This window comes from Pleurodeles waltl, chromosome 3_1 (genome assembly GCF_031143425.1).
Source record: "Pleurodeles waltl isolate 20211129_DDA chromosome 3_1, aPleWal1.hap1.20221129, whole genome shotgun sequence".
In the NCBI taxonomy this organism is placed as follows: domain Eukaryota; kingdom Metazoa; phylum Chordata; class Amphibia; order Caudata; family Salamandridae; genus Pleurodeles; species Pleurodeles waltl.
This window is the reverse complement of record NC_090440.1, coordinates 1,283,537,999-1,283,610,087: the sequence shown is the minus strand read 5'-3', so window position 1 is coordinate 1,283,610,087 and position 72,089 is coordinate 1,283,537,999.

Genomic DNA, 72,089 nt, shown 5'->3' with positions numbered 1-72,089 from the left:
ATTTTGTTGGAACTGTGTGAAATCATTGAAATGACAACGTGCTTTTTCTGAGAAAATTTGGAATAGTTGCAAACTTGATGGAGTCAGCAGCAGTCATTCAATACCAAATCTTGTGTGTACGTTGACCCACCGAAACCACCTCAAAAGACCATGGATATTTCTAATCAGTGAGAGACTTTGAAACTTTGAGTTAGTCCATCTACAACTCTGCCAGAGTCAGTCTACTCCTGCCTTGAGTCTGCTGCTGTCACCCTCCCTCCTCCTCCAAATCGTCTGACGAGTTTCTCCTAGTCTTATTTGGCCCATTTGTTCATGCTGTTCAGTACTAATATGCCCAACTAATTCTGAATTGCTGACCTGTCCTATGTGCAGCCAGTATTCTACACTGTCCTGATACTACTATCTACTGATGCCGGGAGAAGATGAATGTTCTATCTGATTAAGCATTTCTGTCTGCTGTCCCATGAGGAGAGGTATAACTAAACGTGGTTTCTGGTTTCCTTTCCAGTTTAGATATTTAAACCAGCATATTCTTTATAGAGAGTAACTATAGTTAGATGATTTTTCCAAATTATTTTTCTTTTTTTCTTTTTGCTTTTGCCCGCATGTGTTAGCCCATTCCCCCACATGCAAGTTTAAATTCGTGTTAGTGATAGAAATGGCCCAGCCCTGATATCTAAAAGTCATTAACTGGATTTTGATGATTTGCTGATGTCATCATCATCTGCTTTGAAATTAATGTGCAGTGGCTTTGCTATTTTATGTAATTCGTTTGGAGTGTTTAACAGTAATGATGTTTATTAAGTTAAATCTCTTTAGGCGTCTCAGTCTGCCTACGGCTTTCATGTATGTTTATAACTTATTTTTGTGCACCATATACATTACATTAATTCTGGGATTGTAATAAAGCTTTCAAACTTTTAAACAGTTTGGAGTCTGATTTAGTGTTTAAATTATCCATGATATTTAAAATGTGTTAATGGTTTTATGTTGTTGATTTGTGTTGAAAGAATCTGACTACTACACTGCTCACTGAGTCCAAAGATCCAATTGTATTCAGAAAGTGGGATTGGGTATGATGTCCCACCACAGTACTTGAAGTTTCTGAAGCCTAGGTGGGAAGAAGCTCTCCGCGAGCGCATCAGCAGTTTTTGGTAGCAGAGTTATGGTTATGTCTTATGAGGATGAGAGTCAGCATTTGCCCACGTTGTGATTTGTTCTTGGTGTAGTGTAGGGGTTGATGGAATTCCAGCACTGTGTTACAAGTTTTCGGTACCGTTTGCGTTTGCAATGCTTTTGGCTAAATTGCAGAGAAGTGCAGTGTATGGAGTCAGTAGGGAGTTTGCGTACTCCAAATAAATGAGTAGAGAGTTTGCGTACTCTACGTCGGAGACTGGGGAGTTGGCGTACTCAAAATGAATGTTGTGCTAAAAAGTGCTCCTGTGGTTGTTTTTGTTTTCGGATCCTGTGAGGCCTAAGACTCCGGAGTATTTTACAAGTGTATGAGACACTTGCTTAATTTATTGTCTGCAGTGACAGATTAGTTGATTGAGCACTGTTGACAATACCAGTAGACTTTCCTTGAGTGCATGAGTTGTTTGTTGGTATTAGTTGAATCCTGAATGCACAAGGAGAATCTGTATCAACCAGAGTGAGATCTGCAGGTCAAATCTTACTTGCATTTATTAGAAAGCCATAGTCGAAAGAGTAGCTATTTGTGCTGAAGGCCACAGTTAAAACTTCTGTACAGCTTTCAAAGCGTTTGAGTCCTACCCAAAGTGAGCAGACAGGTTTGGTCTTTGTGATCGCAATGTTTGCATTTAGGAATTTTATGTGAGAGTTGTATGAGACAGCTCTGAAGTGAGTCGCAGCTGCTGAGTGAAGTGAGTATGACATAATTTGGTCCAAGTTGGGATAGGTTGGATTGCTGGACAAGACTGCGGTGTTATAGGACCAGAACAGCTCTTGAAAAGGATTGTGAGATTAAAAATTACTTCCAGGTTTGTAGAATTTGTATTTGTGAATTAAATTTGGGTAAAAATGAAGCTTTTCAAAGCTGTAAAGAGTGCGCTGAGAGGAGATGTTTTTATTCCTGTTAGAGAGGGTGAGCTTACACCACCTGAGGGTACACCAGCATTTGAGGTAATAGAGGAAAGAGGAGGTTTGGCATGCCTTTGAGTAAATCAATGGTGTAAATTAATTGAGAAGGAAGGCAACTTAGCCTTTCCCTATCATGGAACTTTTAATTTATGAGTTTTAGAGAATCTGAGGAGGGTGTTGTATGAGCCAAAACCCCTTCTTAGACCTGCAAAATTTGAAGTTTGAAGCACTAACTATTGAGAATTAGTTATGAGACAGAAAGTGGCTCAGAAATTCGAAAGGAAAATGAGGAAAGCAGACAAGACATTGTCAGAAGCTAGATGGCATGAGGAGCAGAGAATGTGGAGAGCAGACACATCACATGCACTGAAGTTATTCTCATCAATTACATAGGAAGGTGATGGAAATGTTAAACCTAAAGCCAAAAAGAAATCTGAATAAGATCCAGAACAGAAGTGAGGTGAAAATAAAAAGGTAGCTGACACTGAAAGTGATTTAGAGGATGAGTTTATAGTTCAAACAGTAAATCAGAATGTAGTCCCGAATAGTGACACAGCTCCAGTTGCACAAAGTCAGATGACTCCAAATGTTACTACTGGTAATGTTGCACAAGTGCCAGGGGTTTATCCAACAATTTCAATTGTTAATAGAGCCCAGAATGTGTCAGTTCCAGGTATGGCACAGCCAATTCAGAATGCAGGGATGACTCAATTTGAGTCTACAGCCAATGTACAGACACCTGCACAGATTGTGAACCAGAGACAGACAATGCCTATGCATTCCCCAGTGAAGACACCACCCAATGCTCCTCCGAATTGGTCAAGTCAAGCTTTCGGTACATTATTGACTGGCCAAGGTAGAGGACTAATGTTTCCACCAAGTAAACATAATTTGTCAGGACCAGATGCATTGACAGTTCCTGTAACGATAGGTCTGGTTGTCCTGTTGTATGCCCAGGGAAATAATGAAAGTAGTCACCAGATTCTAAATTCAGTATCAGCAATGAATTCACTTTTTGGAACTAATGCAGAAATGGAGAGACTAAGCACTACTGTGCCAGTCATGACCTTTATGAATTGTTTTGGTTCTTACCACACACATGATAGGGTAGGTCCACTGACAAATGTGACATATCCCTCATGCTCAACGGGATTCTCTGTATTAGCTCAGGAGCAGGCTATGGAAGCATCCTGCAATCATTTGCAGCCAATACCTTGCGGTAATAACATTAGTTTACAAGGGCTATCAGCACAATAATTGTCCGAATGATTAGATGGTTTGAATGAAGGGTCAGGTTTGAAAAACATCACAGAGGGAGAAAAAACATTGGACATAGCTAGACTAAAATTTGAATTAAATGAAATGATTGAGGGAACACTTGAATTGGAATGGTTGGATTTTTACAGTGAAAATAAGTTGTGCTTTATGTTCAAGGATTTTACTCTTTAAGAAGGATAGATTTATGAGAAATTATCTAATTTAGCTGAGAAATATGAAATTGAGATGAATAAATCCAAACAGTTAAAGAAAAACTACAGATTAGAATCTGATTTGCGAGACACCGCAAACATGAGATCACCTGGAATGAAAATCCATATTAAAGAACTTATACATAGCATTCAAACACGGGGAGCATTAGATAAATGGGAAGGCAGATGGGCAAAGAAGGGAGACCAGAAGAAAAAGCTGACTAAATTTTTAAATGATATACAGGAGGCTGAGGGAGCTGTTAAAATTATGCCAATGAGAGAGATTCCAGGAGAGACTTTTGTGCATAACCCATGGAGCAGAAGGGACATACTGTCAATTACAAATGATTTCCTAAAGTTAAGAGAAAAACCAGTGGAATGGTACCAGCAAACAGAAAGGTTTGTTAAACTTGCAAAGTGTCTATGGGAAGATTTGAAGACTTTATTTGAAACTGTGGTTCCAGCAGATTTGTGGGTTGAGTGTAAGCAGAGTGTTGATTGGCCAGTGCTAGGCCACCAAGGGATGCAATAACAGGTGCATCATCTGAAGAGCTGATAAAAAGCTACTATAAGATGATTGAGCTTTTGAAAACTAGAGTTTCTCCCAAAGATGTTGATTGGCAAAGAATTGACAGGACAGCTCAGGAGACAAAGGAGTCTGTTCATGCTTATTATGAGAGGTTTTTGCAAGCATTCAATCAGTAAAGTGGCACAGAAATTATTGAACTGAGAGACATGATTCATTTTGTGTTCAGATTTGTTGAAGGAATGAAGCCTGAAATTAGCAACATGATTCAGAATCATTTGATTTGCTGTCAGGGAAAACCGATTTATGAAGTATTGCACTATGCAAAATACAGTAGTGATGAAATTGAGTTGAAGCAGAAAAGACTAAGGGCAAAGGCAATGGTGATGTAGATTAAATCTGCCCAAGCAGCAGGTATGCAGAGATCACAAGGAATGGTGCATGCAGGTGAAGTGGAGGAAGCACAGCAGCAGGGAAATATGGTGCCTCAGTTCAGAGGTAGAGGTTGTGGAATTCGAGTAGACCCGAATGTTAAAGTAGCTGATGTACAGACACCAGAAACGGGAGTGTCCCTATAAGAACAAAAATAATTTGGTGTAAGGTGGTGTTGCGCAGATGGTTGACAACAGACAATTTCAAAATCAAGAAGTTCAAAGACCCCAAAACTAAAATAGGAATGTTCCTACTAGAGCAGTCCAAATGCAAGTTCCTCAAAACAAGTACAATTTCGCCAACAGCAAATCCAAGCCCCACAACAAATGCAGATTCCACAAGCTCCGATGGCATAGCAACGGGTTGTGGTTCCTTAGCAGAACGCGAACCAAAGAGCAAATTCAAATATATGTCAGTTAATCGCAGAATACCAATTGATTGATTTCAATGATGATGAAGTGAGTGAAGAAAATATGAGTGAAAGTTCGGAAGAGGAAGAATGTGTAGGCTGCCTCACTGGAGGTAGATCAACGAGGTCCTTATGTGAATGCAAGTGTAATGGGTTATGATGTTTCATTTCTGGTTGACACTGGAACAACTCGCTCCACTGTCAGAAGTGTCGAAACCCCTAATGTGCCAATTTCAGGAAGGACAGGTCAGGCTGTATGAGTGGCAAACTAGCGTTTGGTAAACCCCATTACAGAGCCCATTCCAGTTAAAATAGGAACATTTGAGGATCTGCACCAATTCATAGTTTGCCATTCCAGTCCTGTGAGTCTGTTAGGAAGAGACTTACTATGCAAATTAAAATGCTCCATCACGTGTATTCATGAAGGGATAGCAATTCATACAAATAGTGTTGATGAAACGTCCAGTCAAATTGACAAGATGTATCCTCTCATTACATGATTTCCTGCCATGACAGTCAAAGACCTGGCTGATGAGTTACAAGACACAGTAATGTTGAGAGTTGGCGATCTTTCTGGAAAGGATATTGGGCTCCTAAAAGATGTTGAACCAGTCAAAGTGACTGTAAAGCCAAATACAGTTTTTCCCAGAACGCCACAGTATAACATGACTCCAGAAGTAATTGAAGGAATCACCCCAATAACTACAGACTTTGTTGAGCAAGGAGTTCAGAAAGAAGTGATGGGTAGCCTGTGTAATTCCTCTATTATGGGATTGCGAAAACCAAGTGGGAAATATTGCATAGTACAAGATTTGAGAAAGGTAAACAAAATGGTAATATCCTATTGTCCTGTGATGCCAAATCCAGCAGTAATTGTCTTCTAGATTCCCTATGAATCAGAATGGTTTTCTATTATTGACTTGCCACTGGCATTCTTTTCGATGCCTTTACATTAGGATAGTCAATTCATTTTCTCATTCAGATCCAGCAACCCTGTGTATTCATGGTGCCATACTCCTCAGGGGTTTTCATAATCTTTGTCCATTTTTAATCAGATCCTGAGAAATAATTTAGAGTCCTTGAACATGCCATTTCAGCCTGCCATTGATGACCTGATGGTTGCATCTAATAGACATGAAGCTTGCAGACAAGATACATAGCATTGTTGAATCATTCGGGCGAAAACGAACAAAAGGTTTCCCCTACCAAATTACACTATTGCCAGAAAGAAGTGAAGTATTTGGGTCACCAAATGAGAAAAAGGTGGAAGGGAAGTGTCCAGAGAGAGAGTTGCAGCTATTATGCAGATGAATCCCCCAGTTATGCAGAGAGATGTCAGAATGTTTTTGGGCACGGTGAGCTATTGTCGCCAAAGGATACCAAATTTTTCAGTAATTTCCAGAACACTGCAGAAGCTAACATATAAATAAGTTACAGACCCATTGCCCTTTAATGAAGAATGCATGAAAGCTATCACTGAGTTGAGAGAGAGTTTTTTTTGCAGAGCTCTAGCACTGGGAATGCCTGATTACACAAAAAGATTTTCACTGTTTTGTCATGAACATGATGGTTGTGCTCTTTCTATTTTGACACACACAATTGCATGGAGAAACAAACAGACCCGTGGCATATTTTTCCGCCACACTGGATCCTGTTGCTGCTGCTTTTCCTAGCTGTTTAATAGCAGTGGCAGCTGCTGGCATAAACATAGGTCAATGCGAAGGCATTATGATGGGATACTCTTTAACTGTTTATGTCCCACATTCAGTTCAAGTTCTTTTAACAAGAACAAAGACCCAATGTTTGACCAGTGTCCATCTCACCTACGATGAGTTATTGATCCTTGGCTCTGCTAATGTGATAATTTGGAGCTGTTTTGTGCTAAACCCAGCTACATTGTTGCCTGTTAATGTTAATGATTCAAACAATGATAATGAAATAGAACATGACTGCCTCAATGTCACTGAACTGGGCACCAAACCCAGACCTAATATCCAGGATACTCCTTTCAGAGGAGAATGATCAAGTTATATTTGTTGATGACTCCTGCTTGAGAGACAACAAAGGAACACTGACAGCTGGTTATGCAGTCTGTGCCCTCTCAGGAGTAGTGAAAGCTTCTTGGCTTCAAAGAGTTGTATCTGCCCAAGTAACTGAGTTAGTTGCTCTTACAAGAGCATGCTGCATATCAGAGCAGCTCAAAATGACAATGTTCACAGATGGTCAATACGGATTTGGTGGTGTGCATGACTTCGAGCACTTATAGCACCAGAGAGGTTTTATGACCTCAACAGGACCACCCATTCGAAATGGTGAAAGAATCTATAGTTTGTTAAATGCTCTACAGTTACCTGAGAAGATTGCGGTTGTGAAGTGCATTGCCCATCAAAAGTCAAATGATTATGTATTGCTAGGTAATGCCTGTGCTGACCAAATTGCCAGATATTGTGCACTCCATTGCATCACCTTCAATGAAGTGGGGTGGTAGAACTGCCACCGGTGAGACAAATCAAAGTTTCCTAATGTCAGTGGTTGATATCTGGGATAAAATTAAGAGATTGCAGGAAGAGACATCAGAGGAAGAACACAGATGTTGGAGTCTAGCAGGTTGTGTTCAAAGAAAGGAAGATGATGTCTGGATTTCAAATGAAGGGAAAGTTGTGTTACCAGATTGTTTATTGAACTTGATGACTAGATATTACCATGGTAAGGTTAATCTCGGCACAGATGCAATGATTTGCACATTCAAACAGACATGGTACAACCCCAGATTTAGTTTGATTGCAGAAGCGGTTTGTCACAGATGTGTTACTTGTCAACAAATGAATGTAGAAAAACACACAGTGGTTAATTTGAGACACATGGGCAGATCTAGAGGTCTATTTAATAGAATGCAACTTAATTTTATTGAGATGTCTACTTGCACTATTTTGAAGTGAGTGTGTTGGTTGTTGTGTGCGTGTTCGCCCACTTGATAGAAGTCTACCCAACATATAGGAATGGCAGTCTTATTGAAGCTAAGCTGCTGGTCAGCTCTCTGATACCGAGATTTGGGTTTCCAACTTCTTTGGAATCCGATCCAGGAACTAATTTTCATAATGATCATAACGTTGTTGTGTGCGGCACTGAACATTGAGCAAAAATTGCACTGCATTTGCAGACCAGAGGCATCTGGATTAGTGGAATAGATTAACGGAACACTGAAAACTCGATTGGCAAAGGATTGTGCCTCTAGAACATTGAAATGGCCTGATGCATTGTCACTTGTCTTAATGAGCATGTGTAGCACCCCTGACAGGAAGACAGGACTGTCACACCATGAGATCCTTATAGGGGATGCAGTGAGGTTACATCAGTACCTGCAAATGCACTTGTGAACATAACAGATGACTTAGTGATGGATTATTGCAAAGATCTGGCTGATGTGGTTCGCTCACTGTCTCATCAGATTGAAGCAGCAACAGTTCAAATGGTTCAAGAACAGTGTCAGAGCTTGACAGCTGGAAATTGGATTCTAGTTCAGAAATACGTAAGAAAGACTTGTCTAGACCCAAGGTGGAAATAACCGCATCAAGCTATCTTTCTGACAACATCTGTGAAGTGTACTGATCTTCCGAATTGGATTCATGCAAGCCACAAACGCAAAGTTCTGTGTCTTCTTGAAAACACAGAGTCTGATCCCCTAAGAGTGAATGCAGATGAAGAATGGGTTCAGATTAGTCAAGCTGTGATTAGTCTCTGGTTCTACAGAAGCCATGAACCCAGGACAGGGTAAACGTTGTAAATGTAAATATGTGTGTATTGGTTTAGTTATAGTATGTATGATTGCATGTATTTTATTGATTGCAGGGATGAGCGTTTCAATGAAAGGAGAAGTGCAAAGCACAGCAACTTTAGTCCAGCGAATGATAACATCTAAGCAGGATACATTTTATAAGTATGAGGGATTGCTTCATTTAGATGACACAAAGGAAGATTTGTCTTGATGTGTATTATAGCTTGCTGTATGAATACATGGGCACAATGAATGTGAGTGATTGTTATGTGAGTACACAAATTCCTTCGTCAGTACAGGAGGGAATCGTCTATCACAGCTTACTACTCACTTATGGCATGATTGCAGTTTATTATTATAACACTTGTACAATCAAGAATACATTCAGTATTTCTATTCTAACTTTAATTTAGTTTTCTCTTTCGCTTCTATTAATCAGCATTTGAGCAGCATTGCAAAGGTTATAGATATATTAGGTGGGTACTTGTTTTGCTTTCAATAATGACCGACCTGACAAAACACTCTGGAATGCACTTCTCAGTTCAAATAAGACATTTATTATTAATTTCACCATAAGGTTCCTAAAAAGGATGTTAGTATGTTGAAAGCAACCATTTAAAAAAATAGTCACAGCAATGAAAGGAAAACTTACCAAAATGATTCTCAACTGCAATGTACACAGCAAAGATATGTAGTTATTTTATATTATGCAAAGCAAACAATGAAGTAAAAATTCATCACCGTAGGGCCTGCCAAGCTCTTCATCTTTCTCATGCCAGCAAGACGTTGACCCCATTCAACTGCAAAAGAGAAAGAGATCACCACCCTCACGGGACAGATATCAAGCATTCGATGTCAAGAATCCTGATTGATGCCACTCTTACTCTCGCTGTTGCACTGAGTCTTTTATATCTGAAAGAACCAAAAGGAGCTTTCTGGAGAAAAAAAAACCTAATTTAGCAATTCAAAACATGCTGGCTAGTTTAGGTCTGCTTTGAAAATAACACGTTGGGATTTGCTCACAGTCTCAAGATGCTAAATCATAACAAGGCCGTTTCCTGCCGTCTAAGTACATCCTTATCAACCAAAGCCCTTGGTGAGAAAAAGCACGAAAACAAGGCAGTGTCTAACGCTACGATAAAGTCAATAGGCAGCTACACTGAATACAAAATGTAGTCTGCAACTGGTGAACACTAGGCAGCTAATCCAGGTGCAAAGTGGTGCAACACAAAGTCAGTGGTCAAAAACACATATTTCACTAAAGTACTTTGAACCTACTGTAACCTTTGGCATAGCATATGAACACCAGAGTAGTTTAACGCGTCTTCTTACACAAGTAGAAAAGAAGTTCATTAATCAAATTGATGATAAAAGAAAAGCAACAAAAGAAAAGATAGATAAGGGTATGGTTTCCAAGAAGAAAACAGTTCACAACACACCTGATACACAAGGATACTTAGTTTAAATTAGCAGCATGTAGGGAAACTTTATGTATATAGGCCGCAATTGAAAACTGGCAATACGTTTGTGGGGGCAAGTGAATGCAGATGCTTTTTTGTTTAAGACTGTATGGGATTCTATGCTAAATGGAAAAGACCCCAGTGTGCCTGGTGTATATTACATCTGTGGAAAAACGCTTAGTATAACTTACCAAAAGGTTGATACAGCACATGCTGTTTAGGGGTGTTTTTTTCTGAAAGTCTATCAAGTAGACAATATTGACAGCTCAGCAGGCATTGAGAGATTTAAAGTAAGATTTAAAAGAGGAGCAAATGGTTCAGAGATTACAGGAGATATTTCTGGAGCTTTTATTCCATCAGTGGGTGTGATCTTGAATGACATAAAGATAAGGAAGTTATCAACAATTGTAGGTAAGATTTGGACAGATTTTCCAGGTGCAATGCTCCTAATGGACACAGAAATTGTTGCTGTAGGATCTATGGTTTTGCAGAATCGCCTTGTGTTAGACATCCTTTTAGCAAAGGAAGGCAGAGTCTGACGAGTTTTAAATTCAGAGCACTGCTGCACATACATACCAGAGAACAGTAAAGAGATAAGAAAGTACCTATCTAATCTGAGGAGTCTGAAAAAAATGACTTTAACGACCTGAAACAAACAAATGTTTGGGAGACAATAGGTGAAGGATTCTCAAAGGTAGGATCTTGTTTTGGAAACCTGGGAAATGGATTTGTGAGAATACTCCAGAAACTTTTATTGATTGTGACAGTGTGCTTAATTTGTGCACTTGGATCTTACAATTTCTTGAAGAGACAAAGAGTACATAATAAACAGAGGAAATGGAAATGGAAAATTTGAGTAATAGGTGTATTCAGACAATGGAGAGAATTGACAATTCTCACAGACCTAGATCTAAGCCTTATCAAGCTACAAGGTTTTGATTTATCTCATTGTAAATGAGAAAAGTTCTTTTGTGATGGCATAGATTGCTGTCAGAGGAGGTTTATCCATTCTGTGTCTATGGGAAAGTGCGTTCATACATATGGCCCATGATGACGTAGAAACCTTAAGTTAGAAGCCTAACAAGGAAAGTAACATAATTTAAATGTAAATTGCGCACATGTAAATTTTGGTGGGCAACATGACCGCCACTCATATCTTGACATCACACTTTAACATGAAGATATTATGCACTTATATTTGAGTAAGCTACTGACATGAATTAATGCTAAGATTATTTTACTAGGGGGCGTGGCCTGGCCGTCGGGCAAGATGGCCGTCACTTTGTGAGGCTCTGCCGGGCCGTGGGTCGTTTCTCCGCTTATTTCCTCAGACGGGCGATGTGGACGGAGGCGGACTGGTGTGCGGGCCCATGAGACCCCTGGCGCGGTGTGGGCTTTAGCGGCGGTCCTCTGTGGGGGCAGGCTGTTGGTGTTCCCCGATCAGGGGAGGAGGCCTGGCCACGCAGTACAGCCTAGGAGGGAGCACGCGCCATGGGCGTTGGAGCTCTCTGTGGTGCGGCGCTCCCGGTTGCTTGTTAGTGCCGGGGGCGGGTGGATTTGCTGGGGGGTCTTGCCTCCCCTGGTGGACAGGGCCCTCGGCGGTCGGATCGGACTGCGGCCCTCGCGGCCCTGGTGGCGCGGGTGAGTGCTGGTGGTGGCGGCATTGCGCCTGGTGGCTGGGGCACCTGTGGCGGGCTGTCTCCGTGAGGGGGTTGGGCCTGCCCTCCGGTGAGTCAGGTGACTTTGGCTGGGCGCTGGTGCCCGCCGTTGGCACACCACTGGTGGAGGAGGAGAGTGGAGGAACGGCGCTGGATTGAGCCTCGAGTAGCGGGGTGCTGGTGGATTGCTTGGCCGGCCTGGGTGACCTGCTGACGTGTGGCCGGGCTGCCTGAGTGCGGCTGGGCATCCGTGCAGCGGCGGGATGCCTGACAGAAGGAGGAGGGGGGCCACGATGGGGACAAGGCGGGGCTGGCATTGGCTTGGCGGGAGCCTGGAGTTTGGAGGGCGAGGCTCTGCGCTGCTGTGCTGGTCCTAGGCCGGGCTATGGTCTTGGCTTGCGGCTGGAGGGACTGTTGCATTGGACTGTGGAGCTGGTGCCAGCGGTGGCTGATGGTGGTGGCTGGTGCTGATTAGACTGCCATATGAGGTGTTTAGATGCCCGACTGGTGCCCCGTGCCTCGTTTGGCTGGCTGGCGAGGTGAGACTTGAGTGGCTGCGGAGGGGCTCCTCATTAGTGGGAAACTCTCAGATTGGACATACCCTTGCTTCATCTCTTCGACGCAGGAGTTGGTTGCGGACTGAGCTGAGATCATGGGTAAGGCTGATCAGCGTCAGGCTAAGCTCACCTTTGATGGTGGGAAAAAGAGAAGTGGGGCTCCTGTCTTGACGTCTAGTTGCGACGGAGCTGAGGAAGGGAGCTCGGAGCGTCAGTGAGGTCCATGTTCTTACCGCTCAAGAACAGCCTGGCTGGTATTGACGCGAAGCTGGACCATGTGACTGAACAGCTGGACCGTATTAAAGCTTGGGTTGACGATCACAATTTCAGATTTGAGGTCCTGGAGACGCGGACATCGGAGATGGAGGACGCCCTCCGGGGGGATAGGGATCAGATTGCGCAAATTGAGCGTATCCTGGAGGTGATCCGGATTTAGAACGAGGACTAAGAGGCGCGGTCGCGACGTAACAATATTCGCCAGGCACTCCTCCGCGACCAATAATAGCACACCTGCTGCAATATCGAGATCGGGACACCGTTTTACACTTGGCAAGGGAGAGGAAGCCGGTGATGGATAAAAACTCTGAACTCAGCTTCTTTCCTGATTACACCCCAGGCGTGCAGGCGTCGCAACGTGCCTTCTTGCCGATTATGCGCTTGTTGAACCAGGCAGGCTTCAGATTCACTCTGCTATACCCTGCTAAGCTGAGGGTGCAGCATGAAGGAAAGTTACTGTACTTTATGGACCCCAAAACACCTTCCAAGATTGCTAGACGTGTGCCTAAGCGGCCAGAGGCTCCGGATCTGAGAGAGCTGCCTTGAGTGACAATGACTAGTCAACGCATTGCTGGAGCTGGAGGCGTTTGCTGAAGCTGTCGGACTATGATGGTTCGCTTCTGTCCTTAGGATCGCTCTGTTGTTTAATCTGCTGTTAGGGCCCTGTGCCCCTCTCCACTAGTTCTTGCTGGGTGGGGAGTTGGTAGGCCGGTTTTCGCCCCTAGAATGAGTCCTGATTATTGTGTTTATGCTCTAATGGGGTGGTTTTGGGGCTTGGGAGGGTGGGTTTCTGCTATGACCCGATTGGGGGGTCTGCGTGGCAGGAGGGTGGGGTGGGCTCAGTTGTGTTGCACATTCTCTGTCTTCTATGCTATCTTTACTGTCCACTTTCAAGTTTCTGGCAGGCGGGGCTGTGCTCCACGTGGTGTACAGTATGTATGTGGGGGGAGAGATGGGATTGAAAAGTGTGACAACGGTTCGTTGTTTGACCTGGAATGTGCGCGGGCTAAATGATAAACGGAAGGCGCTCCTGGTGGCAGCGTATATTAAACAACATGAAATAGACATTTGTATGTTGCAGGAAACCCACTTGGTGGCGTCAACGCTGGACAGGTTGAAGGCCGGCTGGGTCGGCCAATCTCACTGTTCGGTTTATTCGAGTTACGCTCGCGGAGTGGCGATTTTGCTGCGCAAAGGTTTACAGTGGCGCATTTGCAGGGTGGTTGCTGACCAGAATGGCAGGTATGTTTTGTTGAGTGGCAAGTTGTCGGACAGAGACTGCCGGCTCGTCACTGTTAACGGTCCCAATGTGGACGACCCAGAGTTCTTCCGAGAGTTGTGGCGTTTAGTGGAGTCGTTGGGAGCTGGGACAGTAATCTGGGGTGGCGACTTTAATGTGGTCCTCGATTTGAGGATGGGCCGTGAGAGTGCGGCTAGGGTGCAGCATGTTGCAGCGGCGAAGGCATTGGCAACGGTGATGCAAGGGGGTGCTTTAGTGGATCTGTGGAGGCAGAGGCACAGTGATGTTAGAGAGGGCACATGCGTGAATTACGCCCACTGCAGCTGGTCCCGTATTGATAGTTGGTTGGGCACAAGAGACATGGAGGTTTGGATGAGTTCTGTGGATCATTTGCACCGCATGTTGTCTGACCACTTTCCGGTTCGGTTAGTGCTGGAGATACCTTGCGAGCTGGGACGTTCGTTCATGTGGAGGATACCCTGGGGGGCGCTTCTGGATGCGGCCTTTCGTGCAGAGGTGCGCAAGGCTATTGTGCTTTTCTTTGCTGAAAATGGTGGCTTTGTGAGGGTGGCGAGCACCTTGTGGGAGGCATTCAAGGTGGTCATTCGGGGGATATGCCTCTGGAAACAGCATGGAATGTTGAGGACCCTGCAGAGGGAACTGGCTGATCTGGAGGGGAGGATTGCGGAGCTGGAGCGGCGTTTGGTGGAGAGTTGGTCGGGTGAGGTGCTGGCGGTGCTGCGAAGAGAGGTGTCTTCATATGAGGAGGCCTCCCTTAGAGAAGTCTGCTTTATGGGGACGAATACCCGGGCCCGTCGCTATGGTGAGGGGGAGAGGGCCGGGCGCATGCTTGCTGATATGCTGCGTTGGCCGTGGGCGAGCAACTACGTCACTGAGATTGTGGGCGCTGAGGATGAGTGTGTGACTGGGACTAGTGGCGTCATGCAAGTTTTCACTCAATATTCTGCACAGCTATATGCTGATCTGGTTGGACTGGACGCGGCGGCGGCACAGGTTTACTTCTCTGATATTGCGCTGGTGTGGTTCGACGAGGCTTACCGGTCGTATTTGGATGTTCCATTCTCTTTGGAGGAGGTGACTGCGGTGATTCGCGGTTTGCCTGGCGACAAATCTCCTGGTACTGATGGTCTGACCCCCGCATTTTACAAGGAATATGCGGATATTCTTGCCCCACACCTCTTGGACGTATATGCGGAGTCTTTCGAGGCTGGGATTCTCCCTGCCTCGCTCCGGGAGACACTGATAGTCACAATCCTTAAACCCGGCAAGGATCCGGCTTGCTGTGACTCGTATCGCCCACTCTCTGATTAATATAGACAACAAAATCCTGGCCAAAATGATCACGGCGCATCTGCAGCCGCTGCTTCCTCAACTGGTGTTGCCAGACCAGTCAGGTTTTGTACCTGGGAGATCCACGTGTCACAACTTACGTACGTTTTTTGCAGTAGCTGGTTCGATGGAGGCGGACGACAGCGCTGTGGCGGGGTTTCTAGGTGCCACCAAGGCTTCGATTCTTTAGCATGGGTTTATATGTTTGCGCGCATTGCCCGGGTGGGTCTCAGCACGCGCTTTGTGTAGCTGATTAGGTTACTGTACACTCAGCCCACTGCTCGGCTGTGGTTAAATGGGAGTGTGTCAGCCCCATTTTCTGTTGCTCGTGGAACGCGTCAGGGATGCCCACTGTCCCCGTTACTTTTCGCAGTGGCAATGGAGCCTCTGGCGGCGGGGTTGCAGCAGAGACATAACGACAGAGGTCTGCAGTTCCGGCAGAGACCCGTTTTGGTATCTAAGTATGCGGACGACATTGCGCTATATGTGCGGGACCCTTGTCGGAATTTAGATATTTTGTTGGATGAGATTGTGCACTTTGGTACTTTTTCGGGTATCACAATCAACTGGTCCAAGTCGGTGGTCCTGCCTCTATCTCCGGGGGTGGCGATGTTCTCCTCACGGTATCGTATAGCATGGGCGGAACTCCTGGTCCGTTATCTGGGGATCCAGTTGAGTTGCGATGTTGAAACTCTCTGGTTGGCCAATTATGGTGCAGCAATTTCGTGGTTGGAGGAGATGGTTGAGGCTTGGCGCGCCTTACCGCTCTTGCTGATTGGGTGTATTGCTATTGTGAAGATGGTGGTTCTCCCAAAATTTTGGTATCTGTTGCTTCAACCTCCTGCTTCCGCTCACGAGGAGTTTCCTGCGGCATCTTTGCTCTGTTCTGATCCGTTTAGTGTGGACTGGCAGCCAACCTCGCATTTCCTGGGAGAAGTTGACGCTGCCGTTTGAGCTGGGTGGGCTTGCTGCCCCTGATTTGGAGCTATATTATAATTGTGTGCAGGCGCACTTTGCACATTACTGGTTGCGCCCGATATGATATCTGCCGCATTTGGCACCTGAAAGTGATGCAGAGTGGCCGGATGGCTTGGTGCGCGTGCTCGGAAGCCTGTCTCGGCCTTGACCTAGGGGTGTCGACACAGTGGCATGTACGGCGAGGGCGTGGAAGGCGTTGATGCAGTATACTGGTGCTGGCATGCCTTTTGCTCCTTCGCTGCCTGTTATGGCGGTTGCTGATCCCCAGATGTTCCGGGATGGGGGAATGCGTGAATTTCTTTGGGATGCCAGCTTAACGGAGCTTGGTGCTTGGTTTGCGGATGGTCATTTGATCCCTCCTGGGGAGGTGCTCGGCGATGGGCGCACTACTGCATTGCAGCGGATGTATGTGCTCAGGGATTGTGCTATGCTGCGAGCTCGGTTCCCTGGCCTACCGGAGGTTCCATCGGAGTGGCATGCTTTGGAGGTGCTGTGCCGCACGCAGTCGCCACGCAAACTGGTTACCAAATTATACAATTGCATTCAGGAACAGCGGGTGACCTGGGTGCGCCCTCTAGGTCCCGATGGGAGAGGGATGTGGGAGAACCTATAACGGAGGAAACGTGGCGGAGGTGCTGTGTGCATATGAGAGCGCTGTCCCCGAATTATAGGCTGCGGCATTTTAAGTTTCTGCATCGCGTATATTGCACGCCTAGTGGGCTTTATTCCATGGGTCTGCGTGCAGATGGGTGCTGTGAGCGCTGTCGTTTTCTGCATCTTGCATGGGAATGCGCGGAGGTTCATGCGCGGAGGTTCATGCCTTCTGGGTGGAGGTTTTGCATATCATTGCTGAGTTGACTGGATCGGAGATACCCATTTCCCCCAAGGTCGCGATACTTGGGTGCGTGAATGAGATCAGTGGCCTCATAGAAGATTGGTGGGTCTGCTTCTCTTGCTCTCTAAGCGCAGAGTTGCTATGTGCTGGGGCAGGGGGCGAGCTCCACGTGGGTCTGAATGGTTACGGGATGCTGCCTTTTGCCAGGATCAGCTGATGATTTTTTGGGAGCTCCTGCCTGAAGGCTCTCGATGAAGGATATTTGGGCTTCATTGTGTGCTTACCTGGTGACCTTGAATGGGCAGGAAGAATGATGTGCGTTTGCTCGCGTTTTGATGTCCTTTCTCTTTCCCCCTGATTGTGCCGTGGTCTGTGCATAGCTGATGCTGGCTGGTGCCCTTCTGTTTGCACGCTCTGCCTGCCTTTTGCCTATTTTCCTTTGTTACTCTCTTTCTATTGTTACTCTTGGCCTTGATATTTGGTTATGACATCCCTCCTGGACTTTACACGGAGACTGTACTGATCTTGACGGCTGATGATCTGGGCTGGTGCTGATAATATAGAACTTGACGCACACTGCGGCGGAACTTTGTGCCCTGTTGAACAGTATCTACTTCAAGGCAGAGGAGGGCTGTATTCTGATATAACTTGTTTCTATAAATGAGGGGCCATACTTGTTGCTCTTTGTTTTGTACTTATGCAATAATCAATAAATAAAATATTTGTTTTTAAAAAGATTATTTTACTAGATTAACATTAGCAGTGAAGTATTAAATGGACATAAATTAATCATATTCATACTAATTTAAATGGAATGTATCAGTGTGAGTCATGTGTTTGCAGAAAAATAAATGCACTGTTTCTAATATGTCTAAAATAATCTTTGCGATAAAATAATTTGCTTTGCTGGATGATTCTAATTGTAAGGTGCGCAATAGGATTTATGTCTATTAATTATATCATTGTGTATTAACGCTTTCTTAGCTTGATTAGGCCAGAAAGGTTCATTTTTGCAGCAGTGAAGGAAAACTATTTGCTTAATTCTGTTTCCTCTGACTTGATTTTTTTTCCCTATGTTGCTGTTGTGATGTACAATGTCCTATTGTGTTGAAGGCGAGGAACGTGTTTCAGTGATAATTACGTAACAATATTTGTTCTAGCTGTTGAACAAGACAGGAAACTCATAACTCCCATGTGAGAAATGTTTAGTCCATCCTTTGTATTGTCAGAGAGGATTCTGAAGTAACAAACAACTAGAACATTTAATATTTTGTCTGAACTGTATGAAATCGTTGAAACAACAACGCACTTTTTTCTGAGAAAATCCGGAATACTTGCAAACTTGATGGAGTCAGCAGCAGTTATTGGATACCGCATTTGTGCTTAAGATGAGCCCACCTAAAGGATCAATCAAAGGACCTTAGGTGTTTCTAATTAGGGAGAGACTTTGAACCTTGTTTTAGTCTGTCTAGAACTCTGCCAGAATCAGTCTACTCCTACCTTGAGTTTGCTGCTGTCACCTCTCATCCTCCTCCAAGTCTTCTGACGAGTTTTGTCTAGTCTTAATTGCCCCATTTGTTTATACCGTTCGGTACTAATATGTCCAACTGATTCTGAACTGCTGACCTGTCCTATGTGCAGCCAGTATTCTTCACTGTCCTAATACTGCCGTCTACTGATGCCAGGAGATGGTGAACATTCTATCCGGTGAAGCGTTTCTTTCTGCTGTCCCATGAGGAGAGGTAGAACCAAATGTGGTTTCTTTTTTCCTTTCCAGTATAGATACTTACATCAGCACATTTCTATAGAGATTAACCCTAGTTAAATAATTTTTTCAAATTATTTTTGTACTTTTATTTTGCTTTTGCCCGCATTTCTTAGCCCGTTAACACACATGCAAGTCTAAATTGTCTTAGTGATAGGAATGGCCCTGCCCTGAAATCTGAATGTCATTAACTGGGATTATAATAAAGCTTTGAAACTTGTATTCATTTTGAAGTCTGATTTAGTGTTTAAATTGTCCATGATATTTAAAATGTGTTTATGTTTTTATGTTGTTGATTTGTGTTGAATGAATCTGACTACTGCACTCCTCACTAAGTCTAAAGATCCAAATGTATTGAGAAGGTGGGATAGGGTATGAAGTCTCACCAGAGTGCTTGCGGTTTCTGAACCCGAGGGGGGAAGAAGACCTCCACGAGCACATCAGCAGGTTCAGGGACATCCAACAACCACTGCCGAGGGACTTCTATTTCTTGGAACACCGATCACAAGGTAATAAAACACAAATGGATTTGGAAAAAAGACAAGAAGGGAGGTGGAGGCTTCTGCTGTATGCCTCAGAAAGGAATTAACATCATTATAAGACAGTGGTTCCTAAAGAATCATTTGAGTTAAGTATTTTGATGTTTTGAGAGTGCAGTATGTATCTGTGGATATATATATATACACACACATGGTCTATATATATTGAAATATGATGAAGCATCGAGGTTTTCACTGACATCCAACTAAAAAGGAGGTCCCGTCAATAATATTGGACATCTCAATAATAGGTGGCAACCAGTCCGTCGGTCTCTTTATTACAAAGCAACAGACTCCCATCAATTCTAAAAGTAAGGTCAGAAGTTGCTAATATTGTGAACATAATATAAAATATTTAAAAGTGAGGAAATAGTAAAACAATATTTCCTCCCAAATGTGGTATGTAATTCAGGCATTATCTACATCAAATAACAATAGCTATATGTTGGAATGAGTTTGCATAAAAAATACAATTATTTTCTACACATAAAAAAGACGAAGACAATAGTTTACCCAGTGCAGAATCATTATGCAAATCTCACTGAAGATGCATAAAAATCTGGCATTAGTAAGTTATAGCATGTGAGGTAGCAGAAATTTAGGTATTGTCCCTCATGTCACAGTGATCATTTATATGTGACAGTTTATACCCTGTAATAATTAAAGTACTAATAGTTTAGTTGTAAAGAGGTGCACTGAAAGCCATATTACCGTGAATTCACTCTAGGTCAACTGATGAAACCTTTGCGGTATAACTTTTAAATTTCATGTCTAAATTTCATATCTAAAGAATGAATTTGTCACTATATTTTAGAGTGAAAACTAATGTTTTAACCTTCAATGCAAAGTTAGAGGAAATATTACTCGGCCATATCAACAGAAATGCATTTAAAAGTTACTGTAACATGAATGAACGAAGCAGTACTTAAAAAACGTGTGAATACCTGAAGGTGTCTTAGCCCTGAATGATCTAGGCACAAATGTAGCAGTATCCTAAAAATGATATCAACCCACATGAAATAATATTTCACATGGGGACAACTATAAAGTATAAAAACACCCCTTTACCGAACCCGGAAAAACAATCTAATAAGAAGAATATCTAAATAACCAGGTTTTCAAAAGCTTCAGGAATGGTAATAGAAGTTTATTAATGTTGAAAATATTCATTTCAGTGCTAAATGTTTTATTTGTGTGATTTAATGGGCTGTCTTAATTCACTTGCATTTGCCTAAGTAAGTCCTGCTAGGCCCTGTGTTTGTGACTGTGAAGAAAATGTTTAGTCTTCTTGCTAACATGAATCTTTCTTTCAGATTTCATTCTCATGAGAATGCTATCTTGGTAATAGATGATTTACGGTTCTACACATAGAGAGCTTGGGACATTGTAATTGAGTACAGTACTATGGACTTGCAACAAACAAGAATGTTACAATTCACAGGGATGTGACCAAATGGGAATGTTTGCTACCTGTTGTTGATGAGAATCATCAGCTATACTGTAGTCTTGGTTGCATGTTCATTTTCTATTGGATGTTACATCCTCAACATAATGTGGAGTGACAGATGGACTAATCATCTTCTTCTATGAACTTTAATATACCGTTCTTCAGATGGACTTGTGGCAGTCTCTCTCAAGATCCCTTTGCAGCTGTCAGTTCCATCCTATTCTGCTTGCTGAATCCCATGGACTCTGAGAGGTATACTCCTCTCTTCCCTTGCTCTTTGAAATGCGGTGCTGAGACGTAGAGAATTTCCCCTTGACCCAAAGAAAAAGACTCATTACCAAGCTTCCGTGCTACTGACATCTTCCCCTTTTACTTACTTTTCACCCACTATAGTTAGAAATTTGTTGTCCTGGATTATAATTTTTCATTTTTTTTTTGTCCTTTTTGTGCTTTTGTCTTATTGCCCACATGTGTTTAGCCCAGCACATGTTAATCCCTGATTGGTTAATCTGTAGGGTTTTCCCTTGCCCCATCTAGCTAAAGCTTTGCTGATTTAAATAGCTATAATGCATACTACAACCGAAGAGCACGTGTTTTCTGTACATCAGGTTATTCTGATGTTCTCAATTGTATTTGTTGAATGTTTAGTTCTGCTAATGTTAGTTTGTTTCAATCTTTTTCGTAGACTTTGGAAACCCTTGGTGATATTGTATCTTTAGAACTTTGTGTTGAGAATTGTCTACATGACTTTGAGTCTAAGCTTGTAATAAAAACCCTTGGACTTTATTTCAGATTGGAGTTTTTCCCTTGTATGTGAACATTAGTCATATTGTGGCAATGAAAAATTGATTTGTTGTAAATTCTTGTGACTTCTCACCACACCCTTATGCTGGATCCAAAGACTCTGACCTCTCTAGCACTGATTCCCGTTGAGGATGAAATGTGTTAACACATGCATGTCTAGGTACAAAAGGAGAAGGGAGAAAAAGGAATGAAAATTCCCTTATGCATGCCAACAGACCCAATTCTGGTGAGAGACTCCTGATTTTAAAAGCTAAACATGGTTTTATTTTAGTTGTCTCCCACCTAAAATTGCCTCTGCTTTAATAACAATCACTGGGTGGAATACGTTTCCCCGAATTTTTTCGAAATCTCCCACTGTCATGTTATAAAGTGGTGGCATGTATTTCCCTCATTGCATAAAATGTGGAAAATTACCTGCTGTGTAGCTCCATTCCATTTACAATAATAAGAAGATAAACATGAGTCCACTTAGCAGTAGGATGAAGACTCTATCTGCATTTTCAAGAAAGCCACCCGAAGGCACGCTTCAAAAAAGGCATGACATACTGAAAGGGCTGCCAAAGATGGCATTGGTTGAAAAAAGACTAGAACATGACCCCATGGAAACCCTATTATCATGTTAACAAAAAGAATGAGAAGAATGTCTACACAAAACACAAATCATAGCTGCTGAGTTTTCAGCATGTGCATGAGTGACATTTCCATGTTTTCTATGTGCATTTGAGTGACAATTAAGTCCCTCATGTGTGACACTTTGAGTTTCACTATACCGAAAGTAGTTAGCAAGAAATCGTGTATGGGATAACATAGTAAATCAATTATATTTTGCAAGACCTGTATTATATTACCAACCTCTACATGACGCACACCAGTTTTCTACATGTTTCCTGAAAAGGGAAGCTGGCTCTTCTGAACGTGGATTCAGTGATATTCTCCAACTGCTTATTTCTGAACTCCACTTAAACCTTTGTGTTTTTGGTCACCCAAATCTCATAGAGAGAAGCAATACACTGCTGGCTTTAAATAATGGACCATATGTCTGTGAAAAAACTATAAATAGTATACTTGAGATGAGTACTAGACTATAATGTGATTATCACACAAAAGGAATGTTATTTAAATGTGGAGGATCTGTAGAATCTGAATAGGCCAGTCTTTCACTCTCCCCTCCTTTCCCATTACCCGCAGGTGCATTAAAACACTAGTACAGAGAGAAAAACACCAACTTTTGACTTTGGAAGAGCGCGCGAAGCACAGTACCTATTTATTACTGGAGCATGAAATACTAGAAATCAACATATGTGACAGCGATGCAGATATTTGAAATAACTAGACACAGGACTACCTAAGTTACTTCAGCAACAGAGCTAGACAGACATTTCTGCATATTGAGAGATGCTGAAGGTGCTCTCTGTTTACAAATAAACATCTTACCTACTTATACCGTGGAAGAACAACGATTTGTCTGTACTTCAAACTCCTCCTTTGTTACAAGACAGCCAGAACGCCCTCTTGGAGGGCGTGGCCCACTAGCAGAACCACTTGAAGCTGGCTGCCAGGCCCAGAATCCGACTGATAAAAAACACCATCCTGCAGCCAGCATAGGGGTTGTGTGCCGGTGGGGAAAAAGGTGCCAGTTTGAGTTTAACCTAGTGCAACAAAGAAATAAGTAAAAATTGACACTCACTACCTCTGTGTCTCCTTCATTAGCCTGTAGTGAATCCTAGTTTGTTTTAATGAGATAACAGGAGTTAGCTTAGCCTTTGGCTTTCAGACTCGTGCCCCCGTCACCTAGTGACTTTTAACCTACTTAGCTTGCTCTGTCTTAGCCCATTTATTTAATTAATTCTTCTAAGACGGCTGCCTGGTTGATAGTTAGGCCATTTTGTTTAGCTTTATGTTATCAGTGCCTCCGCACTAAGGTGTCAACTCATGCAACAAAGACAAACAAACTGTAGGTGTTCACATTAGGAATGATCGTCCCACGCATGCTGTGTTACCTATTGTTTGGGAACAACCTACGTCAGGGGTCCAAGTAGATCTGTATAAATACATCACACTTTAGACAGATAATCAGAGGGATTCCGACCAGATACCATCACTGCTATCGATGCTGCATGTCACCTTGATGCTGATCGCTTCGTTTTCATACAGAGTCTGAGCTCAAGACCTCATTCCAAGGTAACAAGGGTTGGGGGCTCCTTCCAGGGACATGGCATTGGCAGATTAGGTTTAACATACCCAGCTCTCCTCTAGGTAGAAGGTTAGGCCTATTATGATAGGGTACTAGGACATATTATACACATTGGGGGTCATTACAACATTGGCGGTAAAAGCCGCTTACAGCCGTGCAGAAGACCGCTAACACACCGCCGCAGCAGTGGAATTCCGCCACGGTCATTATGACCCACAGCTCGGAATCCACCAAAACTGAGACACCCACACAACTCCGCCACACTAAAGGTCAGTGATAAACTGGCGAAAACAAAACCTCCACCGTCACGCCAACAGAAATACTCCCACACTATCACGACCCACGAATCCACGCAGCGGTCTTTCAACCGCGGTATTCCATTGGTGGTTGTGCTGCTTTACTCTTCAGAATATCAAAACTATGCACTTCAGGATATCTTAAGGCACAATGTAAAGCAATCACTCTCAAACACCTTCGTAAGTAGAATAATCAAGTTTATTTAAGGGGCAAGTTCTCAGCTAGCAAAACTAAACCACACTAATATATATATATATACATCAGGAGAATAACATGAGAATAATGATAAAGATATAAGCACTCTGTGAATAATTGCAAGAGTAAGTGCATATAATACAAGCACACACAATATACCTCAATGCTCAATAGCATGAAAATGACTGCAAGAATAAGTGCATATTACGCGCGCACACACAATATACTTCAATGCTCAATAGCATGAAAATGACTGCAAGAATAAGTACATATTACGCGCGCACACACAATACACTTAATAAATTGAAAAGCTTCACCGAAAAGAGCGTCTGCATCCCTCCGCCGTACACAAAGCTGGGGAACCCAAATCAGCTAGCACAGGGAGCCTCTGTTCGGGACAATCAGTCCTCCTGGCGTTGCGTCCAACCCAGAAGAAAGTTCCTAAACCAGCCCATCCAGGCCCCCAACTTTTATAGTATTTACTAACGCCCAGGAGTCTTTTCTAGAAAAAGACCCCCTCCTTTACAAATTGTGCAATCGGCGGTACCTTGTTCACCCTTCAAGACGTCTCCTCAGAACGGGCCAAGTTCCCAGGAGAGGATTCCAAGGTGAAGCTTGCATTCCTCCTTGTGTACAGGCAGCTTGCATTCCTCCTTGTGTACAGGCGCATCCCCCCTGTTGTTCTAACTGATAGCTCGTGGAATGTAAATAGCGCCCTTCGTACCAGGCAGATGGAGCGAAATTGAGCAGAAAAACACCCCACCCTTCAGCTTGCCGAAGCTTGTGGAAAAACACAGAACAGTGCCTTACGCACCGAACCAGACTCGACAAAATGGAGTCGTGAACCAAAATGGAAGCGAAGGCCAATGAAAGCAGAGGCCAATGGTCCACACTCTGCACCACTGTTTACCTTGCACGTAGTGCTGCCGCATGCACGTAGTGTATGTAGCAATACATTTCCACCCTTGGACCATTTGGCCAACTTACAACTAAGTATATCCTATAAGCTGAAATGGCAATGCTCTTGGGCGACACTGAGATAGAAGGTTAGGCACACACTGAATACAACAACATAATGAAATTAAAATAACTGTTATGATAATGATTACACCAAAGATATAACGCAGTTGGCCTAAATTAGGCAGCCATCCAAAAGCCCAATCCCACCACCCCTTGTCAACATCCTGCTGCACCCCCTTCACCAACTTATGCAGGGCCTCTATGTGGGAGTTGATTGATATGGAGTGGTCAGATAAATTGAAGCAACATAATCCTTCAAAATCACTGCAGCCATGGTTGTGTTTAAGCAGTAAATAATCAATAGCAGCGCGATTCCGCAAAGCAGCTCTTCTAATTCCCTGTACATCTAATAGCAGCTCAGCTAAGGCAGCTGATGTATAGTTAATATTCTTGACTACTAAACATGCAAGTTTATTAATAACTCTGGTATTATATACTGCAAGTCCTGGCACCCCTACGATAGAACCAGCTAAACTAACATATTCTGTTTTGGACAGCAATGAAATTTCAGAATCACAGTCCGTAGGTAATTGAATAGTGTCTCTGGTATAGCGAGGGTGTAGAGCAGTATCCATAGGAAACATGAGAAAGCCTAAGCGTGACCAGGCACAAGGCCCTCTGGTTAGATTGGCTGGAATATAAGTAAAAGAAAGATTACCACAAGAAAAGAGCCAACCTTTAGGCAACTTAACATTTTGAATGTGGCTGGCAGCAGGCACCACATGTTGGCAAAACATCGAATTATTTACATTCAAACAGGTTAGGTCAGTCCGTGAGTGGCACAACGTCCGTTGTGCACCAGTTAAGTTTTTGTCTCTTTTCTCCAATTTGAGCTGAGCACATTTACCTATTTTCATAGGATCACAGGTCAATGAATAGCACACATCCCCATTTGAGATGTTAAACGTGAGTATAGATGTCATGTTCCTCCACAACCGCCTGCCCACCTCCGGGCAATGACGGCAGTACTCATAGAGTGACAGATGGGAGCGAACGTCACTCACATCCACCGTTCCATCCTGGTTTGTATTCTTAAAGATGTGTAATAATACAGCAGCAGGAGTGGGCACTGCCACTAGACAAGTGGTAATCAAATCTTGAACGCTTTGCATGTTACTCATACAGAAGTGAGATATATTCAGCACTTCCTGCGCTAGATGAATCCAAACATTGTTCGGTTGATGCAGCAGCGTTGGCATCTGCGGCTGACGGTTGAATTTTTGGGCTATGAGCCCCTCCCGCTCCCCGGTGGAGTCTCCCGAACGGGCTCCATACACCACACTCATGGCACAGGCATTCCACAGGATGATCTGAAAAGAACAAAGGACAAAACACGTATTATCATTCTCGCAGATAGCATTTGTCAGCGGGAACATGTTCCCATTTGTCTTGACCAGGTCGCATAACTACCAGGACATTGTCTGGTCCAGTGGCGATGACATCAGCGGGTTGAGGAGGGTTATTTGGGGATTCAATCCACACTTTGGCCCCTGGGTTCTTGTCAGTAGATCCAAACCCTCCTTTGCCTCTCACAGTGAGAAGAGCTGGGGCGCTCCCCTTCTTAACAACACCTCCATAAACCGGCATGATGACAATTTGGGCAACGCGATCACCAGGTTGCACCACTAGGTCTGTGTCACCACTGTTCAAAAGAATGACTTTCAACTCGCCTTGGTAGTCTGCATCTATCACGCCTCCTAAAACTTGGATGCCCCTCAAGGCAAGCCCAGATCGAGGGGCGATCAGACCGTAATGCTCAGGGGGAATCTGAATTCCCACCCCAGTTTCAATCAGAGTGATGTCTCTAGGTTTCAATCGATGCATGTGTAAAGCATGTAAGTCAAGTCCTGCAGATTCTGGTGTAGTTCGATATGGGGCCAAAGCTCCTGGAGCTGTTTCCCAATACATAATGGTATTGCTCGTTGTAAACGGATTAATCTGTAAAGCAGGTGTCAGCATTCTCATGAGAGGTGTCTCGGCATTTGTTAGGGGTCGGTTGTTCAAAATTTGCAAAGCATCATACAAATTATCCCTCCACCCCTTCAGTGTCCCATCATTCAGTTTACGCAATTGTTCTTTCAGCAACCCATTAATTCTCTCAATCAGTCCCGCTGCTTGTGGGTAGTAAGGTATGTGAAAAATCCACTCAATATTGCGTTGTGCACAATAGTCCTGCACTAGTCTGCCCTTGAAGTGGCTGGCGTTATCACTTTGAATCTGGAGTGGCACCCCATAGTACAGAATCAACAGATCTAGTGTTTTCAGGGTGCTCTGCTGAGTTGCGCGCTTGCAGGGAAAGGCTATGAGATAACCAGAGTAAGTGTCTACCACAGTGCAGGCATACTGACACCCTCTGCTCACTGGCATTGGTCCAATGTAATCAATCTGCCAAATCTGTCCTGGCAATTTACCTCTACCTAGCTGGCCTCTCACCACCTGTGGGACCGGTTTGTGCTGTGCATGCTGACAAATGGGACATTCAATGATCGCTGTTTTAATCAAATCTAGGGGAAGATGCATCCCTCTAATCTCAGCCCACCTGTGAGTAGCCTTTTCTCCAAGATGTCCGCATTTCTGGTGTGCCCATTTAGCCATTCCCACCAAATCAGAACTCTGCGCCTCCACTTCAGCCTCTTGAATCTTGGCTCGATCGTCTGCAAGACAATTGAACCATTGGTCTAATGAATCAGTTGGACAGTGAGCGTCCACATGATAGACAGTCACGGTGCTTTGAGGTAACATTTCCCAGATCTCCTGCCATAACTCCTTCCCCCATACCTCTTTGTTATGGATTTTGTACTGATGTGCATGCCACGTGGGAAGCCAAGTAGCTAACCCATTGGCGGTAGACCAGGAATCTGTATAAATGTGACATTTTCCGGGTAGCTCCTGTTTTAAAGCCTGATACACGGCATAAAGCTCTGCATACTGGCTACTTTTTCCCTGTCCTGTAGTTGTCAAAAGCTTCTTGGTAACAGGATTATAGGACACTGCCTTCCAGTGCCTTTTCGCTCCAACATATTTTGCTGAACCATCTGTGAACCACACATGTTTTTTGTCATCTGCAGACAAGTCTGCGAACGGCTGGCCCCACCCTACTGGGGATTCACATACTGAAGGTACATCATGCAACATTTCGGAATTCTCCACTGGAGCCTGCGCTACCTGCTCATGCAAAACGGCGGTCCCTTTTGGACCCGCTCGTGCCCTGTCCTGGACATACCATTTCCATTTTATAATGCTGGCTTCTTGCGCATGTCCAATTCTATGAGTTTTTGGGGAACTCATCACCCACTGCATGATGGGAATTTCAGGCCTTAAAATCACATTGTGTCCCAGTGTAATTTGCTCAGTATCAACCAGGGCCCAATAGCAGGCCAGCAGCTGCTTCTCAAAGGGAGTATACCGCTCTCCTGCCTCAGGTAACTTCTTTGTCCAAAATCCCAGGGGCACCCTCTTTCTTCCTTGTTTTTGCCATAAACTCCAATTGGCATACTGCCCCTGGACTGTCACATTCAACTCAATGTCTCCCTCTCGAATCGGCCACAAATCCAAAGCATGCTGAATGGCGTCTTTCGCCAATTCAAACGCGCGCTGCTCCTGCTCTCCCCATTCAAACGCATTTTTCTTTCGTGTAACTTTGTACAATGGGGCCAAAATCTGAGACAAATGGGGTATATGTTGTCTCCAATACCCGAATAGTCCAATAAAACTCTGGGCTTCCTTCCGATTTCGCGGTACTGCGAATTCCTTAATCTTTTGTTTCACTTTTGGCAACACTTCTCTGTGTCCCTGATTCCACTGAATGCCCAAAAATTTCACGCTCTGAGACGGTCCCTGCACTTTCTCTGGGTTAATCTCCTACCCTTGATTCTGCAAATGTTCCACCACCCTGTCTAGCTGAATTTGCACCTGTTCTTGCGTCTCTCCCTGCATCATCACGTCATCTATATAGTGAGAAATTTGCACTCCAGGAACCACTGGTACTTCATCAAATGCTCTGCCACCAGCCGGTGGCAGATAGTGGGGCTATGTAAATACCCCATGGGTAATCTACAGAAGGTGTACTGACGCCCGGCCCACTGGAATGCCAGCTGAGGCTGGCTCTCAGTAGCTATTGGTATCGTAAAGAAGGCATTGGCAATGTCAATGGTTGCATACCAAGTCCCACTGTGTTTCTGTATGTTCTCAATCAAGGTAATGGTGTCTGGGACCGCTGCAGTCAGAGGAGGTGTATGTTTATTCAATTGGCGATAATCAATGCAAATCCTCCAACTGTTATCACTTTTACGAACAGGCCAGAGGGCATTATTCCACGCAGTGGTGATGGGAACTATTACCCCGGCCTCTAGTAAATCATGTATAGTCTGGCTAATCTCCTCATGTCCTCCCGGTATTCTGTACTGTTTCATTTGAATCACCTTAGTAGCTTGGGGAAGTGTTACCGGAGGAATCTTCAACAGCCCCACCCTTGCGGCGGCTATTGATATAAATCTTTTGGAACCAAATTGATAACATCCATCTTCCAAATGTAGGGTCATCCCTTTCAAAATGTCAATTCCAATAATGTATTCGGGAATGGGCACAATCAGGACAGTGTATTCTCTCTTTGGAAGTGCCCCTATTTTCATGGGAACCACTATCTGCACTGCCGGGGTTTCTTTTCCGCCCAATCCCGTAATGGTGAAGTACTGTCCCCTGAATTTTCTTGGATTGCCATGAATCAAAGTGGCCTCCGCTCCGGTGTCAACGAGGGCTCGAACTTTTTGAACATTTCCACGTTTCCAATAAATTTCTACTTTGACATGAGGTCTGTTATCTTTGCGAGCCCATCCCTGCACCGGAGTTTGGCCTGTTTCCTAATCTATTTTCACTCTGCGCACATCAGAGTCTGCCCAAGTCAAATCTGGATACAGTTTGCGGTAATTCTCAGGGAACTCCTCCTCCCTGTCTCTGCTTCGCAACCTCTCTGAGCTTACCAGCTCCCTCTCCCGCTCTCTTCCTCGAGTTTTCCCAGAACCTGTCAGTTCCCGGTCTCTCTCCCTGCTCTGGGTTCCCTCTGCGCTTCGGTGCTCTTCCTCCCAATTTCCGTCCTCTGGGGATCTCTCTCTACTGTGGGGTTCTCTCCCTCTCTCTCCCTTTTCACCCTCACGCTCCTCCCCTCCTGCCTTTCTCTGGTTCACCACTTTGTTATCCTTCTTGTTCCCTTTCCTGCTCCCCTCCTTTTTATCCAAACCGCGTTTGCGGTACATTTCCCACATGTCCTTGGTGCTTATCCCATCAATTTCATTCCTGGTCACCCCATCTCGCAGCAAGGCCTGAAACATGTCTCGCCTTGTCACCCTGTTGTTATCAGTACGATTCTCAGACCGTGAATTCCTCTCTGGCTTAGCCCATTCTCCTAAATCACTTAACTCACGCACCGCTTCTACCACCTGAGACAATGGGTTACCCGTCTGATTAATTAACAAAGTCATGATGACATGCTTATATGCAGGAGGAGCGGCCCTAATCAGCCGGTTTCGCACAGACACACTTAAAATTCCATTAATCAAATCATGGGCATTACCCATAAAGATAGCTGTTTTCATCCCTTCTTCCTTCAATCTCTGTACTGCATCTCTCAAAGTATACCAAGGTTTATCATTAGGCGGCCAGTCTGACTCTGTCGGATACTTCTGAGCACACCCTTGCGCAGCCAGCTCTAACAAATTGGTCATGGGACCATTCCCTGGATAGGTTCTAAACTCATTTTGAATAACCAGGTCTGTACTTAACATACAAAGCCTCGGGCGTCGCCGTGATCCAATTGGACCCCCTGGCCCCCCATATCGTGCACCCAAACCAACCACGTAAGCAATGTTTCCCCAGACCTCTGTCGAAATCTGTCTATCACATCACTTAGTTCTTGCTGTGTATAATCCTCCAGGGCATCCAACATCACCCCTCCAGGATTAGCTGGGCTATGCTGTAACTTTCGCCGATATATGGGCTGCGCACGGACAACATTCCTGCGCTCTGTCTTCTCCTGTCTAACATCTTGGCAGTCATCGCCCCCGGACCCATCTGAAAAATCAGATGTATCCCAGATGTTTCCATCCCAAAATTCAGGGTCAAAGGCTAATCCTGCCTGAGAGATAGCTAAATGCACCTTCTTTTTATTAACTTTCCCTCTTCGTTTCTTGTGTTTATATTTAGCTACGCTAACGGCCGTTCTCTCTGCAACCAGTTGGTACATTTCCAACTTATCACTTAATAATTTATTTTGACAAGCTAGCATGGTAGAGGAATTTCGGGCTTCTACTAACTCCTTCCCCAGCTGCTCGTGGTCTTTTTGTAACTGTAAACATTTTTCATACAACTTTCGGTACGCAGAAAGCAAGATCCAGCCTCGCCTCCCCAACGCACAAATCTCCCTTCCCTTGTCAATTGAAACTTTCTGTAAGCATATAAGAAGATCTTCAGGTTCCACATTCAACATACACGCATTCCAATTTTCACACAAACCAGCACAACGTGACCATTCCTGAGCTAAAAGTTTATACGGGGCAGTTTCCCACCCCGGTATTTCTATGTCTGGATTTGCTACATGAGAACCTGCTTTTGAGCTCGCTTTGATCTTATTAAGCATTTTCCCCTTTTTTTTTTTTTTTTCGAATCCTGCAAACGACTACGCCAATTTGTGCTGCTTTACTCTTCAGAATATCAAAACTATGCACTTCAGGATATCTTAAGGCACAATGTAAAGCAATCACTCTCAAACACCTTCGTAAGTAGAATAATCAAGTTTATTTAAGGGGCAAGTTCTCAGCTAGCAAAACTAAACCACACTAATATATATATATATACATCAGGAGAATAACATGAGAATAATGATAAAGATATAAGCACTCTGTGAATAATTGCAAGAGTAAGTGCATATAATACAAGCACACACAATATACCTCAATGCTCAATAGCATGAAAATGACTGCAAGAATAAGTGCATATTACGCGCGCACACACAATATACTTCAATGCTCAATAGCATGAAAATGACTGCAAGAATAAGTACATATTACGCGCGCACACACAATACACTTAATAAATTGAAAAGCTTCACCGAAAAGAGCGTCTGCATCCCTCCGCCGTACACAAAGCTGGGGAACCCAAATCAGCTAGCACAGGGAGCCTCTGTTCGGGACAATCAGTCCTCCTGGCGTTGCGTCCAACCCAGAAGAGAGTTCCTAAACCAGCCCATCCAGGCCCCCAACTTTTATAGTATTTACTAACGCCCAGGAGTCTTTTCTAGAAAAAGACCCCCTCCTTTACAAATTGTGCAATCGGCGGTACCTTGTTCACCCTTCGAGACGTCTCCTCAGAACGGGCCAAGTTCCCAGGAGAGGACTCCAAGGTGAAGCTTGCATTCCTCCTTGTGTACAGGCAGCTTGCATTCCTCCTTGTGTACAGGCGCATCCCCCCTGTTGTTCTAACTGATAGCTCGTGGAATGTAAATAGCGCCCTTCGTACCAGGCAGATGGAGCGAAATTGAGCAGAAAAACACCCCACCCTTCAGCTTGCCGAAGCTTGTGGAAAAACACAGAACAGTGCCTTACGCACCGAACCAGACTCGACAAAATGGAGTCGTGAACCAAAATGGAAGCGAAGGCCAATGAAAGCAGAGGCCAATGGTCCACACTCTGCACCACTGTTTACCTTGCACGTAGTGCTGCCGCATGCACGTAGTGTATGTAGCAATACAGTGGTACACACCGCTGCGCTCAAAATACACACACTCTTACAAAACACTGCCACATTGGACAATTCAAAATACACACACCTGATACACATACATACACCACTCCCACACACCCAATACAATATAAAACACACACCCACATCACCCACAAACCCCTACGACCACCTTTAGGACAAAAGGCCAGAGAGAGACACTACAATCTACAACCAAGCACACAACACCATCACCCACATAACATCCACGCACCTCACACAACACACCACTAAAAATCACCCCACATATCACAACACACACCACCCCACACATCACCCACACCACCCCATGGCACGGCAAAGACACCCCAGGTTCTCTGAGGAGGAGCTAAGGGTCATGGTGGAGGAAATCATCCGGGTAGAGCCACAGCTATTTGGATCACAGGTGCAGCACACCTCTATAACTAGGAAGATGGAGCTATGGCGAAGAATAGTGGACAGGGTCAACGCAGTGGGGCAGCACCCAAGAAATAGGGATGACATCAGGAAGAGGTGGAACAACCTACGGGGGAAGGTGCGTTCCGTGGTCTCAAGACACCACCTTGCGGTTCAGAGGACTGGTGGCGGACCCCCACCTTCTCCCCCACAACTAACAACATGGGAGGAGCAAGTCTTGGCTATTCTGCATCCTGAGGGCCTCGAAGGAGTAGCTGGAGGAATGGACTCTGGTAAGTCAAACCTTAACTACTATATCCCCCACCCTACCTGCATGCCATCACATACCCCCACCCTCGCCCTCACCGCCATCACTCCTACTCCTCACAAATGTCCCAATATCACAAACCACCCATCCCAACACCAAGCCCTGCATGCAACAACAAAGCATGGACACCCATCACCAATGCATGGCCACTGCACATACCCATACACCCCCCAAACCATCATCACACAAGGTCCCACACAGGAATGCAAGCACTGGGGTACCCGGTCACCCACCCATTGTATACCATGGTACACGCAGATGAAATAATCATGTTTTTACACCACTGCAGGACCCCTAACCAACATCACCGCACAGGAGGGTCCTCACATGTCCACACCACCAACTGAAGAGGCCCACAGTGATGACAGCAGCTCTGTCCAACTAGATCTAGACGACCAACCTGGCCCATCTGGGACCTCGGGACAATCGGTTCCCCTCACACTGGCACAGGCCACTACAGAGCTTACCCCCTCTGGAAACACCAGCACAGCACTCACCCAGCGGGCCCATACCTCTGTCCCCAGGACACGTCAATCAGCAGTGTGTCCACCACTACAGGGAACCCAGGCTAACCCACCACCCCAACAACAACAGGGACCTGGGGGCAGTGGCAGTGGGCACACAGTTCAGGCACAGAGGCCCAGGAACACAGGGGAACTGGAAGGGCTGCTGTGAGAGAGGGGGAGGACAGGCCCAGGGAACCTACTCTCCATGAGGCCCTCTCCAACATCATGGGAGCCTACCATCATTCCCATGAGACGATGGCAACAGTACTGGCCAAGTTTCAGGAGACCCAGCGGCTGCAGGAGGAACAGTATTTGGGCTTCAGGGAGGAACTCAGATCCATCAATTCCACCCTGGGCACCATCGTAGGGGTGCTGAAGGAAGTTCTCAACACCAGGAGGGACACTGTGGCACTACAAGGGGCCCCTGACACTAGCCTGGACGATGAACTGCCCACCACCTCCGCCGGCGCTAGTGGATAGGAGGCACCGCCACAGGACCACGACACCAGCACCCCACCCCCTGCAGAGGGAGAATCACCCCGCAAATGGTCCCTGAGATCCAGGGCAAAGACAGAGAACGATGCCAAGACCCCTGCCAAGAAATGAGACCGCCCTGAATGTCATCCTTTTGTCCCACCTTGTCACCCTGTTCATCCTCAAACTGTCCCAGCTCCACTTCCTATGCCCCTTTGGACAATGCACCTGTGAGACTAATAAACTGGAATCAGCCATGGACATTCCTCCACCATCACCCCTCACCATTTTACAACCCCCTCCAATATTGAGCACTTAAATAAACACCCTTAAAGCACAAAACAATCTGGAGTCTGTCTGTGATTTTGAAATAGTGTATTAGCAATTACAGTGACCAAATGCTCTTTCAATTGTAATGTCAACATACCTATGTCACACAGCTCTAGTCCATGAGGAAAGAAAGCAGATGTCACACAGTGGGACCCACATCTGTGAAATCGTAAGGGAAAGTGACAACTCAGTGACCATACACTGGGTGAAAAGACAGACAGTAGAGAGGTAGTAGAATTAAAGTACATGTAGTAGGCAGGTTTGTATTCTTACCTGTGTCTCAATGGAAGTATTGCAGGATCACAGAGTTCCTGTTGTCAATGTCCTCTTCTTCTTCTTCCTCGTCTTCGCTGTCCACAGGCTCCACAGCTGCCACAACACCTCCATATGGACCATCCTCCTGCAGAAAAGGCACCTGTCATCACAAAGCTAAGTTGTGAAGCATACAGCAGGCCACGATGATCTTGCACACCTTCTTTGGTGAGTAGAATAGGGAACCACCTGTCAAATGGAGGCACCGGAACCTGGCCTTCAGGAGGTGGAAGGTCCGCTCTATAATCCTCCTAGTTCGCCCATGGGCCTCATTGTAGCTTTCCTTTGCCCTTGTCCTGGGATTCCATACTGGGGTCAGTAGCCATGACAGGTTGGGGTAGCCAGAGTCAGCTGCAAATGGTGAGGGACAACTGTTAGACACACACTAACTCTTAGGGATATCCCCAGACCCAGACAACTATTCCCACTGATTTGGTTCCAGGTGCTCAGCTAATAGCCACACCCGGTGCCTCTGTAGTTGCCCCATCACATAAGGGATGCTGCTATTCCGCAGGATGTAAGCGTCATGCAATGAGCCAGGAAATTTGGCATTCACATGGGAGATGTACTGGTCTGCCAAACACACCATCAGCACATTCATCGAATGGTAACTCTTCCGGTTTCTGTACACCTGTTCACTCCTGCGGGGGGGGCAAGGCCACATGTGTCCCATCAATGACACCTATGATGTTAGGGATATGTCCCAGGGCATAGAAGTCACCTTTCACTGTAGGCAAATCCTCCACCTGAGGGAAAACAATGTAGTTCCGCACGTGTTTCAGCAGGGCAGACAACACTCTGGACAACACGTTGGAAAACATAGGCTGGGACATCCCTGATGCTATGGCCACTGTTGTTTGAAAAGACAAACTTGCTAGGAAATGGAGTACTGATAGCACCTGCACTTGAGGGGGGATTCCTGTGGGATGGCGGATAGCTGACATCAGGTCTGGCTCCAACTGAGCACACAGTTCCAGGACTGTGGCACGCTCAAGCCTGTAGGTGATGATTACATGTCTTTCCTCTATTGTCGACAGGTCCACCAGCGGTCTGTACACCGGAGGATGCCGCCATCTCCTCACATGTTCCAGCGGACGGTGCCTATGAAGGACAACAGCGAGCACAGAGTCAACCAACTCAGAGGAACGTAAACACAGCTTACTCAGAAAACCATTCATAACCCAAATTTGGCCTGTATAAGTGTTGAGGCAAGGCCTAGGTATGTGTGACGCAGTTAAAAATAAAGCCATGTGGGCCCCTGAAATGCCGGCTGCCTGACCTGTGTAGTGGGACAATGGGATGTGAGGTAACTGCACTGGCGTTGTACACCATCGCGGTAGGTGGTCAAAGACCGCAGCGCAATTCTGCATTGGTTAACATTGGACCCTATGGGTCCCAGGAGCCAATGACGATGTACGGTACGCACCGCCGCGGACGTGACCACCATTTTCTATCTGTTCAATCACTCGATACCTGATCTTCGACAGGAGAGGACCTACACTGCAAGTGCTGCTGTGACCTCAGTCTGGAAGAGACAATGGCTCGTGTGTTTGGGGATAGGGCCCCTGCCTTCACATCGGAGGAGTTGGAGAAACTCGTGGATGGGGTCCTCCCCCAGTACACGCTACTCTACAGTCCTCCAGACAAACAGGTAAGTACACTGGGAGCATGCTGTATGGGCAATGCCTGTGTGGAGTGGTGTGGATAAAAGATAGGGGGGGGGGATGATGCGTGCATGAAACGACGGTGAGTGCATGTGCCACATGGCAAGGATAGGGATGCGGGCCAATGACTGTGACAGTGGAGTTGGTAATAACTTCTCCTTTTCCGCTGTACAATTCATGTAGGTCAGCTCCCACCAGAAGAAAGATATTTGGCGTGCCATCGCCAAGGACGTCCGGACCCTGGGGGTCTACCACAGACGGAGCACCCACTGCCGGAAAAGATGGGAGGACATTCGCCGCTGAAGCAAAAAGATGGCGGAGGCCCAGCTGGGGATGGCCTCCCAACGTGGGAGGGGTGCCCGTCCCACCATGACCCCCCTGATGTTCAGGATCCTGGCGGTGGCGTACCCGGAGTTGGATGGGCACTTGAGGGCATCGCAGCAGCAACAAGGGGGTGAGTACACTCTCATTCAGCTGATTCAGCGTGCAGTGGAGGTGTCTGGGTGGGGGAGGTGGGCTGTGGTTTTCCCTAGGCCAGGGCGAGTGTGCTAGTTAAGTCCCCTTTTTCAGGCAGACTCTGTGGCACCCCACCCCACCTGGGTACAGTGCCAACTGCACCTTGTCAGGCTCCTGTGACATCCATGTGGCAGATATCGGCCATAGCCTTGTAGGCCATGTCCCAGGGATTGAATAGTGGACCCCAAGTGCGTGGCGTAGTGCAGGGGTCTTCTGTGTCTGTCGTGTCCGCCAACGGTACCGGTAATGCATGCACTCAACATGTCTTTCTTCTGTCTCCCCCCCCTTTTTGTGGTCTCCCTGTACATGTGTGCATTAGTATCATAAGGCGGAGGAGCAGTGGCACCGGAGCAGGAGGGAGCTGCATCCCACATGGCCCTGGAGGGCGACACTACGGAGTCTGATTTCACCAGTGGGACGGAGGGCGAGGGGAGCTCCACGGCGGGGACAGGAGCTGACACCAGTGATTTGGACTCGTCCTCTGATGGGAGCTCCCTTGTGGTGGCGGCCCCATCTGTGCCCCCCGCATCTACAGGTACAGCCGCCACCCCCCCCTCCAGCACCGCCCTCCCAGCAGCCCCTCAGCCTTTGCCCCGTGCCCGCTCACCCAGGAGGATTGGCATCTCCTTCGCCCCAGGCACCTCAGCCCCCGCCCCAGTCACCCCTGCTGCCCTCAGTGAGGAGGCCATTGACCTCCTCAGGTCTCACAATGTTGGGCAGTCTACCATTTTGAATGCCATCCAGGGTGTAGAGAGACAGTTGCAACAAACCAATGCATTCCTGGAGGGCATTCATTCTGGTCAGGCAGCCCTTCAGCAAGCTTTTCAGACTCTGGCCTCAGCACTGATGGCAGCCATTGTCCCTGTCTCTAGCCTCCCCCCTCAGACTTCCTCCAACCCAGACCCAATCCCCTGTACCTCAGCCTACCCCAACCACACCATCAGACCAGCATGCACACACCTCAACACACAAAGGAAGCTCAGGCAAACATAAGCACCACACATCCCACAGGTACTCACGCAAGCATCACACACATGCAGACATAGCAACATCCACTGCCTCCACTGTGTCCCCCTCCTCCTCGTCTCCCTCCTCCCTCCCTTTCTCATCTCCACTCACACCTTCATGCACTACATCTACAGCCACTACTTCCATCACCAGCACACCCACCACCACACCCCGCTCACGTGCAGTCACCACCTGCACTACCATTCACACATCCCCTGTGTCCTCTCCCAGTGTGTCTGTGACTCCACCTCCCAAGATACACAAACGCAGGCACACACCCACCCAATAGCTATCCACTTCACGACAGCCTCCAGCGCATGCACCTTCACCCAAAGTCACCAAACGTACACCTCCTACAAACACAGCCTCTTCCTCCACTCCCAAACCCCCTCCAGCTACCCCTCCCAGTGTTCCTAAGAAACTTTTCCTGTCCACCCTTGACCTCTTTCCCTCACCTCCCCCACCCCGTCAGTCTCCTAGGGCCCGACTCTCCAGGTCCCAACCTAGCACCTTAGGCACAACATCGGCTGGACCAGTGGTGCCAGTAGTCACCGGATTCTGGAGTGCACCAGGCAGCAGGGCAAGCCAGTGTGGCAAGGAGCCACAGCACGGACAGTCCCCCAGCTGTCAAGCATCAAAAGTTGGCCAGTGCCGGGTGGGAGAGGGGGAGGACAACAGCCAGCAAAGCCGCTCCCAGGGGTACAGGTGGGAGTGTGGATTCAGCTGCGACACCTTCCAAGGTGGGGAAGAGGCACAAGAAACCCAGCAAGTCTGGGAAGATCAGCACGGCGGAGAAGACAGCCATCAGCCCCTGCTGCCCAGGAGCCAGCCAGCAGCAGCCCCGCTGGCCCAGACAGGACCGCCAGCATCAGCCCCGCTGCCCAGGAGGCGACCGCCAGCAGCCCCGCTGGCCCAGACAGGACCACCAGCAGCAGCCCACTGCCCAGGAGGTGACCGCCAGCATCAGCCCCGCTGCCCAGGAGGCGACCGCCAGCAGCCCCGCTGGCCCAGACAGGACCGCCAGCAGCCCCGCTGGCCCGGACAGGACCGGCAGCATCAGCCTCGCTGCCCAGGAGGTGACCGCCAGCAGCCCCGCTGGCCCAGACAGGACTGCCAGCAGCCCCGCTGGCCCAGACAGGACTGCCAGCAGCAGCCCTGCTGCCCAGGAGGCGACCACCAGCATCAGCCCCGCTGCCCAGGAGGCAACCGCCAGCAGCCCCGCTGGCCCAGACAGGACTGCCAGCATCAGCCCCGCTGTCCAGGAGGCGACAGCCAGCAGCCCGGCTGGCCCAGACAGGACCACCAGCAGCAGCCCCGCTGCCCAGGAGGCGACCGCCAACAGTCCCGCTGGCCAGACAGGACCGTCAGCAGCAGCCCGCTGCCCAAGACAGGACCGCCAGCAGCTGAAGCGCTGCCAAGGACACCGCCGCCACAATCACCGCTGCCAAGGACACCGCCGCCACAAGCACCACTGCCACGGACACCGCCGCCACAAACACCGCTGCCAAAGACACTGCCGCCACAAGACCTGCTGCCAAAGACACCGCCGCCACAAGCACCGCAGGCCCATGAGCGCCAAAAGCACTGACGCTACTGAGGCTGCCACGAGCAGGATGAAGCACTCTGGGCATCAATCCCCCTCCAGAGCCAGTGGAATATCACATCCACTACCTCTGTCCTTGGCAGGATGAAGCACTCTGGGCACAAAGCCCCCTCTAGATCCAGTGGAGTATCACATCCACTACCTCTGTCCTTGGCAGGATGAAGCACTCTGGGCACCAAGCCCCCTCCAGAACCAGTGGAGACTGTTATCCACTTGTGAGACTGTAGCTTTGCACTCCCCAGGACTGAACAGTGGGCAAACCACCCACTGTAGAGACTTGTGAGACTGCGGCTTTGCACTCCCCAGGATTGAACAGCGGGCAATCCACCCACTGTAGAGACTTGAGAGACTGTGGCTTTGCACTCCCCAGGACTGAACAGTGGGCAACCCACCCGCTGTAGAGACTTGTGAGACTGTGGCTTTGCCCTCCCCAGGACTGAACAGTGGGCAAAACACCCACTGTAGAGACTTGTGAGACTGTGGCTTTGCACTCCCTAGGTTTGAACAGTGTGCAAACCACCCACTGTGGAGACTTGTGAGACTGTGGCTTTGCACTCCCCAGGATTGATCAGTGGGCAAACCACCCACTGTAGAGACTTGTGAGACTGTGGCTTTGCACTCCCCAGGATTGAACAGTGGGCAACCCTCCCACTGTAGAGACGTGAGACTGTGGATTTGCACTCCCCAGGATTGAACAGTGGGCATGGGGCCCCCTCGTGGACTTGGCGTTGTGCACTCAACCGGCTGAGGTGCCCCCCTTTCCCTCCTCCCTGAAGTGCCTGTTTTATTTCTATTTGATGCCCCTGCAGTGCTCTCTCCGTCATGTTCGGGTATCTTGTGTGGGCCCAGTGGTCCACGGACTTTAAGGGTGGAATACCCTGGACTAATATTCTTGGGGTATATATTTGTAAATAGTGTATGTATATTATTTGACTACTGAATTTGAATATATTACAATCGTTCACCTCATTTCCTTTTGTCTTTGCATTCTTCCGGGGGAGTTGGGGGTTTAACTGTAATGTATCATGCTGTATTAGTGTGTGTGTTGTCGTGGGTGACGGTGGGGGTGTTGCGTGTTGCGTGTGTGTGTCACTGTTTTTCCCTCCCCTCTCCCCTGTGTCATAGGTGCAGTATTTACCGTGGTCTTCGCCGCCGGCGTTCGTGCTCCTGGAAGAGGAGCAAGAAGATAAAGGCAGGGAGAATCTGGAGTTCCGGTTCCATGGCGTCATGGTTCCTCGTGGGGTGTGTAGAGGTGAGCGTTTTCCCTTCGAAGTCCTGCTTCCGCCGTGTTTTTGTTTGTGGTGAATCCGCCCCGGAAAAGGTGGCGGATTGGTAGGTTGTGATACTGTGGGTGGTACATTGTCTCCCGCCTGTATGTTGACGGTGACCGCCGCGCTGTTTGTTTGTACCGCCGTGATGGTCGGAGTGTTAAAGTGGCTGTCTATGTTGGCGGTTTCCGTCAGGGTCGTAATTCCATTTTTTTTAATGCCGTCCTGTTGGCGGTCTTACCGCCGCTTTAACACCGACCGCCAGGGTTGTAATGACCACCATTATGTCTTTCCATGCTATCGTAAGATGGTGGGGGTCATAATCATGACTCTCGTCTTTACAATTTTATCTCTTGCACTGTTCATTATCGTAATCATTGCAGCCCATGTGATGTACCGCAGATTGCTGATTGTATTAAATAAAAACTATTGAAACATTACTGCATCTTCATTATTGCCTGTGTTTGGTTGAGACATAATGTATCTGTGAGAAAGGGGTAATCTCCATTTAACCACGACACTCCTTGAGATGTCATACTTCTGAGTCCATGCGTAAAGGCTGTCAAAAATGACCATTAACTGTTTGGGTGATTGGTGAGGTACTGCTAGTGAGCCGTAAGGGTTGGGACTACAGTTGCTGCTTGTTGTAGGATAGGCATAGTCACCTACAAACATAAGTACTGTCATCCTTGAACCACAGTCTTGCCCAGAGAAAGAGTGCAAAGTACGACAAGCTGAGCTAATCATCTCTTGCCTGTGGTCAAAGGGTGGTGCTGCTGCAGGAAAATAGCAATTCAAGGTGCCGTCCATATCCATGTGTGCTCCTGCAGTATCCGTGGCCATTATAATCTTTCACTTTCACGTTGCTGAGTGCAGGAGTGTGCATGGAAGTGGAGGTCAGTCTTCTTACTATCTTTTTGTGGATTGTTAGGGGACACAGGAGTTAGTATCAAATCCACATTACAATATTGTGAAGCCCATTCGGCTACACAAAGAGGACCAGGAATCAATCCTGAAGTTTAGTATATTTATTGGAAATTAGTAATCAATCCAATAAATGAGAATATCAAAATCAGATTATGGAGATACAAAATCAGAATCAGCAAACTGAAACTCCAAAACAAGTTCAATCTTCTTAATATAAGGCATATAAAGGTTACAGTCACAGCAATAAAGAAACTAAGAAATAATAATTGGCATTCTACAAAAGAATTCTGATTCTTTCTAGTCAGCAAAAATAAAAGTATGGCTGTCTGGCTAGGTTCTAAACTAAATTTGACTAAAGTTTAAAGGTTTGAGACAGAGCAAGGTGGGTTCAGCATTGCAAAGACCTTAGCAGGAGTCCTTGAAAAAATAAATATTCCAGTGGCAGCACAAAGCTATGCACTGTGAGAACAAGGGGTCTAGGAGGTCTGCACCTTTTGGAGTCTAATGGATGTCTGATGTCATTCTAACAGTGTGAGCACTAAATTAATGTGGAAAGTTCCAGGAGCATCAGTGTCTTATGAACATATCCCCAGAAACCTAATTATTTCTCTTTCGCACAGACAACACTTGCTATTCAAAGCGATTCTCCCATCCAACAGTACACTAACAAACAGGTTGACTTGAGCAGCATCTTCCCAATGAACAGAAGGTACACCAAATCATCCAATCCGTGCCAAAGTCTTCTTGCTCTGTTCTTGTTGACACTAATACACAATACTCCTATCACTGGCTAAGCAATCAAAAATGTGCACCTGCAAAGAAACATTTTGCAGAGCAAGGAAAAATACATTTCATGTTAACATGACTGACCTACCCACACTAAGGTAATAATTAATTGTTAATACGCACTCTTTAATACCTGAATGTTACTGCAAAAGTATGTTCTAATAAATTCAAAGAAATTTAAGTAATACCATGATTAATGTGAAAAAAGGCATATTCAGTAAATGCAATACATCAGAGGATAAGTGTAGGTGTGAGAACTACAAATCATCACGTAAAGTCAAACATTAGAGCAAACTTGTATAAATGAAACTCTAATACCAACAGCGAATGCACCTTCCATTATATGGTTTCATGCTTCACTTTACATTAGCAAGGGTAAGTCACAGAGGATATATGCTGTCAGTTACATTTACATTACTTCTGTAGGGTACAGTTAAAATTACACTGTTCCATGAGCGTGCCTGACACACCACGTGGTCTTGCTACAGAGGTCCCTCTCTGGATCACAGACAGTGTGCTGTGATTAAAACCATGGAGAATCTGGCAGTACAGTTTAAGGAGCAATCTGACCCGAGTGAGACCATCGTTTTGTATTTAGTTAGAAGAGTAGATAGAGCAAGCCAATAAGCACTGCTTATTTAAGTATGCAGCTCAGACAAACAGTGTTGGTAAACTACATCTGGGTTGTGCTTGGGGGAGGAAGGGGGGACACTATAATTGTGTGACTAATGCATTTTAATTGGGTGTTGCAGACACCAGCATTAAAATGCTTTTATCTAACTTTTGATGCATGGTACTTGGCAGGGCTGAAAAAGTGGTGGAGAATGTAATCGAGAAAGACCTTATCCTGCAATATACAGTGAGGTGCTAGAAAACAGAAAATCCACTACCAAGAAGGATCCCAAAGAAGAGACAGGGCCTGAGAGTGATGCAGAGGATCACTTTTTAGATGAGCTCTTGAAGACAAGACCGCCTTCGTAAAATGTACTCTCAGCAACAGGACCAATACTCTCCCGAGAGGGAAATTACGACACCAACCACTACAGAGGCCAATGCACCCCCAAGTTATAACAGAACCTCACAGACTACCCCATACCAAAGGACGCTGGCTACGGCAGTCACCCTGACTAGCATGAGTCTTCCCTCTATACCTATAGTCGGAGCACTCCTCAAATTCAACCTACGCTAAGCATTCCCTACTGGACTGCAGACTCCCTAAGTCTTTTGGCCCCTTAATCCTAAATGCCAGGAGAAAGGATCCACTGGCACCCCTGTCCCAGGATGAAGTACCCCATCTGCAGCTCCTGGAACAGTGCAACAGAGGACCCTCACAAAAGATAAACATTATACAATTAAAAACAGAACTGGAAAAGATTATGAAAAGCAATGTACGCATAGACATTTCGGGTCATTATAGTGAGCACAAATTAGTCTACTTGAGCAAAGAAGCTGTTAGGGTGACATGACGTATATGCAAAAATTGAAAAGTTAGCAGATGAGTGGGGATTTGATCTGACTCAAACAAAGAAACTACAAAAAAGAATCAGGATGCTGATATGTGAGAAAGGTTTTAAAGTGCTACCATTGAGAGGGTGAAGACATATATGAAGGAACTGATTTAATGCATCAGACAGTGGAGTAATTTTGAGAAGTTTAGGGAATAGTAGTTGCAGAAAGAGAGGTGGAAGGTGAAACAAATATTAGAACGAATAGGGAAAGGGAAAGTGGAGAGTGTTGAAATCACAGTACAGGAATACCCTTTAAGAGAAGCACAGGGAGGAGCTTATTTAATGATTCCATGGTCTGAGCAGATCTCTTTCAGATCATAACTACTCTCCCTAAACTGAGAGAGAAACCAGACAAATGGTTTGCCCAAATTGATCAGATTGGAACTATCTCAAAGGTATTATGGGATGGTTTGAACATACTCACTGAAGTGGTAGTTGCAAAAGGCCTATGGGCTGAATGCAACGCGTTGTAGACTGGCCAACACAGAAAACTTCAAGAGTAGGAAATATGACTCCCCCATCACTGATAGTGAAAAACTATTATGTTGTTGTTATTGTGCATCCCAAAAGGAAGATTCCACATAGAGAGATAAATTAACACATATTTTCAGGACAAAACAAGAGCAGAAAGAATTGTTGCATGAATTTTTCGAGCAATTGATTAAGGTGTATAGGGAGCATAATGGGACAAATGACCTGCTTGGTGAAAACATGGGAGGTTTTCTCACATTTTTTTGTATGGACTATTGTCTGAGATTAGCTCTTGCATACAGGGCATAGTCTGTCAGCAATCAGCCCCTAAATACTGTAATGACACATTAGAGGCCAAGTGATATGGACTAAAGGAAAGGTTCATGATTGTGCAAACAAAGTTAGTGCAAGGTGGCACAAGAAGCTTGGATATGATGGAGTCAGGATCAGACCTTGTCAACAGGACTAGAGTAAAGATGTTCAGAGTCGCCAAGCCTTATGGAGCATGTATACCAATGAAAGGGAGAGGAAGGGGAAATGTGAGTGGCATTAGCATATATGCTTTGAAGAAAGTTACACCTTGTCACATTTGCAGTAAGGTCAGTCACTGGATAAGGGAATGCCATTTTAATTCCGACCAACTGCAATTCGATGCTCAAGTTCCAAACCCCATGATTCAGGAAAGAACCTCACAGATACCTAAACCCCCTGTGATATGGTTGAAGAGTCCAAAACTAGATTTACCCAAAGCCCTGCAGGTACCCACCAAGATGAAGAACAGAATTAGATTTTTATGGCAACATGCAAAAACACATCAGAACCCATTTGTGAAGTTCGTTCCCCAAGGTCTCATCATCTTTGACAGCCCTGTCAGATTCAAACTGTCCCAGTGATGATGCCTGAAGGGATTGTGTGCTTGGCCCTGTTCTATAGAGTGGTCAATAGGTGGAAGGTGAAGTCAGTCGACATCCCATGTCCTTTCTAACTGAAACCGGAGCCACTCGTTCAACTGTTAGGACAGTTGGCGTCCTGAATCTGCCCTTCTCGAGAAAGAAAGTGCAAGTTATTGGTATCACAAATAAGCAGCAGACTAACCAGTTATCTGCTCCAGTTTAAATAGATAGGCATTGTTCAAGATCATCAGCAGTTTGTGATTTCAGATTTGAGTCCTGTGAACTTGTTGGCAAGAGACTTGCTTTGTAAACTCAACTGTGTGATCTGTTGCACATCTGATGGCATAGAAATAGAGACCTAGGCAGCAGACGCTGAGTCAAACTGAAATCACAGAAATCTGAAGTAAGATTGTACCGTCTCTTTACGAAGGAGGATTTACATCAAAATCTCAAAGAAAAGATTATAGAGGGAGTGTGGGATTTTTCCCAAAAAGAGATAAGGCTAATCAAGGAAACAAAACCTCTGAGGATTACCCCTAAGATTCCATGCTGTTTACCCCCACACACAACCTTACAAACTGACCCCAGAGGCCATACATAGTAGGTATCACCCCAACCATTCAGGATATGATAGAACAGGGCATCATAAAGGAGGTTATTGGGAGTCCATGTAAATCTCAGATCATGGCATTGCAAAAATCCAATAAGAAGTGGAGGATAGTGCAAGACCCTACACAAAGTAAACAAAATAGTAATTTGATAAAATTGAGGTGATGATCTCGGGTAAGAGTCCCCAACTTTGGGGTCCATAACACTGACCCGCTTCCCTGGGTCCCTATTCTACTCTGTCTCCCAAAGTTAAAAACTTGGGCTGCCTACTGGATTCTCCCCTTAGCAGCTCAAAAGACAGTAATCCAACCCATAATCCTGTCAATATTGGATTATGGTAACATTGTTTACTTAGGCATTGACCATACTTCCATTCGCCTCCTGTAGACTGTTCAGAATGCTGCGACACACTTTCTGTTTCATCTTCTGAAATTTGACTTGACCGCCCATCTCCTTCAAGAGCTTCACTGGCTCACAATCTCAAAGCGCAACTCAATTTAAGGCACTGTGCCTTGTCTTTAAAACTAGAATGTGAGTTTACCCATGATACTTTCAGGAGCTAATACTGTCATATTGGCAGTTCTCTCTTTAAGACCTCAGCACCTTGCATTATGTACTGTCCCCAGGTTCCGCTTGACCTGAATAGGTTAATTCTCAGTTTTGGGTCCCGAGCTCTGGAATTCCATTCAAATTACCTTAAGAAGCTGTTCCACACTCCTTGCTTTGCGTATGAACTTGAAGACGTGGCTATTTTAATTAGGGAGTGGGCTTTCACTGATTCTGTGGCTTAGTACCAGGAGAACCCTATTTGGGTAGCAGTGCCCTTTACAAAATCAAAATCAAATCAAATCAAATCATGTTATCCTGTGGTACCGAAGCCAGCCGTGAACCTGTTCCAAATTCCCCCAAAAGCAGAGTTGTTCAATGTCACTGACTTGGTCTGACTTGCTTTTCCATTTCCCTCCATGAAGAGTGTCCATACCTCTTCGCTTTCAGATTCCAAAAGAAAACTCTTGTGTGATGTCATGCTCCTCAAGTGTATACAGAGAGCCGCTCAAACTTCAATCAGATACTGAAGAAAAATTTAGAGACCTTACAGTTACCATGCAGGTCCACCTTATTTCAGTATATCGATAATCTGCTTGTGGCAACAGTGACAAAAGTGATTTGCAGACAAGGCACCATTGCCATGCTCAACTACCTTACTGAGAAGGGGCATCAGGTTTTTCCCAGAAAAGAGGTCAGATACTCAGGACATCAAATCGAAAAGGGAGCGATAAGAGTGTCCCTAGAACATATTGAGACTGTTCTGAAAATGGAGTTTCCCACCACACAGCGAGAGGTGAATATATTTTTAGGAATGGTTTCCTACTGCTAACAGTGGATTCCCAATTTGTCTCTAATGGCAAAGCTCTTAAAGTGATTCATGCACACTGATGTCAGTGACCCGGTACCAAAGGGTAATGAAAGCATGGAAGCCTCACAAGAGCTCAAAATACCAGTGTAGTGCACCTGCTCTTGGAATGCCAGACTACAACAAAGAATTTGTGCTGTTCTGTCATAAACACAATTGGTGTGCATTAGCTGTGTTGGCACAGATGCATGACAAAGCCAAATGTACTATCACCTAGCTTTCCACGAGCCTTGACCCAGTAGCCACAGTATTATCTGATTGTGTCAAAGCGATTGTAGTGGTTAGCCTAAGTATCCAACAGATCAAAGGAATTGTAATGGGCCACCCACTAATGGACATGGTTCCTCCCTCTGTTGAGATCCTTATGACTCATACATGTACACAGGATATAACAAATAGCTGCCTACCCAGCCATGAGAGAATCATTCTTGCTGCAGAAAATGTGTCCTTGAGGAGATGTAAAACACTCAGTCCTGCTACTCTTTTCCCCAGCCACTATGAAGCCAGTGAACATGAATTGTTCCACAATTCCATCGATGTTACCAAACTATGCACCAAACTGCACCTAGATATATTGTATGTGCCCCTTGCTGAATCTCATCATACACTGCTTGTTGATGGCTCTTGCTTAAGAGACAGCCCACACTGTCTGTACCCTAAGTGGAGCTGTGGAAGCATCTTACCTGTGCCATGTAACTTCTACACAAATATTTGAACTAATTGCCCTTGCTATATCCTATTACACATCCAGTGGACTGTGAGTCACCCTTTATACTGACAGCCAATATGGTTTCAGAGTGGTGAATGATTATGGGCAACTATGGTCACAGAGAGGGGTTCTAACTTCATCCGGTTCCCCAATCCATAACGGGTTGTATGTCTCGAATTTGTTGAGTGCACTCCAATTGCCAAGGTAGATAGCTGTTGTGAAGTGTGCTGCACACAGGAGCAGAGATGATTTTGTCACAAGAGGCAACTGATAGGCAGAAGAAATCGCTCAGTATTGTGCTCTTGAGTCCAGCATATTTCATTTGGATGAGTCATGTAGAGTGGCTCAAATGTGTTGTTAAATAGAGTACAGAATTTTAATGGGCTTAGAGAACTGAAGCATGAAGCCCCTGAAATTGAGACAGGTAAATAGGAAAAAGCAGGTTGTGTGAATGATAGCAGTTTATGTTTGGGTGTCAGGGGAGGGAAAACTGGTTCTGCTCAATTCCATATTGCCTTACATGATGATACACATGCATGACCCGACCCAAATTGATTGAGAAGAAATGGTTCAGACCTTCAGAGAGTACTGGAACAATCCCCATATCCAGGTCATGACTGAAAATCGGTGTCAGTAATGCATGACATGTCAGAAGCAGACTGTCAGAAAAGGGTCAATGTAAGAATGAATTACATAGGGAAATTGAATGATCTCTTTAACTGTCTCTAAAATGACATTTTGGAGAGGCCCCGATTTAACCAAATGAGGTATATACTGGCTGTTGCGTTTGTTTTCCTGCTGGGTTGAGGCCAATCCTACCAAGAGATGTAATTGTCTAACCATTGTCAAACTACTTCTGTGGGAATCAATCCCATGTTTCAGACTACTAGCTCATCCTGAGTCAGATCGAAAGATTATTAAAAAAATTAAATACTGCAGCTGCTAAGTACTGCTTTAACAATTGACCAGAGATTCCATTACATTTGCAGACCAGAAGCATGCAGCATTGGAGAGAAAGTAAACGGTATGATCAAAACAAAAGCAGCCAAAGCCTGTGCTTCTATGTCTCTCGTTGGTCAGATGCACTCCAATTCGTACTCATGAGTATTCGAAGCACTCCTTGTAGGAGAACATGACTCTCCCCATGTGAACTATTGATGGGAAGAACAATAGGAATTCCTACTGTTCCAGCACCATTTGTAAATATCATAGATTACCTAGTTCTCGAGTACTGTAAAGAATTTGCTGATGTAGGGCATTTTATCTCTCACCAGGTTGACATTTCAAAACCAGCTGTGAGGACTACCCCTTGCCATGACCTGAACCTTGGACATTGGGTTTATAAAAGAAAACACGCTCGCAAGTCGTGCCTGGAAGAATGGTGGAGAGGGCTATACCCAGTTATCGTGGTCACCAGCACTGCTGAGAAATCTGCCAGCTTGCCTAACTGGATATACTCTTTACACAAAGAGAGCGTACTAGAAGAGGAAAAAGGGGAGCAATCACTCATTCCTCTAGTCCACCTCGATTTGAAGTCTCTGAAGCTTCGGAAGAAGAAGAGGGGCAACCCAAGAACCCTTGGACCCACTTATCCAAATCACAGTTGAGACAAGACTCTGTGAGCAAGCATAGTCCTCAGTGTCAGAGGAAGGTTGAGATCACAGCCTGAGGCTTAGAATACATTGAGAACCCGGAAACACTTGGTATGCTGAAACAGAACAGTCAGAAGAAGACTCTTTGGGAGCATAGAATGGAGCGGGAGAGACCACAAGAGTAGTTCTAAGGTTCGATGATAAACTAGTGTTTCATAAGCCAGAAATAACCAGCACCACAGAAAAAGAGTGTTTCATGAAGAAAAATGACAAAAAAATGAAAACAAAAGAAACAAGTTGCTGTCTCAATCAACCAGGCCAGAGACCATTAGAGAGGAGCTAGATGAACAAGAGAACCAAAGACAGAGGGAAGTTAGTGATGACTTAGAACAGACAAGAACCAAAAGATCCAAAGGGGAAAGGAAGTTCCTGAATGAACATAACTTGCAAAGAACGATAATGAGACTGATGACTGTTCAATCAACACTGACGAGCCTTCTTGAATTGAGCAAAGGATCAAGGGAGGGATTCAAAGCTCACCAGACATTCTAACAAAAGGATAAAGATCAAAAAGAGAAAGTTTAGAGAAACAATCAGAGGACCTTCGGCATCCAATTGACTTAGCTGGCTCTCACTGTAGACCTCGAGATAGGGTAGAGACTATAGAGTAGGAATAGAGAACTAACAAAGTGATGGTAAAAGCATTGGGCCTCATTACGAGTGTGGCGGTCTTCAGACCGCCATACTTATGGTGGAGGTGGGATTGCCGCACTCCTGGTGGTCCCACTGCCACATTATGAACCTGTTGGGCAGGACTGCCTAAAGAGCGCCATCACCACCAGGAACGTGGTTCCCGACTGGTAGACGGTAGTCTGAGTTGTGGTCAGCCACAAGGGCGCTGAACTCAGCGTCACCATGCTGATTACAACTCAGCTTTCCGCCAGCCTTTCCATGGTGGTCAACCTGCCATGGAAAGGCTGCCAGAAAGCCAGTGCGGGGGCCACAGGGGAGCTCCTGCACTGCCCATGCCTACAGCATGGACGGTGCAAGGGCCATCCTGCCCAGCACCCACAGCATGTGCATTAGTGTCCATTGTGAGGGCGCTGGGGTGCTATGATATTGGCCTCGGTTGGCGTTGACTCCCTTAAGGGAGCCGAGGCCAATCCCATAGCACTGTTCCCGCCGGTCAGCCCAGTGAGAACGTCATAATGAAATGTTCCCACAGGTCAGCCCGGTGGGAACATTGTGATACCATTGGGGGGATGCCACCAACATTGTGTTGGTGTCCTCCTCAAGGCATTGGCAGTCCCTTGGTGGCACCGCCAAACTTATACCGAGGCCCATAGTCTCATACTTTGCTCTGACACAAGATTAATATGGAGCTTAACGCTGCAAAATCTGCCCTAGTAAATTTGGTAGCTGCCACGGCCATCTCTGTAGTTAGGTGGATTTTAGATCTCATTTCCTGGATGGAAATGCCTAACCTGACTTGATTAATGCAAATAAATCAATAGTGGCTATTAAAGAAGCTCAAGTGGGAAAAAGTTCTCACATTCACTCTGGGATTGCTTATGATTATAATGCCTATTTCCAGATGCTTGCTTAATATGGAAAGCTGATTAAAGTTGACCATTGTTTTATTTGATTCTGCTTCATCTTCTTCTTTCGAACATGTTTTCCTACAGTGTGTTTCTGAACTTGTTTTATCATCATTGTTCAATTAAACTGTTTTACTCAGATTATGACAGTTGTTTTTTTGAAAATGTACAAGCGAATGTATACACATAAGTATTTTTTTTTTTACATTAAAATAAAACATATTTTAATATGCAAACTATAAATTCTGCATTAATAATTGTCCATTAGCATTCATGTTACAGTAACGTTAAACAAAATGACTCAATACATTTCAATAAATATAACATAGAACTGCATTTCTCTATTTTTGCACACATATTTAAACATTATTAGAAATTCAATATTGTTTCAATACATATTATTAGAGTCTACATTATACCATAATGCCAATTTAATCCTTCAAACATTTAATTAAACTTCAATACCACTAGGGTCTCTAACATTAGTCTAAACAAATGCATTTAAACTTGCCTCTCAGTGCATCACTCTGCAGTCAAACCATTAATACTTTGGTTAACATAATGCATAAATTGTCATGTATAGATGGCTTCTGTGACATGAGGGACAGCACTAAAGTTTCTGCTACATCATTAACATTGCAAAAGTCCTACTATTTTTGCATTAAAATTGATTTGTATTGAATTAAAGCAAAGCAGTATGCGTTTTAGAAAAAAAAATATTTGGTGTTCTGACCTCCATGTACTTTGTCTTTCTCTCGTACTACATAGACATGTATAGCCATAGTGCATTCAGGTGCTTTAACCAAGCCAGTATTTTATCTGGGACATGACATGTTTTCTGCATATGACTAATTTTTTATGGTATTGAACTGAACAGTTACATCTAGGAAAGCCAGTTGCAAAAATGGTCCTTAGAGGCTGTACAGTAATTTTTTAGTTTTACCATCAGCAGTGAGTAGCAAGACCAGCAGCAATGCTTGCACTTCTGCTCTTAAATGCTCAGTATGGAAACTGACCCTTCATACGTTCATTTACTAAAGCAAGGAGGTGCATGCTTTCACTCTGTTGTCCATATGAAGCGTTGCATCCAATATACATTTTTCCACAATGAGTGCACTGGAGCAATTTATTTACATATTCTCCTATATCTATATGTGCGTTTTCTTTTTATTTCAAGAGGCTACAAGTAGAAATCCTTGAAGGGCTGAATTTGAACCATATTCAGTACCATACACTCAACTCGATGACTTCAGCATAGTGGTAGAAAGAGATGTTATGGTGGCTAATTAGATCCCAGCACAAAGGCAAAGGGCATTCTGTAACGCACATGTCTGGGGACACATCTAGAAGAACGGTTAACGGACACAAATTCTCAGCCTTGAGAAGGGAAGTAACGTATTGCCATTGTTTTTCTAGGCACACCCTTGTGTTCCAAGATAATCCTTAGGAACACTACTCCATAGTGTCAGCTTCTGCTGTTAGATCCTACAGTTTCTATAGTTTCCTTCACTTCCCTATGTAGTAGTCACATGTATACACGTAAGTATAAGATGGAATCGTTCACTCCACTTACTAATGCAAATCTCAATTACGCTGACAACCATGAAACATGTATGCTTAGTCAAGATGAGAAACTCTCTGTAGACAAACTGAATGAAACTGTTAGACAGGAGCAGGAGAAGGTAAGTAAAGAGGTTAAACTGGAAGAGTGGAAAGAAAGTATAGAAGCAAGGAAAAATCTACATCTGAAGTGAAGTCTAGATTTGCAAAGAAGGGACAGATAAAGAATTGGGATGAAGATTATGCGAACACAGTTATTTAGCCAAAGATAGAGGACTAGCAGAACCTGAAGTTAATATTAAAAGTATATCTGATGTGTTTGGAAAAGTAGCTTATTTCCATCTACTCCACAATTGGGGAGGGACATTTTATGCAGCTTTAGTATTCCTAAGAATATATCACACAAACGATATAGAGGACAAGACTGACTTGCATTTAAGAAGAAGCTAAATTAGTTTTGAATAGATCCTGAGTGACATTTCTGAGGTGATCATTCCTTCAGTGGGAGTGGTGCTAAATTATGTGAAAGTTAGAATGTTATCAACCTTGGTAGACAGATTAGCAACAAATACAACTGGTGCATTAACAGTCATTAAGAAGGAACTGCTTGCAATGAGAGCCATGATTATCGAAAATCGGCTTGATTTAGATAAGTTTCTTACAAAGGAAATCAAAAGTTTGCAGGGTAATACTCACTAGAACATGCTGTATTTACATTTCTGAAGTAGATAACCAGATTAACAATTATATTGCTAATAATAGAGCATACATTGTAGCCCTGGCCTTCATGTCACTAAAGCCATTAGACTTTATTTTATGAAGGTAAAAGAGTGGAAAAACTAAAGTTCGACATAGGTGCCTTTTTAATTAAATCACATGCTAGTGGGTTAAAATTGATGTTAAAATGTAATTTGGACTATTAACTAATAGCCAATGTAGAAACAAATTTTGATTTATTGTGTTTAATGAACGATTAATGACTTTCAAAATAAGTATAAGTGAGAAAAATGCAATGCTCTGTTATACCTAATGTAATGGAACAACAAAGCTTCCCATTTGAGTGAAATGTTTTACTTATACTGATGAAATATTAATAATGATGAATTTACAAGTTTGCATATTATATGTGCTTTACTAGAAATGGATTAATCAAATGCATTTTATATTTTACTTGTGTTGCCAACAGAGGCCTACAGAGCTTGCATTTTGTAGTCATATAAAAATGTAAAATTATATTTCAATAATGTGAAGTCTTCTTTCAGATTTCGTACCCATGAGAAGGAAAGTCCCATTTGTAAAATGTCTATTGTTTAACTGTACAAAGTCATACCCATTTGACTTTGGTAAATATTGTAGTACAGGAGCATGGACTGAGATACAAATCCATGACTGACTTGGAGAAGTGTCAAACTGTTGCAACCTGGAGTCTGATGATTGATTTTAATCTGATGATGCCCCTTCAATGTAATATGAACTGACACCTATGACAAATCGTAACGTTTTATGTGGATTAATATGGCGTTGGACAGTCAACGAGCAGAGCAGTCCAGTCTCAGAGCAGAAGCAGCCCCAGCCCTGTCTTGGTCAGAGACAGGCACTTTTCTGATACTTGTAAATGCCTTGCTGACCAGATGCTTTGCTGATGACGATTCCCTGGATGCTGTATCCCTTGGAGAGGTAGCTTCCTCTCTATTTGCCATGGCCCCTTGAAATTCCCACTTAGGTTAGAAACTCCGCCATGCTGATGCTCATTTTATTTTATTTTTATTTTAGATAGTGACCTGTAGCCCAAGTTATTCTTTTGCCAAATAATTTTTGTCCTTTTTATTTTTGTGTATTTTCCCCACATGTGTTCCTTCCCATACATGTATTTCCAAAATATGGGTAGTTGTAGGGTGACCTGTGCCAAGTCAAAGATTATTGACTGTTTTGTAATTGAATTGACTAATGATTGTGCAATATGAGCACTGTGTGATTTCTGTGTCACAGATATTCCTGTTGACTTTAAGTATCATTCTTCTTAAATGTTTAGTTTTACTGATGCTAGTACATCTGAATCTACTTGACATTGAGCTTGTGTTTGTAATAAATCTTTAAACTACATTCCTGATTGGAGTTTTCTCCTTGGCCAAATTGGTAACGGTTTTTAAATTATTGGGGTAGTGTTGAAGTAATTGTTGATGGTTTAGCACACATCTTTCTGGGTCCAAAGGTCAGCCGATTTTGTTGCACATTTGATTCCTGTGAAGGATGAAACATGCATCTAACACTAACATCACAAATATTACGCATGAATTAAGTGAATTAGAAAAACTAGGTAACTAGAAATGAATAGGGTCTGTATCAAGGTCAATAGGGAACTGATTTGCAAAAAATAGGTAAATGGTTAGGAAGTATAGGAGGAGGAATACTCAAATTGCTTTGATCCACTTTTAGCCATACTAATTGGTGCAGTATGTGTGTTTCTTTTAGTAATATCCTTTGGCTAAATTTAATCAAATGGAGGGTTGAAATGTGGAAAAAAGAAGGTGTCAGCAACAAGCAAAAGAAAAAGAAAGAGACCAGATGTTAAACTAGAGGAAATGCAAAGAAGTAAAGATTTGACGTACCAGAGTCCAATTCTCCTGCTACTCCTGCCAGGCCCTCAGGATGCAGTATTGTCAAGACTTGCTCCTCCCATGTTGTTAGTTGTGGGGGAGGAGGTGGGGATCCACCGCCAGTCCTCTGTACAGCTCTCTGGTGTCTTGCAACCACGGAACGCACCTTCCCCCGTAGGTTGTTCCACCTCTTCCTGATGTCATACTTTGTTCTTGGGTGCTGTCTCACGGCGTTGACCCTCTCCACAATTCTCCACCATAGCTCCATCTTCCTAGCAATGGATGTCTGCTGCACCTGTGATCCGAATAGCTGTGGCTCTACCTGGATGATTTCCTCCACCATGACCCTTAGCTCCTCCTCAGAGAACCTGGGGTGTCATTGTGGTGCCATGGGTGTAATGTGAGTGGTGTGTGTGTGTGGGGTGATGTTTTGGGGTGTTTGCTGTGAGGTGCGTGGATGGTGTATGGGTGATGGTGTTCTGTGGCTCTGGTTATGTGGGTGCTCTTGGTGTCTCTCTCTCTCTCAGTTGTAAATGTTTTTGGAGTCATAAAGGGTTGTGGATAGTGTGTGTGTGTTTCACGCTTCAGAGTACGCACACTCTTTCACCAACTTCATTTGGAGTACGCAAACTTCCCAGACCCTCACAAACATCACAATTTACTTGCGATTTGCATAAGCTGTGCAAGAGCAAAATCTACTCCATTCACACCGTCACTAGAATGCCAAGAACATTCTCAAACAATCATTGGCAAGCTCCAAGATTCTGGGAACGTCATTTTAGGTACTTAGGGGTACATTTTCTTTCCACTTTGTATCATCAAATATAGAAAAATCCCAAATTTCTGGAAACACCTGTTATTTCTCGCTTACTATCTCTGGGACAAATACTCTACCTATCCCTGGACTGTATGATGGGCTCTTAAGGAGACAAACCTGTACCAGGCACCTATGATGGGCTCTTAAGTGGACAAACCATCCTTCGCTACCATCTCTGTTAGCATGTCAAACCTTATTAAGTACACTTACAAGGGAGACGTGTATAGGCCGATGGACGTTTTGACTTGCTTCGAGGTTTTCCCACCATATATCCCGTACCAATACAGATCAATAACATCAACAATCAATAACATCAGTCATCGTTTGGAGTCAGTGATTTACACTCACCGTGACCTCTTAACCATGAATAACCACACCTTTGTGTAAAAATTAGAATGTTTATTTCCCTATATTAACAATGCTAATGTCACGTAACTCAATCTGAAAATCAAATGATAAACGTACAGAAACAATACTGGCTGTCCAAAGCTGTGACAGAAACGCAATCTAATCAAAGCTTGAGCTACTACACACTCCAACATTACAGTACAAATTAATAGCAAGATTCACTGCGCAAATGATATTACATACATTTAGATTCAGCAAAGAAAAAACATCAATTGTTATTACATGTAGTGAACTTCATCAGTGAAAACCCTAATTAACACTAGATTAGGATGGCATGTTTGGGCTTCATGGAGAACAATTTGGTCACCCAAATTTGGAAAGCATCTACTATGGCTCTATCAAAATAGAGGTTGGTCCCTAAAAACAAAAGCAAATAGACGTACCATTCAATAATGTCAGTGTATACCTGTCCTCAATGTGGGTCAGCAAGCTGTGACAGTTTTCCTCAACAGGACATCAGTTTGTTCAGCTACACATCAGGATTCAGCATCAAAGTTCAGAATCAGCAAAGTCTCTCTAAGCAGTTGGAAAGAATATAGCTAAACTTTCAAAAAGAAATGGGAAAATGGTGTATCCCCTCTCGGTACAGTCTGGCTAAGTTAAATTTTCTAAAACAACTTCCCACTTCCAAATTGGTCAGGGGATCGCATGTTCACACTTAATTCAATGAAACTAAAACCCTTAATCCACAATTTTACTAGCCATAATTGGCTCCTCTTTTCCGCTCTCGTCATTCGGCTCATCAGGTATTAATATTGTTGCAGCTTATACTCCAGTCAGTGGGTCCATTGTCTTCTCCTGGGAAAGTCAGTCTTACACACATTACATTTACATTGTTTCACTAGCAAGTACATCATCTTCTAGCAAGTGATTCTCATGAGAAAGAACTTCAGCTACGAGCACATGGACAGTACAGTGGAAAATCACAATTTAGTTCTTTAAGCATCCATTTTGTAAAATGCCTAAGAAATGCTGTTTTACATGAGGCTGTGCAACTAGGCCAAGAGCTCGCTAGTTAAGGCACACAATTAATAAAGCTAATACATAATGCATAACCCTTAATATGACATATTACTACATTAATCTAACATAAGCTCAACATTTCATATTAATAAGCAATTAATAAGTAAACTTCGTGAACATTGATGGCCACTCTGGTGGGCGCACCTTCAAATGCGTACATTATTTTCTTTAAGTTAATACATTTGCTACACAAATCCAACACACAAAATACATGAATATTCATTAGAAAACGTATTAAAATTCTGCGTTAACGGGTGCCACCTCCTTTCCTTCTCCTCTGGCCTCGGCGCTCGACGAATTGCATCTGAACGCCCCGGCCGCAACTCCATAAGTCTGTATTCTCTACTCTTCGCCCCTGAAGCAGAGACATCGGCTTTGTCTCACACCGCTAACTCTAGCCTGTCCTCAGCTTGCCATCAGCTAATTCCTGTTTCTCAGAACAACAGAGAGATTCCTGTGTTCCTTCCGGTGGTTGATTGGGATGTAACTGGAGCCTCTTGTTGCTGCCCTCTCTCGCCCAGGTTCAACCACGGAGCACGGCGGAAACTCCACCTGGCCAACTTGAGTAATCCACTGTAAGTTTAATCAAAAACAAAATAGGGCTTGAGCCCATCCATTACTTACAATTGTTACCATTGGTTGGCTTCTATGGTGTAGCATTCTACCAACCCAGGAGCACACACAGAGCTATGTAACAAACCTCTTTATTCCTCATTCCAGGATTACATACTGCTTAGAGATCACGTCATAACAATGAATAACCACACCCTAACACCGCCCAGCCAGTTACTTAATTCCTCTAATTATGTCCCCATATAAGGGCATATGAGGGGTCATTATGACCCTGGCGGACCTGCCCCGCCGCGTCCAGAAGTAGCAGCCAGACCGCTGACAACGTGGCGGTGCAGGACCGCCAAATAGGACCATTGTAGTGAACTGGCTGCATTGCAGGCAGTTCACTGCCTGTACCGCCAATGGGATGAGACCGCCTGGCCGAAGATTGACCAACTTCGGCCCGGCGGTCCACCTAACACCGCCCACGGTATAATGAGTATCCTTACCGCCAGGGATTCTGTGGCGGCAGCCCTACCCCGAAATCCCTGGCGGTAAGGATACTGGCAAAAGGAATACTAATTCCTCTCGCCACTACAGGACTCCCCAACGCCGCTCCCTGTAGGAGCCCCCCACCCATCCCGACCACAACAGGAGCCCCTCAACCCTACAAGCAGCAACAGGTCCCTCCCCCAATCCCTGTAATGACCCCCCCATGATCCCCGTACTGACCCCCCTGATCCCTGTACTGACCCCCAATCCACACATGCACCAGATATACAGACATACACGCGCACATCCACACATACATACATACATCGACACATCCACACTCAGTCATTCACACACACATGCACACATGGCCACAACACTTCCCCACCCCCCGAATACACAAATTCACACAACCACACAGACACTTGCAAACACATGCACACAAACACACACAACACCCCCACCCCCCTTCATTCACACACACACATACCCATTCATCCACACAACACTCAATACCCCCTCCCCTGTCGGTCGGTCACCTTACCTGGTGGTCGTCCGGGAGGTAAGAGGGTCCATGGGGCCTGCTCTGCCGGCACCACCCCATCACCACAACACCGCCATGCCGATTACAAAGTTGTAATATGACGGGGGTGTTGTAATGACGTGGCAGTGCTAGCAAAGCAACCTCAACTAGACCACTGACCACTAGTATGGCTGCTGGCAGCACTCCGCACAATTTATGGCGGAGAGCTGCCAGGAGTCATAATATGGCGGTCTCAAGGCTGCCATCACGGGCGGTCTCCTGGTGCGCATGACTTCGGCGGTCAACTGTTTTGACCGCCGAAGTCATACTGAGAGCTATAGTCTCATGACACTACACACAGTACTCTAATTTCATTGTTTCTCACAGGTCGAGCCACCTGTTTCCACTTTCTAATTCTGTCTCCTTCTGTCTCTTCCAGTCGGACAATTTGTTCTGTGGACTTTGGGCAAGTATAGCATTGGATCTGCGACCAGTGTCCTTCTCCTGGCCACTCATTTTTGGAGGTACTTATTTTTTTATTTCTTTACTGCACTCCATACAAGTGCATGTGTTTCCCTCCTGCCACTGTCCATAGTGGGGCTTGCTTTCTCCCGCCCTCCATTGGTGCTAACCGCACCTCCCCACCCTTCCTCATGCTGTCCTTGCTGCTAATTGGTCTCTGCTCCTGCTGTTTGCTCCTGGGGTCCACTGACCTCTCTCCAATCCTCTGGCTGCTTGCCCTGTTCACCACCACCATTGCTCCTTTCCCCACCGTCAGTTTAGTTGCTGTTGTGCTGGGATAACTTTAATTGGGCTTCCTTGATTAACTGTCTCATGCTGGTGCTTGTGGGCAATGACTCTTGTAATTACATTATATCACTTGGAGCCCCTTTCCACATTTAGACTCGGGCCCATCCTGGCTTTCTGCACCAGTCTCACTACTTTTTTTGTTGCTATTGCTTGACCTGGGGCCTTCAAGTGCATTCGTCATTGCCTTCTCTATTTGGCCATGGGCCAGGCCTTGCCCAACTTGCAGCAGAGAGTTCACCATAAAGCACCTTAGAATCCATCAGTCGTCTGCACCACTGAGCGCCAATCTGCTGCCTTCTTCCATCTCTCTTCCTCTAAACAATTGTGTACCTTATTTGCTGAGCCCCACGTTTACTAGAACCTGCTCACAGCATTTCCTCTGAGCAGCATCGTGCTGGGCCGGGCAGGGCGAGTCACTTTGTAGCGGACACAGCTAGGAGTTTGCCTGCTCTATGAGATATTTTTCTCTGCCGCTCCATACCCACAATCAAATAATAAAAAATGTAGATAAATCAGTTGGTGTTTCAAAATATTTCAGTATATATACAATATTTCAATATGTTTTTAAAGATTTACTCTTAGATACATATTACGCTTTTTTAGGTTTTGCCTGCACAGCGTCTCCCTGTAGTTGTATTTTAAAGTGCAGCGCTCCATATGTTCAGATGAAGCACTCCATTTTATTTTCAAGTTTGAGCACAATCCATGTTTTTACTGGTTTTATACAGCGAGGATCCGAAGGTTTTGGAGCACTTTACATAAGCACCAGTTACTTTGCTCAGAATCACAGGATGTTGAGCCAACTCCGAGACTAGAACCTGCTTTCCCAGCTCCAAGGTGGCCAGCTCTGACTTCAACATGTATTTGTTGTGTTAACCCATTCCACCATTTCAACCCACCACCTCCTCCTTCCGTTCTCTGTTGGTGTCTTCATATATACACCCGCTCCCTACCAAATCAATAGTTTGATGTCTGGGACCCAATTATTTCCTACGTCCTAGACCTTTTCTTTATATCTGAAACTTGTCTCTGTCTGTGCTACAATCCTAACCTCATATCTGTGGTGCTGGAGTGTTGCTGTGTATTGAGGCTAGAGAGACCAAAAAGACTGGGTGGGGGCATGGCCAATATTTTTCCATCATCTGAGTGCAGCACCCTAGTGTCCAGTTCTTTTTCTAACCAGTGCTAAAGTGCATATGCTCTCTCCCTTTATACATGATGACATTGGATCATACCCAATTTGTAAGGAAATGCCTCCTTGGCATGGTTACCCCCTGACATTTTGCCTTTGCTGATGCCAAGTTATGATTTGAAAGTGTGCTGAGGCCTGCTAACCAGGCCCCAGCACCAGTGTTCTTTCCCTAAACCTGTACCTTTGTTTCCACAATTGGCACACCCTGGCATCCAGGTAAGTCCCTTGTAAGTTTTGTAAAAGTTTGAATTAAGTTCTAGAGATAGTTTTAGATTCTTAAAATGTATTCCAACGTTTAGAAACATAATGGCCCTCATTCTGACCTTGGCGGGCGGCGGAGGCCGCCCGCCAAAGTCCCGCCGTCAGGTTACCGTTCCGCGGTCGAAAGACCGCGGCGGTAATTCTGACTTTCCCGCTGGGCTGGCGGGCGGTCTCCTTCAGACCGCCAGCCAGCCCAGCGGGAAAGAGGCTTCCACGATGAAGCCGGCTCGGAATCGAGCCGGCGGAGTGGAAGCTGTGCGACGGGTGCAGTTGCACCCGTCGCGTATTTCACTGTCTGCGCAGCAGACAGTGAAATACATTTAGGGGCCCTCTTACGGGGGCCCCTGCAATGCCCATGCCAGTGGCATGGGCACTGCAGGGGCCCCCAGGGGCCCCGCGACCCCCCCTACCGCCATCCGGATCTCGGCGGTCCGACCGCCGGGATCTGGATGGCGGTAGGGGGGGTCAGAATCCCCGCGGCGGTGCAGCAAGCTGCGCCGCCGCGGAGGATTCAATGGGGCCGCGGTACACTGGCGGGACCCCGCCAGTGGTGCCGGTCCGACCGCGGCTTTACCGCCGCGGTCGGAATCCCCATTGAAGCACCGCCGGCTTGTCGGCGGTGCTCCCGCGGTCCTCCGCCCTGGCGGTCAAAGACCGCCAGGGTCAGAATGAGGGCCAATGTCTGCTGCAGTGATGGAACTCGACCTCACACCTTACCTTACCTGCATCTTAGGATGTCAGAGTTAAGGTATCTCTGCAAAATCAAAAAGATAAAGACTGGTTCAAACCCTACCAAAGTACAGCTCCAGGAGCTCTTGGCAGAGTTTGCTAAAAATAACCTCTCTGATGATACCTTCCCAGAGGGGGAAGCTAGTGATGTGGAGGATTTCCCACCTCCAGTCCTAGATAGGGAGCCCAGGGTTTCTCAAACCCTGTCTCCACAAGTGATAGTCAGAGATGTTGATTCTCTCACAGGAGAGTCCAACAGCTCTGGAAGCATTGAGAGCAGCCTCAATGAAGATGACCTCCTGTTAGCCAGGATGGCCAAAAGATTGGCTTTGGAAAGACAGATCCTAGCCATAGAAAGGGAAAGACAAGAGATGGGCCTAGGTCCCATCAATGATGGCAGCAACATAAATAGGGTCAGAGATTCTCCTGACATGTTGAAAATCCCTAAAGGGATTGTAACTAAATATGAAGATGGTGATGACATCACCAAATGGTTCACAGCTTTTGACAGGGCTTGTGCAACCAGAAAAGTAAACAGATCTCACTGGGGTGCTCTCCTTTGGGAAATGTTCACTGGAAAGTGTTGGGATAGACTCCTCTTACTCTCTGGAAAAAATGCAGAATCCTATGACCTCATGAAGGCTACCCTGATTGAGGGCTTTGGATTCCCAACTGAGGAGTACAGGATTAGGTTCAGGGGGGCTCAAAAATCCTCGAGCCAGACCTGGGTTGATTTTGTTGGCTTTTCAGTCAAAACACTGGATGGTTGGATTCATGGCAGTGGTGTAAATGATTATGATGGGCTGTACAATTTATTTGTGAAAGAATACCTGTTAAGTAATTGTTTCAATGATAAACTGCATCAGCATCTGCTAGACCTAGGACCAATTTCTCCCCAAGAATTGGGAAAGAAGGTGGACCATTGGGTCAAGACTAGGGTGACCAAGACTTCCACAGGTGGTGACCAAAAGAAAGGGGTCACAAAGACTCCCCAGGGGAAGAGTGTTGAGACATCCAAGGGAAAAAGTAAAGAGTCTTCTACAGGGCCCCATAACCTGCTCAGGAGGGAGGGTCCAAAGTCTCTTCACAATCCAATTTTGGGTACAAGGATAAAAACTTTGATCTCAAAAAGGCCTGGTGTCGTAGCTGTAATCAGCAGGGACACCAAACTGGAGACAAGGCCTGTCCCAAGAAAGGTTCCACTTCAAATTCTACTCCAGCTAACACTGGAATAGCCAGTCTCCAGGTGGGATCAACAGTGTGCCCAGAGCAAATCAGGATTCACACTGAAGCTACCTTAGTCTCTGAGGGTGGGGTGGACTTAGCCACACTGGCTGCCTGGCCCCCTAATATGCAAAAATACAGGCAGCAACTCTTAATTATTGGGACAAGTGTAGAAGGCCTGAGGGATACAGGTGCCAGTGTCACCATGGTGACAGAGAAACTGGTTTCCCCTGGTCAATACCTGGCTGGACAAACTTATCCAGTCACCAACGCTGACAATCAGACTAAAGTACATCCCATGGCTATGGTAACTTTAGAGTGGGGAGGGGTCAATGGCCTGAAACAGGTGGTGGTCTCCTCAAATATCCCTGTAGAGTGTTTGCTTGGAAATGACCTGGAGTCCTCAGCATGGGCTGAGGTAGAACTCAAAACCCATGCAGCCATGCTGGGTATCCCTGAACTGGTGTGTGTCAAGACAAGGGCACAGTGCAAGGCTCAGGGTGAAAAAGTGGTGTTGGAGCCTGGAAAAAGGGCCCAACCCTCCAAGAGAAAAGGAAAGAAGACTGGGGAACCAGCTTCAACACAACAAGAGAAAGAGAACCTCTCTTCCCAGGAAGAAGTTCTGCCCTCTGAGGGAAATGAGCCCTTGGAGTTGGAACCTTATCAGGTTGAACTCTTAGGCCCAGGGGGACCCACAAGGGAACAGTTGTGTAAGGGGCAAGGAACATGTCCCTCTCTTGAAGGCCTTAGGCAGCAAGCTGCTGAAGAGACCTAAGGAAAAATCATTGGAACACATAGAGTCTATTGGGAAGATGGACTCCTCTACACTGAGGCAAGAGATCCCAAACCTGGTGCCACTAGGAGAGTGGTAGTGCCTCAGGAGTTTAGGGAGTTCATTCTAACCTTAGCTCATGATATTCTCCTTGCTGGGCATTTGGGACAAACCAAGACTTGGGAAAGGTTAGTTAACCATTTCTATTGGCCCAACATGTCCCAGAAAGTAAAGGAGTTTTGTGCCTCCTGTGCCAACTTTCAAGCCAGTGGTAAGACAGGTGAACACCCAAAGAGCCCCCGCATTCCACTTCCAGTGGTGTGGGTCCCCTTTGAAAGAGTGGGTGTGGACATAGTGGGTTCACTTGAACCTCCCACAGCCTCAGGGAACCAGTATATCCAAGTGTTAGTGGATCATGCCACTAGGTACCCTGAAGCAATTCCCCTTAGGTCCACTACTGCCCCTGCAGTAGCTAAAGCACTCATTGGTATCTTTACCAGAGTGGGATTTCCTAAGGAGGTGGTGTCTGACAGGGGTACCAACTTCATTCCAGCATACCTGAAACATATGTGGAATGAGTGTGGGGTGACTTACAAATTCACCACACCATACCATCCGCAAACCAATGGCCTTGTAGAAAGATTTAACAAGACATTGAAAGGCATGATCATGGGGCGCCCTGAATAGCTCAAAAGGAGATGGGATGTCCTATTGCTATGTCTGCTTTTCGCCTACAGAGAGGTGCCTCAGAAGGGAGTAGGGTTTTCCCCCTTTGAACTTCTGTTTGGCCATCCTGTCAAGGGACCACTAGCTCTTGTAAAAGAAGGCTGGGAGAGACCTCTTCATGAGCCTAAACAAGATATAGTGGACTATGTACTAGGCCTACGTTCAAGGATGGCAGAGTGCATGGAAAAGGCAAGCAAAAACCTTGAGGCCAGCAAACAAATCCAGAAGATGTGGTATCACCAAAAGGCTACTATGGTTGCATTTCAGCCAGGGCAAAACGTCTGGGTTCTGGAGCCTGTGGCTCCCAGGGCACTTCAGGACAGATGGAGTGGCCCTTACCCAGTGCTAGAGAGAAAGAGTCAGGTCACCTACCAGGTAGACCTAGGCACTAGCAGGACCCCCAAAAGGGTGATCCATGTGAACCGCCTAAACTCTTTCATGACAGGGCAGATGTGAATCTGTTAATGGTAACAGATGAGGACCAGGAAGCTGAGAGTGAACCTCTCCCTGATCTCCTCTCCACAGACCCATAAGATGGCTCAGTTGATGGAGTGATCTATTCAGACACCCTCTCTGGCCAACATCAATCTGACTGTAGGAAAGTCTTACAACAGTTTGCTGAGCTCTTTTCCCTAACCCCCGGTCAGACACACATGTGTTTCCATGATGTGGACACAGGAGACAGCATGCCTGTCAAAAACAACATTTTCAGACAGTCTGACCAAGTTAAGGAAAGCATCAAAGTGGAAGTCCACAAGATGCTGGAAATGGGAGTCATTGAGCACTCTGACAGCCCCTGGGCTAGCCCAGTGCTCTTAGTCCCCAAACCTCACACCAAAGATGGAAAAAGAGAGATGAGGTTTTGTGTGGACTACAGAGGACTTAATTCTGTCACCAAGACAGATGCCCATCCCATTCCAAGGGCAGATTAATTAATTGACAAACTAGATGCTGCCAGATACTTAAGTACCTTTGACTTGACAGCAGGGTACTGGCAAATCAAAATGGCACCAGGAGCAAAAAAAAATACAGAATTCTCCACACCTGATGGGCACTATCAGTTTACTGTTATGCCTTTTGGTTTAAAGAATGCCCCTGCCACCTTCAAAGGTTGGTGAATCAAGTCCTTGCTGGTTTGGAGTCCTTTAGTGCAGCTTATCTTGACAATGTTGCTGTCTTTAGCTCCAGCTGGCAGGATCACCTGGTCCACCTGAAGAAGGTTTGAAGGCCCTGCAAGCAGCAGACCTCTTTATCAAGGCATCCAAATGCAAGATAGGGCAGGGAACTGTGGTTTACTTGGGACACCTTGTAGGTGGAGGCCAAGTTCAACCACTCCAGCCCAAGATCCAGACTATTCTGAACTGGGCAGCTCCAAAAACCCAGACTCAAGTCAGGGCATTCCTTGGCTTGACTGGGTACTACAGGAGGTTTGTGAAGGGATATGGATCAATAGTCACACCCCTCACAGAACTTACCTCCAAGAAAATGCCCAAGAAGGTAAACTGGACTGTAGAATGCCAACACCCTCAAACAAGCTATGTGCACATCACCAGTTCTAAAAGCTCCAGATTACTCCAAGCAGTTCATTGTGCAGACTGATGCCTATGAACATGGGATAGGGGCAGTTTTGTCCTAAGCAAATAATGATGGCCTTGACCAGCCTGTTGGTTTCATTAGCAGGAGGTTACTCCCCAGGGAGCCAGTGGAGTGCCACTGAGAGGGAGGCCTTTGCTGTGGTTTGGTCCCTGAAGAAGCTGAGACCATACCTCTTTGGTACTCACTTTGTAGTTCAAACTGACCACAGACCTCTCAGATGGCTAATGCAAATGAAAGGTGAAAACCCAAAACTGTTGAGGTGGTCCATCTCCCTACAGGAAATGGACTTTATAGTGGAACACAGACCTGGGACTGCCAATGCCAATGCAGATGGCCTTTCCAGGTTCTTCCACTTAGAAAATGAAGACTCTCTTGGGAAAGGTTAGTCTCATCCTCTTTCGTCTGGGGGGGGTTGTGTAAGGAAATGCCTCCTTGGCATGGTTACCCCCTGACATTTAGCCTTTGCTGATGCCAAGTTATGATTTGAAAGTATGCTGAGGCCTGCTAACCAGGCGCCAGCACCAGTGTTCTTTCCCTAAACCTGTACCTTTGTTTCCACAATTGGCACACCCTGGCATCCAGGTAAGTCCCTTGTAACTGGTACCCCTGGTTCCAAGGGCCCTGATGCCAGGGAAGGTCTCTAAGGGCTGCAGCATGTCTTATGCCACCCTGGGGACCCCTCACTCAGCATAGACACACTGCTTGCCAGGTTGTGTGTGCTGATGGGGAGAAAATGACTAAGTTAACATGGCACTCCCCTCAGGGTGCCATGCCAACCTCACACTGCCTATGGCATAGGTAAGTCACCCCTCTAGCAGGCCTTACAGCCCTAAGGCAGGGTGCACTATACCATAGGTGAGGGCATAGGTGCATGAGCACCATGCCCCTACAGTGTCTAAGCAAAACCTTAGACATTGTAAGTGCAGGGTAGCCATAAGAGTATATGGTCTGGGAGTCTGTCATACACGAACTCCACAGCATCATAATGGCTACACTGAAAACTGGGAAGTTTGGTATCAAACTTCTCAGCACAATAAATGCACACTTGTGTCAGTGTACATTGTATTGTGAAATACACCACAGAGGGCATTTTAGAGATGCCCCCTGAAAACATACCCGACTTCCAGTGTGGGCTGACTAGTTTTGCCAGCCTGCCACACACCAGACATGTTGCTGGCCACATGGGGAGAGTGCCTTTGTCACTCTGTGGCTAGTAACAAAGCCTGTACTAGGTGGAGGTGCTTCTCACCTCCCCCTGCAGGAGCTGTAACACCTGGTGGTGAGCCTCAAAGGCTCACCCCCTTTGTTACAGCGCCAAAGGGCATTCCAGCTAGTGGAGATGCCCGCCCCCTCCGGCCACGCCCCCACTATTGGCGGCAAGGCCGGAGGAGATAATGAGAAAAACAAGGAGGAGTCACTGGCCAGTCAGGACAACCCCTAAGGTGTCCTGAGCTGAGGTGACTCTGACTTTTAGAAATCCTCCATCTTGCAGTTGGAGGATTCCCCCAATAGGATTAGGGATGTGCCCCCCTCCCCTCAGGGAGGATGCACAAAGCGGGTGTAGCCACCCTCAGGGTTAGTAGCCATTGGCTACTAACCCCCCAGACTTAAACACACCCCTAAATTTAGTATTTAGGGGCCCCCAGAACCAAGCAAGATAGATTCCTGCAACCTGAAGACAAAGAAGGACTGCTGACCTGAAAGCCCTGCAGAGAAGATGGAGAAACCAACTGCTTTGGCCCCAGCGGCCTGTCTCCCCACTTCAAGAAAAACTACACCAGCGACGCGTCCCTCAGGGTCCAGCGACCTCTGAAGCCTCAAAGGACTACCCTGCATCTAAAAGGACCCAGAACTCCCGAGGACAGCGGCTCTGCTCCAAAGAAGAAACAACTTTGCAACAAAGAAACAAACTTTAAAGGATTGAACGTTTCCCGCCGGAAGCGTGAGACTTTCCACTCTGCACCCGACGCCCCCGGCTCGACCTGTGGAGAAACAACACTACAGGGAGGCTCCCCGGCGACTGCAACCCTGTGAGTAGCCAGAGTTGACCCCCCTGAACCCCCCCAGTGATGCCTGCAGAGGGAATCCGGAGGCTCCCCCTGACCGCGACTGCCTGCTTCAAAGAACCCGACGCCTGGTAAAGACACTGCACCCGCAGCCCCCAGGAACTGAAGGATCCGACCTCCAGTGCAGAAGCGACCCCCAGATGGCCCTCTCCCTTGTCCAGGTGGTGGCTACCCCGAGGAGCCCCCCCTTGCCTGCCTGCTTCACTGAAGAGACCCCCGGGTCTCCCATTGAACTCCATTACAAACCCGACCTGGAATTGTCTTTGAGTGTGTGTTCCTCATTTATTGCCTGTGTGTGTACAACAAATGCTTAACATTACCCTCTGATAAGCCTATTGCTCGACCACACTACCACAAAATAGAGCATTAGAATTAACTCTTTTTGCCACTAGCTTACCTCTAAGGGGAACCCTTGGACTCTGTGTATGCTATTTCTTACTTTGAAATAGTACATACAGAGCCAACTTCCTACACAATTGGATTATTTAACTTACTTATAAGTCCCTAGTAAAGTGCACTATTGTGCCCAGGGCCTGTAGACTAAATGGTACTAGTGGGCCTGTAGCACTGACTGTGCCACCTACTTAAGTAGCCCCTTAACCATGTCTCAGGTCTGACATTGCAAGGCCTGTGTGTGCAGTTTCACTGTCAATTTGACTTGGCATTTGAAAGTACTTTCAATGCCTAAAACTCACCTTTTTCTACATGTAAGTCAACCCTAAGGTAGGCCCTAGGTAACTCATAGGGCAGGGTGCTCTGTAGACAAAGGCAGTACATGTACCTGTGTAGTTTACATGTCCAGGTAGTGTAAAACTCCTAGATTCGTTTTTGCACTGCTGTGAGGCCTGCTCCTTTCAGAGGCTTAAATTAGGACTACCCTCATATACAGTTTGAGTGGTAGCTGCTGATCTTAAAGGAGTAGGAAGGTCATATTTAGTATGGCCAGAATGGTAATACAAAATCCTGCTGACTGGTAAAGTTGGATTTAATATTACTATTTTAGAAATGCCACTTTTAGAAAGTGAGCATTTCTCTGCACTTAAATCCTTCTGTGCCTTACAATCCATGTCTGGTTAGGTTCAGTTGACAGCTCCCTTTTACATTCACTCAGACAAAACCCCAAACACAGTATGCTCAGCCTCACTTGCATACATCTGCATTTTGAATGGGTCTTCCTGGGCTGGGAGGGTGGAGGGCCTGACACTTACATGTCAAAGGACAGTAGCCTGCCCTCACACATGGACTGCCACACCATCTACTGGGACCCTGGAAGACAGGAGTGAACTTAAAGGGGACCCTGTGCACTTCTAAGCCACTCTTTGAAGTATCCCCCACTTCAAAGGCACATTTGGGTATTTAAACAGGCATTTCTTGACAAGACACTCTTGTCACAGATACTCCCTGGAGATGAAACCCTGAACCAAAACCTGCAACCTGCCAAGAGGAACTGCCTGGCTGCCCAAGGGACTCACCTGACTGCTTTTCTGCAAAGGACTGCTGCCCTGCTGTTGCCCTGCTGCCTTGCTGCTCTCTGGCTGTGCTGAGTAGTGCTCTCCAAGGGCTTTGACAGAGTTCGCCTCCTGTTCTCTGAAGTCTCAGGACCAAAAAAGACTTCATTCCTGCAAAAGAACTCCTTGTGCGGCAGAAATCGACACACAGTCTGCAAGAAACGACGCATCGCCTGCATCGCAGTGAGAAAATCGCTGCACGTCGAATTGGATCGACGCAGCTGACTTCACAAAGAGAAGATCAACGCAGCACCAGCGTTGCAACCGGAAATTCGATGCACAGCCCACTGGATTGACGCAAAGCCGACCCGGAATGACGCAGCCCCATTTCCTGAGAAGAATCGACCCAAGCACCTGCCTTGCGGTAGAAATTTCCACACATCACCCACCGGATCGACACAGCCCCTCTGACTTTGTCCTGCATGCCCAGGATTTTGACGCATCGTCCCCGGGCATCTGAAAACCCCACAACCCGAAGAGGATTCCAGTCTGCGAGCCAGAAATCGACGCCCTGTGTGAAAACTCAACGATGCATCGTTTATGTGCGCCGGAAAAATCAACGCACTCCTCCTCTGCGGTTTCTTGGGGAGATTTTGAACGCAAACCAAGTACTTTGTGCTTGCAAGAAACATTTGTTGCTTTTAAGAGACGAAAGACACTTTATATCATTTTTACAGTGATATTTTCCAAATATACTTATTGCATTTTAATCGTTTTGACCTGCATCTTATCAGATAAATATTTTATATTTTTCTAAACACTGTGTGGTGTATTTTTGTGGTGTTCTACTGTGTTATTGCATGATGTATTTCACAAATTCCTTTCACATTGCCTTCTAAGTTAAGCCTGACTGCTCTGTGCCAAGCTACCAGAAGGTGGGCACAGGATGATTTGGATTGTGCGTGATTTACTCTGACTAGAGTGAGGGTCCTCTCTTGGACAGGGGCTAACCTGACTGCCAACCAAAGACCCCATTTCTAAATGCAGTCAAAACACAGAAACAAGTACACAAAACCAAAAAAGGACTTACAGCGTTCATCTGACGTCACAATAAAAATGGAAGAGAAACTTCCAAAACAAAAACCTCAATTTAAAAAGAAAAAGCTTGAAGCAATTTTGGCCAAGTATGCCACACATATTGAGAACGCTACTGGAGAACAGGATGTGGGCATTGACTCTGCTAGACCACACAGCAGAGATCATGATTGTTTGCCACAATCTTCAAGAGTTTCTGGAGGTGATAGCA